Source organism: Etheostoma spectabile, chromosome 8 (genome assembly GCF_008692095.1).
Source record: "Etheostoma spectabile isolate EspeVRDwgs_2016 chromosome 8, UIUC_Espe_1.0, whole genome shotgun sequence".
Lineage (NCBI taxonomy): Eukaryota > Metazoa > Chordata > Actinopteri > Perciformes > Percidae > Etheostoma > Etheostoma spectabile.
Window position 1 is genome coordinate 35224634 of NC_045740.1, and position 63065 is coordinate 35287698.

At 41.8% G+C, this 63065-nt stretch overlaps 5 protein-coding genes across 11 annotated transcripts in view; 3 read left to right on the forward strand and 2 right to left on the reverse strand.

Moving 5' to 3' along the window:
• The first annotated feature begins 9371 nt into the window (after positions 1-9371).
• Positions 9372-27245, forward strand: LOC116694546 (immunoglobulin superfamily member 22). The gene is given in 26 exon segments (XM_032524295.1): positions 9372-9801; positions 10718-10852; positions 11468-11607; positions 12525-12624; positions 12931-12967; positions 13281-13452; positions 13724-13837; positions 13962-14124; positions 14502-14614; positions 14847-15009; positions 15738-15941; positions 15944-16021; positions 17263-17387; positions 18508-18649; positions 19803-20010; positions 20135-20223; positions 20322-20624; positions 21087-21260; positions 21830-21958; positions 22041-22337; positions 22803-22891; positions 23854-24046; positions 24977-25279; positions 25666-25814; positions 26516-26696; positions 26810-27245. Coding segments are annotated over 26 exon segments (4242 nt in total). The 5' UTR covers positions 9372-9428; the 3' UTR covers positions 26878-27245.
• Positions 27246-30194: 2949 nt separating this feature from the next.
• On the reverse strand, positions 30195-43072 carry tmem86a (transmembrane protein 86A). Its single transcript, XM_032524379.1, has 4 exons — positions 42847-43072; positions 36179-36443; positions 34851-35751; positions 30195-32824 (listed from the first exon to the last, which is right to left on the reverse strand). The coding sequence occupies exons 1-3, from the start codon at positions 42865-42867 to the stop codon at positions 35324-35326; spliced, it is 714 nt and encodes a 237-aa protein (XP_032380270.1). The 5' UTR covers positions 42868-43072; the 3' UTR covers positions 30195-32824; positions 34851-35323.
• A 3509-nt stretch (positions 43073-46581) lies between these two features.
• spty2d1 (SPT2 chromatin protein domain containing 1) lies at positions 46582-52934 on the forward strand. 4 transcript variants are annotated; one of them, XM_032524327.1, is made up of 7 exons: positions 46582-47234; positions 47560-47677; positions 47778-49332; positions 49369-49385; positions 51048-51207; positions 51300-51377; positions 52368-52934. In XM_032524327.1, the coding sequence occupies exons 1-7, from the start codon at positions 47172-47174 to the stop codon at positions 52459-52461; spliced, it is 2085 nt and encodes a 694-aa protein (XP_032380218.1). In that variant the 5' UTR covers positions 46582-47171; the 3' UTR covers positions 52462-52934. The 4 variants fall into 4 exon arrangements, with proteins under 4 accessions (XP_032380218.1, XP_032380217.1, XP_032380215.1 ...); XM_032524326.1 differs by having other exon boundaries at positions 46590-47234; positions 47778-49118; positions 49149-49385; XM_032524324.1 differs by having other exon boundaries at positions 46590-47234; positions 47778-49385.
• Positions 52935-53670: 736 nt separating this feature from the next.
• uevld (UEV and lactate/malate dehyrogenase domains) lies at positions 53671-60161 on the forward strand. The gene is made up of 12 exons (XM_032524340.1): positions 53671-53923; positions 55051-55135; positions 55242-55307; positions 55440-55603; positions 55691-55832; positions 55914-56008; positions 56117-56222; positions 57076-57246; positions 57616-57780; positions 57953-58040; positions 58248-58371; positions 59280-60161. Exons 1-12 carry the CDS (start codon positions 53882-53884, stop codon positions 59442-59444), a joined length of 1413 nt encoding a protein of 470 aa, XP_032380231.1. The 5' UTR covers positions 53671-53881; the 3' UTR covers positions 59445-60161.
• An 878-nt stretch (positions 60162-61039) lies between these two features.
• si:dkeyp-19e1.3 (USP6 N-terminal-like protein) overlaps positions 61040-63065 on the reverse strand; it is a 24012-nt gene continuing 21986 nt past the window's right edge. For all 4 annotated transcript variants that reach the window (XM_032524317.1, XM_032524318.1, XM_032524319.1 and 1 more), the window contains one exon: positions 61040-63065. This exon is cut by the window's right edge and continues 475 nt beyond it. In XM_032524317.1, coding sequence (XP_032380208.1) covers positions 62144-63065 — 922 coding nt within the window. In that variant the 3' untranslated portion in view covers positions 61040-62143.

Genomic DNA, 63065 nt, shown 5'->3' on the forward strand with positions numbered 1-63065 from the left:
GAGATCTTACCGAGCTACTGAGCATGTGCAGCTCCCAACAAAGATAGTAAAGAAGTGAGATGTCTCACTCTGGAGCTGAAACAGAGACCCGAACACACAGGGTGAAAACAGGATCTGCAGCAATGTGCAGTACAACAAAAATATGGTGTTTTTTGAAAATGAAACCATGGAAACCTATTTTGGTACAACCTCAAAATACAATTACGACCCTGAAAATGAGCAGAATATGGACGCTTTAAGTATGTTGATTTCTTGATAACCAATGGGAAAAACACAGTATGCTGCAGAGAATATTATACAGTACATATAATATAATAAGGTATGGAGAATTGTGACACTGAGAATAATAAAGGTAAAAAAAAAATGTCCCATCCTGACAAATTTAACAAGAGACTGAGCATTCTCTACACACATAGTCTATATCCTTGACCCTCCACTTCCAGGATTTCTACAGTGTGTTTCAAATGCATTGTGCGTTTCCGCTTTCTTTTTGTTGAAATCTTTTTTTACTGCTCCTCAGATCTCTGAAGGGTAAATTGAGACAGCTAGCTAGACTTTCTGTCCAATCGGAGTTTTCTCTCCCACGACTATTTCACAGCGGCTCATAGCGCTGCACAGGACGATTAAAGAAATGCCAATAACCCAGAGCACGTTTTCCTCCCGTTCCTGAATGCTACGTGGAGTAGCCAGACCCTCCTTTGGCATGCTTTGGATGAGGATCTGGCAAAGTTAGACTGCTACGCACACAATTCAGAGTAAGACAATGTCTCATCAGGTAGATTAAGTAAAAATATCTGTGTAGGGGCTTTAATGTGAAAACATAGATAGATAGATAGATAGATAGATAGATAGATAGATAGATAGATAGATAGATAGATAGATAGATAGATAGATAGATAGATAGTATAGATAGATAGATGATAGATAGACAGAAAGATAGATAAATAGATAGAGATAGCATAGATAGATAGATAGAAGATAGATAGATAATAGATAGATAGATAGATAGATAGATAGATAGAAGAAGATAGACATAGACAGAAAGATAGATACATAGATAAGATATATAGTAGATAATAGATAGATAAAGATAGATCAGAAGATAGATAGATAATAGATAGATAGATAGACAGATAATACATAGATAAATATATAGATATATAGTTAGATAGATACATAGATACGATAGATAGAGTAGACTAGACAGATACATAGATACATAGATAGACAGAAAGATAGATAGAAAAAATAGATAGATACATGGATAGATAGATAGATACATAGATATTTATTGATCCCAAAAAAATGGGAAATTATAGTGTTACAGCAGCAAAATCAGTCACACAGCACACAAGATTATTATGTAATCTACTAGGATACAATATGTATGCATACAATATACATTAAATAATAGGAGTAAAATGTAAGAATATATGTTTGAATAAATACAAAATGGGAATACAAAAATGTGCAACTGCTTTTATAGTACGAAATGAAATGTATCATTCACTGTGCGTTGACATGCATCAAACATGTGGTTAATCCCCAGTTTAATCCAAGTCCAATCATTCATCTATTGATGCCATGAGGAATCTAGATATAAGGATGAAAGGGCATGAAACCTGGTCTCTAAGAATGTGACCTCAATTTAGTTTGTCCCAGCTGTGCCTGTGTCGGACCACAAACCCTAATCCTCCGTCTCCGTGGATTAATGATGTAATCTTCAGAGCAAACACTGAGCGTAAATGAAACGCTTAGGTATTCATCTGGGCCGTATTGAAATGAGTGCTTGACCTCAGCCAAACATCATTTACGCTGAAACAAAAACTTCACCGCTTCCACCTTGCTTGGGCTCTTGCAGGCTAAACTAAAGGCACCTCTGTTATGGGTAGCAGGGGAAGAAGGACCAAGATGCAGGTTGGCGGGCTAACACAGGTGACTTTATAGAAAAATAAGGTGCAAACCACAAGGGCAAAAACAGCCAGGATGTCCAAAAAACCAACAGGGAATAGAGTCCAAAAACAGGCCTGGGAACAAAGAACACAAAAACAGGTAAAAAGCAAGATCACAAGGGATCTCTGGCACAGGACCGCTCACAGCAACAGGCAAACAGGACACCACGGTGGGACGCACAAACTGGAATGCTCTAACAAGAGACAAATGAAACACGGGTTAAATACAAGAGGTGACGAGGTATTGGGGAACAGGTGAGACATCAGGTGAATCGCATCAGGGCGGGGCAGGACAATCAGACAAACAAAGTGAAGCTCGACAAGACAAGGCAAGACAAGACAGGAAGCTGACTATCACAATAAAGCAGAAAGCAGAACAAACACACAGGGGAACAAGACAGGGCCAGGAACACAGGACCACGGAGAAAACAGACAAAAACACAAGGAGGCCAAAGAAAGGGAAACATGCACCCAAACAAAAACCCCAAACCACAACAATTTCATCACACACACTGGGTTTGAAAGTTATCCAAAGTGTGTAATGTTGTTGTTTTTTGTCCCTGTCTCTATTGGTTGCGTGACATTCTCATAGGCCCTTTGGAGCCTCTGATTCCATACCTCTTTCTCTTTGATCGTCTGACTCGTTTTTGTTGGACTGAATGACGAAAACAAGTCAATTTTCTACTTTTTAGTCAATCTACTATTTTGAACTTTTGAGTTTTAAACTTGCACAAAAATGTTGTCGCACTATTTGTAGATATTTTACACTGATGTTTTTTTACCTTGCTTTTATGATCTTCCCTGTAGAGCTTTGAGATTTCTTTAAATGTAAAGTGCGTTACAAATAAAATGTATTATTGTTAAATTATTGTTATTATTCTACTCCGTCGATTGGACCTGACATTCTGTCTGTCTGCTCCACTGTTATTTCTGTTTCATCCAATGCACAGCGAGGGACCTTAACACTTTAAACTTACATTGAAGCAAGACGGAAAGATTAACACCTTGCTTGTGGGTCGATATGTTGGTGAGAGAAAGTTGGATATCATCTGAAACACTTTCCTAATTTAAAATTGAACTCATGCAGTTTTTCCTCTCTGCCTTCTCTCTCTCTTTCCTGCCGGCAGAAACATTTGGCCCGTGCAGTAGGTACCCCCTCCAGGGGTGTCCATGCTTTGATGAATCCAGAAAGGAGGAGGTGCTGTCCAGGAAGGATGTGGACAGAGAGGGTGCTCAAGGTGGGGACTGATAAAGGTAGGCTGTCTCCCGGGGTATTACAGAAACCAAGCCCACACGGGGGAGTGAATGCCCAGTTTATTTATTTATTTATTTGATTAGGACAATGCACATTAATGAACATTTCTGTAAATGCGCCAGTGTTAGCCAATTGGCTAATTTTCAACTGTAGTCCTACCTAGGATGCATGTCTTTTATGGTGGGAAGAAACCGGAGTACCCGGAGGAAACCCACGCAAACACGGGGAGAACATACAAACTCCACACAGAAAGGCCCGGAACGACCTGGATTCGAACTAAGAACATTCTTGCTGTGAGGCAGAAGTGCTAACCACTTAGCCACCGTGCAGCCAGTTGGCTGTGACAGTGTGGCACTGGAGTTATGATAGGCCTGAGCACAGCCGAGGGGGGGGGGGGGGGGGGGGGGGGGGGGGGGGGGGGATCATTTCGGAGTGTGATGGCATTTTTGAACACAGAAGATGAGGCTGCCACTAGGCCTGCACGATTGATCGTTATAAAATCGCGATTCAACCTGAATCCTTTTTTTTTTTACGACTTTGATTATCTTTTAATTTAACGAGCCGACTGCATCATTATTACTGTTTTCACCATTGCAACTCAATTATTGGTGCAAATTGTGCAAATACTGTGTCACAAAAAATCCTTTCACTATGTAAATACCGTACATATTCACACTCCTTATATGTCTTTATTTAAGACAAGATAAGATTAAATAAGATAAGATGAGATAAGATAAGATTAGATGAGATAAGATAAGAAAACCTTTCTTTTTCCAACAGAGGGAAAATTAAGAGCAGAGATAGGTAAGTGTACAGAGATAGATAAGTGTACAACATATAGCAAACAGGATTACACAATCAATTACACATGGACTATTACATTTTTTTTTTAAAGGTAATAAATTAATTTAATTTTTACATACTCTTGCAACTTCGGGGATCAATAAAGTATTTCTGATTCTGATTCTGATTCTGATTCATCACAAACTACTTTCTTCTGAGAGTTTTTAACACAGACTGTATAAAATAGGTTTTAATGCTCTCCCTTCTCTTCATTGAAGCCTTTATGTGTACAGGTTCGTGGGGATGTTCAACGGGCTATAAGTGCCAAAACAAATTTTTTTTTGGTACTGCCAATTTGTTTTGTTTTATTTTATCATGGTCCAAAAACATCGTGATATCAATTCTAAGCTAAAACAATTGTGATTCCTGTTTTCCCTAAATCGTGCCGGCTTGGCTGAAACTGCTTTCATAAGAAAGTTATCTGATCCAAGACTTGCAGCTTTACTAATGCAACGCTTGTCTGACTTTGTCTGTCTCTCCCCCGGCTGTCTGTCCCTCCGTCCATCGGCCTTCCTTCCTCCCTTTCAGTCTCTGCTAAGCATCTCTCCTCCGCCTCCTCCAACCCTCTTTTTTTTTTCCCAGGCAGCACAGCAGCTCACAGGCTTTGAAAAGAGGTCTGAGCTAAAATGTCACAGGGATTAAGGGGTTTTGCTTCCTGCATCCCGCCGGATCAGTTCTGCCTGCCCTCTGTGCCGGAGCTTCCTCCTCCCTAAACAGGTGTGGAGTGGCATTTCTTTCTGCCCCGCTGTGTCCTATTGAATTTCCTTCTGGGGAAATAGCATTCCTCCAGGAGGGGAAACAGAAGATTGGGGGAGGTCAAGTGAAGTTATGAGGAGGATCGGGGTGAAAAGAGGAGTGGAGATGAAGCAAGGTGAATGGAGAGGGGCACGGATCAGGGGAGAGGAGATTATACTTCTAGAAGAAATGGGGAATGGGTTTTCTTTGTGGTTAAATGACTGTATTCCTGGTACAGTTAGTCCAATGCTGTGTATTCCTCACCAACAACTGCATGCCCTTCATGTGACCACCACATGTACTGTGTGTTGTCCTGTGCATTATTACATCATATCACTGTGTTTTGTGTTTTTGTATTGTATTCTTCTTTTTTCTCCTGCATGCTGTAACGGATGCTGGTAACTTTAATTTCCTTGCGGGAGTCATCCCAAAGGGATTAATGAGTCTAAGTCTAAGTCTAAGTCTAAGTCTAAGTCTAAGTCTAAGTCTAAGTGTAAGTCTATGCATACACAAAGTAAATGGTAAATATGTCTTAAGAGTTTCACAAGCTAAACGTTTGAGACTTGTAATCATTTCTAAATTCACCCCCCGCCCAGCATCCCACACACACACACACACACACATACCAAAGACATGCACTCTTCCGCAGCTGTTATCTCCAAATCCAGTTAGACAGATCTGAAAGTTAGATCTCTCCAAGGATGTGCAGTTCAGACGGAGCGTTTAACGTCACACAGCTCCAGCTGCTGCCATTTGAAACAGCATTCTGCCGTTTTTCAGACTCCGTCTACAAAAAGTCGGAGGAACAATCCCACACGCGCTCACTAGTCCACCTTAATCTTTCACCTACAGATCTGCAGCTACTGGAATTTGTCAGTTCTCAAATATAGTGTCACTGGTGTCGTTATGCGTTGCCGTGAATTACAGTGAGCTCCAATCCCATGTGAAAAGGTGAAGTATCAACGGTGAACAACACAGCAACAGCAGCTCAGCTGCTGGTTTTACATTGGCTGTAAACTTGAGTTTTCTTCAGTTTTCTTATAATAATTCTGAGGATACAGTCCAGAGGAAGGGTGCATTATGCAATAGTCAGGCCTTTTTTTCCTCAAAGCACAGATTGTATTTATCATGAAGGTACAAAAGTAACCCACAACTGGGATCAAAGCAACTGCTTTATGTCTTTCATCAAGAGAAAATATCCCTGTGTGTCCTCTTTTTTAGATGGCAGAAAAAACAGATTGACAGAAAAAAAAAAACAGCAGTCGCACGAAATAAAAACTCTACCAACTCATTCATTCATTATGTTTTGGGCTGCATGAATGCGCTAAGAGAGAAATCTAGGTCATTTCTTCATCATTAGTATGCCAACCAGGTGTAGCGCAAAGAGGATTAAAGGGAAGTAATGCCAATGGGGCTCTCTATGCCTTTTAGCCCTCTTTTCTCTCTCTTTCTCTCTCTCTCACACTCTCTCACTCCATATATATAAAATGTATATATATAAATATATGTCTCAAATCAAACAATCATACTTAAGTGCTCCCTGCTGTCTGCATAAAGAGCTTGTTCATGACAAGTAGCCCAGACTTGAAATAATAAATTCATGCATTGCCCAGCTCCAATGTTGAGCTTGTCTCAAGCCCATTAAACAAGGAATATTTTCTCAATTTCAATAGCGACGTTATGGGAGATCATAAAAGCCAGGGCCAGACCATTTAGTCAACAGGTGCTGCACATGGTACATGTGACTGCTCCTCCTAAAGAGGTGGAGGAGTAGTGCTGAATGAATCTAATCTACAAAAATGAGCAGCAACCATTATCTCCTTGTGAAAAACCTGGAATATTCCCTAATGAAGTTGGTAAGAGCAAGGAGGAATTTAGCATGGGGGATGGAAGTACAGCAAGCCTCAAAATACAATATTAGTTATGTAACTATAACTAGCATCTATTAGCCAATACAGTGCTACAGGAACGAGTCCTAAAGAGAGGTTTTGTTCTACAACATAAATGCATCAGCAAATAACCCATCAGAAAGGAGGAATGACATGCAGCAAACAGCCACGGACTGGAATTGAACCCTCAGCCGCTGCAGCAAGGACTGAGCTTTGCATGTTACATGCTCAACCACGTGAGCTACGCGGATGCATGATGCATTGTTGCTCTATTCTCTACTTTTTCAAGGAAACACGGACATGAGTAATCACAAGTCATTAAGTAACAATCATAGATAAAATAAGTGACAACGCATTCCGCAAAGGTCCCATGACATGGTCTCTTTGGATGCCTTTATATAGACCTTAGTGGTCCCCTAATACTGTATCTGAAGTCTCTTTTATATAGACCTTAGTGGTCCCCTAATACTGTATCTGAAGTCTCTTTATATAGACCTTAGTGGTCCCCTAATACTGTATCTGAAGTCTCTTTTATATAGACCTTAGTGGTCCCCTAATACTGTATCTGAAGTCTCTTTTATATAGACCTTAGTGGTCCCTAATACTGTATCTGAAGTCTCTTTTATATAGACCTTAGTGGTCCCCTATTACCGTATCTGAAGTCTCTTTTATATAGACATTAGTGGTCCCCTCTTCCTGGATCTGAAGTCTCTTTTATATAGACCTTAGTGGTCCCCTTATACTGGATCTGAAGTCTCTTTTATGTAGACCTTATTGGTCCCCTAATACTGTATCTGAAGTCTCTTTTATATAGACCTTAGTAGTCCCCTAATACTGGATCTGAAGTCTCTTTTATATAGACCTTAGTGGTCCCCTAATACTGCATCTGAAGTCTCTTTTATATAGACCTTAGTGGTCCCCTAATACTGTATCTGACCATGTTATTTTGAGTAATTACAATTGGGTGGTTTAAAAAGAACATTGATATAGGAAAATGGGTCAATTTGACCCGAGGACAACATGAGGGTTAATGCATGTGTGATAGTGTGTGTGTGCCGGAGAGTTTGTCAATGACGTCTGACATTGACGTAGATGATGTACATCAGAGCCAGAGCCCAGAAGCTCTCCATCACCACATTCACCATGTTCATTTCTCAAATACTAGCCCGAGACAGCCCACAGTGGACGCTCAAACTATCTGACCCGTGGGGGAACATTAGCATGAAGTATTGGCCCAGCCAGGACAGCCTGGCCCGACAAGCACGCCACAGATCAGAGCCTTATTTGTCCAGAGACAGGACCAAGCAGGTGGTTAAAAAGAGTGCTTCAACCTTGGCTGATCCACCAAAAAGGAACCAAGAAAGCAGTGTAGGCCGAGCTGTCAGGAACCTGCTGAGAGGGGAGCAGTGTATGGATTAGGATCATCACAAGAGGCAACATTTGGACTAGCAGAACCTGGGGTGCTGACTAAGTCTGTGAACAAACAAAAACTTTGCTTTAACAAGTAAGTGCGGTTGGCTGCCTGTCTTGGTTTTTCTGAAATAATAGAGCCAAAGGTGGCGTAAAAGAAAACATGTTTTTACAATTTGCTGTGCTGCATGCTGTGAGAGAGAGATCAAGGAAACAGAACAAAGAGGCGGAGAGGAAAAAAAAAGATGTTCTTGTTTTCCACTTACAGTGAGACAGGAACCAGCACTTTGTAGCTCCCAGTCACTTGCTACTGCTCAGACTGTAGAGCCGTACCATCAAAGAGTTAGCTGTGGTCGCATGACCAATTGTTAATTGTTCCTTTGGCTTGTGAAGTCACATTAATAACCTAAAACCAGGCTGATGCTGAAAAAAAAACTATTCTGTAGTTTGATGGGGGCTCACAAATAGAGACATGATCTTGCACACTGAGCTTCATGTTTTTTTAATGCTGAAATTCCATAAATAGTAAGACATTTTAATTAGACAAAGAGATGGTGCTGGCTTTTGGTTTGGTTCATTTATGGATGTAGAAAGACAAAAAGGATCCAAGGGATAACATTTAAACACTTTTTTTCCAACATGGTCCCTGATGGAAGAGAACAAGACATGCAACACATGCAAAACATACACCCCTTCTAATGGTAAAATACTAATAATAAATGATTAAAAACTACACTTCATAAGTACCTCATAAAACACCATATATCGTCCAAATCTATCATATAAATCCCTTTTCCTTCTTGCCATTTAATATCAAGTGGAAGCCTATTCCATTAAACAATTCCGGCATAAAAAAAGGATTTTCTTTCACTTGTCTATGGATACATCATGTGCAGGCAAAGATTCACAATGCACAGCTCACACACACACACACACACACACACACACACACACACAGACACTCAATGAAGAAATGCGGATTGGGCATAAGAAAGGAATTAAAATTGAAAGTACGAGAAAAAGAGCACAGTTCATCAGTGATACTAACAAAATGCTTTATCTCACACAGCACGTGTGTGGATTACCTTTTTAATTATGGCAAAAGCGAAGGACTGTGACAGGAAAGGAAAGGGCAAGGGGCGCGCAGACGGAGGGAGGGGTGTTTCAATCATTTTTGGTGTGGGCTTTTGGAAACAAAAACCCAATTACCACCAAGACAGAGCGAAGGCATACAAATACTTACACATGCAAGTATGCATACACAATGTGAACATTCTCCTTTCTCCTTTGCTATCTGAGTAAACTATAGGATATCAGCTGTATCAGCATGTGACTTTAGAGAGGATGGTTAGGACTGTCCTATGTCCCTCTGGTCCCTTTTATCTACTGGATGTAATAAAGCTGTTTTACACCACGAGACCTTGTGGAATTAGGAGTCAAATGAGTATTTTTCTGCAAAACCTATCATTCCACATCTCTAATTGTGTCTTGTCAAAACCAGGCACGCATCAGCAACACCGTAACGTCATCGTCATGGCAGCACAGCTATTTCAGGCCACTGGGGGCAGAATGGAGCAGATGGAACGGCATGTGGGTCAGGCGAGCCAGATGTCAGATATGCAAATGTCCTCCTCATCCACCTCCTCCACCTTTACCTCCTCCGTGAGCTCCACCAAGCTGCGCAAAGTCTCGCAGCGCTTGTCGAGGACCACGGACGGTAGGACTCATGCACCAAGTTCGTCTTCTTCCCAACCTGCCATGCTTAATAATGTCAAATTTCTAAATTATAAGACATGACATGAAGAACCCTCTATTAGAGTCCTGATCATTACAATAAGCAAACCTGGCATAATTCATGTATATAAGATGGTTAAACCTCCCTGTCCCACTGTGTACTCTTTTTATTAGAGCCCAACCAATGTGAATATTTGGTTATTTAAAAACCCGATATATCGGCCTATATGCTGTATTAAAAAAAAAATAATCCAGAAACACGTTACAAAACATTAACAGATTTCCCTAACATTAGATATTTGTAGTTATTTATGAGTTCTCACTAAGATAATGATAATAATTTGTCTCATTGTCACAACAGAACAGAGGAACATCAAAACATATCAAAGTTCTGATAAATAAAATGTATAAAAATACAAACTTGAGATATAAAACTTAAAGTTCTTTGAACAAAAACACATTAACAAAAAATAATAATAATCAGTGTTGCCAACAGGGACGTTGTAGAGCGTCCTCTGGTGGACAGACTATGCAACGACAACGCTCATAACATGTTGACCGTCCGTTTTTTATTTTTTAAATATTAATTTATCAGAATCATTGCAATCATTTGTCATTATAAATTATTCTGATGAATGAATATTAATATGCAGATATCAATATGTCAGGAAATCGCGCTCTACTTTTTATACTTATGATGACGCCAGGCTGGTTTTAAGCTCCTGGCCAAATGCAGACCAACCATAAATCTAAATAAAATATATCATTTCTGTACTACAGGGCAACGAAAAAACATTGAAAGTCATATTGTTAATATCACATTTGCATGTGAGGCAGCTCTAGCATAGCTGGCCTGTTTGTACATGACGATCACGTGGATGTCCTTTATGCTCCCTCAGAGCACTCCGGGGTTCAGGGTAAAACCTCCGCTGTGGTGGAGTCCTTCAGCCAGGTGCAGAAGTCCCTTCACCTACCCGAGGGAGAGTCCGTCCCAGATTTTGAAGAGAAGCTGCGCCCCGTCACGGCCCAAGAGGGTGAGGTGAACCGCACCTTGAAATTTCAATGGATGCCCTTATTGCCCCCTAATGTCTCTCTATACACAACTGTGGACTCTTGAGACAATTAGAGAGCTACAAAGCTAATTTTAGATCCTTACCCATAGTTTGCCTAGAAACTCCAAATGACACAAGCTGAACTCCACTGGGAAGTAAAAGTTTGCTGCTATTTGTTAACTTTAGACAACCATTTGCCTTTTTGGATAAAGGTGTAAATGCTACCTCACAAAGCTAAAATACAGTCATGGAGTTTGAATGATGCTCCACAATAAAACCAAATAAATAAATAAAAACTTTGCTTCTTCTGCTGAATACAAACAGGTACCAGTAGTCTGAGCCCTACTCCCCCAGGTACTACCTATGAATTATAGATTAAGAGGCCAGAATAGTCACAATATGCAGAACGCTGTGGAGTTGACACAGCATTAGCATTTGTTTGCTGACCTTAAATTCACATAGGGGCAATTGATTTTATGTATGCTAAACATTCAACCCTCATTGCTCCGATTCGATTTTATGTTTGTCAAAATTAACAGTCTGCAGCTAAGTATTCCCAAGCAGATAACACGCATCAACCTGATCTGTCTTTCATAGGTGACAACGCTGTGTTTAAGGCCAAGGTGACGGGGAATCCCCAGCCGAGCGTTAACTGGGAACGAGCCAGCGGGTGCCGGGCATTGTCTGATGGCACTAAATCTTTCTATGACAACATAAACAATCAGCACATACTCAAGGTCCGTCACTAGAATTAGCTCACAGCATCTCACTGACAGGGGATGTGTTGATTCAGATCTATATGCAACTGTGATAGAGTCTCATTCATTTTCTGTAATATATCAAAAAGTTGAACCATTTTGTTTTCCCTCCATTGTGTTGTTTAATATTACTGCACAATGATTAGTATCAAACACATATATTAGAAATTGAGTGTCTGTATCATGAACCATAAGTATGTAGCTTTGCATGTATCACTCGATTTTTATGACAAATCCATCACATCTACCCAAAGATACCATTCATTGTTTCCATAATGAGTGTGTGATTGGAGTACCAGTATGATCAAGCATTTCTCCTCCACGTGCATTTGAATCTGAATGCATTTCCCAGGATACAGTATAGTCAAAATGCGTCGCTTTAAAAGAGGAGTGTGACCGAAACGGACTGCTGCAGAGTGCTACGGCTCTGTCCAGCCTGTCATTAAGCCACAGGGCTCTGATTGTGATTCTGTCAACTCAGATGGTACACCATGCATCATAAGGAAAAGTAGATAGTAAGAAAAAAAAAAACTCTCTCTGATCCTTTTATCTATAACCGCTCTGGAGTGGATTTAGCACTTTCACTGTACCAGCCGGGAATCTTAAGTGAAGCTTAAATAGCTATTATAAAGCAATTAACTTGTGGGTGCTGACATATGCATCTCCCCTTGCCATCTGTTTCTCTGGTGAGGGATGACTGTTAAGTTGCCACGCTAAATGTTTACTGGGTATTCCCAGCATGGCACTGCCTCCTCCAGCTCCACATAAGTACTGCAGTGGGATTTAATGTGCCCGGATGGTGACAGTATGACAGTTTTAGATTAAAAGTCTTACTGTAAGCAACAAGCAAGTCATTTTCATTAATTGCATGGAACTTGTAAATACCACCACTGCAGATCAAAAACCTCACCCTGGAGGATGCTGACGTCTACAAGTGCATCGCCTCCAACAAGCACGGAGAAGCCACCTACTCTACATCCCTCACTGTTACAGAGAGTGAGTCGAGCCATTGGGTGAACCTGTCTTAAGCGATGGCCAAATGAAGCTTCGTGAACCAGTGTCTTTATTTTCTGAGCCCACAAGATGGCATTCTTGGTTTTAAGGCCTAAGGCATTGCAATTCAGTGTATTCTTGCCATATAGAGGGTTCTGAAAATAAAGTCACTGGCTCACGAAGCTTTATTTGGCAATCACTACCTGTCTCAGTCCTGATAATTGCTTTTATTGTATTATTTAGGAGCTTTCAGCTAAGTTTATGTGCTGTTTTTTTACTCAGGTTAAGAAAGTCTGTCTTTGTTTGTAGATCCAGCGTTGGACTTCAAAAAGAAGCTGAAGAAACGGTAGGAACAGACGCCTGTTGCCTAATACTAGCTCTAACACTCCTAAAAGCTGTCATGGCGTGATGGAGCTTCCTCTGATCCACCCCCAGATCATTTTCTGTTGTTGTTGCATGCATCCAGAAATATATACAGGATGAGATCTAAAGAGCTGCAATGCGTGTCAGTGTTGCCACAGGGGCAGAGGAAGGTGCTTTTAAGCTGTCATGGCACACATGCATACTGTCAGACATATTTTTAGACAGACATACATACATGCATAGACTTTTGTATGTGCATGTAAACACACAGGCACAATTGTTTCCTCCTTGTGCAGCAGTGTGGAGAAGAGAGAGGAGAGGAGGCCACCAACAGAGGAGGAGATGCTGAAGATCCTCGCTGGAGCTGACAAGAAGGACTACGAGAGGATCTGCGCCGAGCACGGCTTCACCGACTTCAGAGGCATCCTCAAGAAGCTGAAGGAGATGAAGAAGCAAGTGGAGGTGGAGGTGGGCCTGTCACACAGAGAGCTTGTTCACGCACCACAGTATCACATAAGAAAGAAAAGGTGTGTGATGTGATATGAAAAACCGCTTAAAATAGAGCAGAATGGAAAATGGAGGGGGAAGGTGGAATGTCACACAGCACAGCCATGGCAACAAAGGTATTTCACACAGCAAGTCAAATAATGTGAAGATGGGGGGGGGGGGGGGGGGGGGGGTGACATTTTGTGTGTGTTAATGTATAAATAAGTGTTTTATCATTTGATATTTTTTCCAGATGGTGCGTGTGCTGAAGCCCCTGGAGGACATCACTGCCACAGCTGACACCAACGTCGTCTTTGACACCATCCTGGAACTGAAGGATCCAAATATCAGGATGCAGTGGTTTCTGGTAAAAACCAAATAAAAAATGAAAAATAAAAAAAAACGGATGTGTCTGTGTTTCAAAAGTCTGCACATGTATGGGTGCTTCCCGAGTTCCATCCCCTCGTCTAGGCGTTTCGTTTATGATTCAGGGCGCGGAGCTGCTGCGGGTCCAGTACTCTCACGGGAAATACGAAGTGAAACAGATGGGAACCAAGCACATGCTGTGCATTTCTAGCGTGAGCCTCAGTGACACGGGCACCTACACTCTGCAGGTTGCAGACAAGCGACTGTCAGCCAGGCTTACCGTCATAGGCAAGTGCAGAATGAGACTGAAGCTCTCCCCGCTGCTCAGAACTCAGAGAGACAACGGCATCATTGACTGCATAACCTACTCTTAGTGTCACACTCTTTTTTTTTTTTATAAAGTTTTATGCGAGCACAACTGCCATATGTGCATGCTTTCTCCCATCTCTCATTCAATCTATGAGACATAAATAGTCCAAATTAACTTCTTTTTTCCCCCCCAGACACCCATATTTCCTAAACACCCACATTTCAAAGCACCAGACACACTGTGTAGCTTGCAAATCCTATTATTTGGCATGGAATCCTTCCCATTGAGATGTTAATACGATTTGGATTATACACTTAAAAATCACACGATAAGAACACCTTTTTCTCTCCTTCAGATGAACCTCTGAAATTCCTGTCAGACTTAAAGCCCAAGAAAGTGACAGAGCGCCAGACCGCCACGTTCGAGATCCGTCTCTCTAAGAAGACAGATGCGCCACTCATCTGGAAGGTCTGTCTCTGACTCAGCAAGACACACCAAAAGACTTAAGACATAAGCGTATAATATCCCAGCTAGGATGAGATTTAAGAATTTGCTCTTGAGGAACATTTCAAGGACTTTTTGGCACCTTGAGTAACGAAATGAACACACAAAACAATGCGCTATAGGCAAATGGTGGACACGTGATTGAAAAGGAATATGGATATTATTTTCCTAGAAGTTTTTTTTTGCATTTTGGCAGGTTAAAGGAAAGGAAGTGAAAAGAGATGAAAAGTTCGACGTGTCCCTGTCTGAGGATGGTCTGACCTACACCTTGAAGATTAAGGATGCGAAAGTCAGTGACACTGGAGACTACACCATCAGCATCGGAGACCTCACTGCCACCGTGCCACTTTTCATTGAACGTAGGGATAACAGTATTGTATAGGTCTCTCATAAAAAAATTTGTTATGTTTTCTTTTTTCCCCAAAAGGGCTGTTTCTTCCTGTTTTTAGTGAAGCTAGCATTTCTAAAGGAAACAAACTTCTCCTTTTAGACTCAAAGGAGATGAGCAATTACTGCCTTTTTCTTTTCTTCCTCCCCTGAGATTAGTCTTTGCACCCTCATGGGCTATGCTAAACAACATCATCTTCCCTCTATCATCCAAAATGAAGACGTATGGGTAGCATAATAAATCCTCGCTCCTAGTGCTGAGTTGAAAGTAATCCAACCAAATCCCTCCTCACAACAAGCTCATTTATTACGGCTGTGTCTAACAAGATGCTTACTTGCCCAAGGTGCAAGCTGGGGCATGTATATGTCTTAACAAGGACATGTGGCTGTCCTCTGGGGTAGCAGGAACAGAAGCATAGTAATTTAGGGTTGTGTTAATTACAGTTTCATTAACTCTTTATTTCTTGTTCAACTATAAGTTTATAAGGAAGGTCTGCTGTGTGTTGGGACTGAATATGAAGAAATAAGTGGATACATAATTCAATTTCCTTCACCCTATGATCCTATTTTCATGTTTGAATGCGATTAAACTCCTTCTTCATGTGTTTATAGTTGCCAAAAAAGGTTGAAGTGGAGCAGGCTGGTGAAGGCCAAAGTGACTCAATTCCTTTTATGCCTCGTCTATTTCACTTTTCTCAAGGGATTCCTGTCAAGTTCACCAGCCACGTCAAGAACGTCCGTGTGCAGGAGAGAGGCACGGCTCGCCTGGGGTGCGAGACGAGCTCCAAGGACGTGCACATTCGCTGGCTGAAGGACGGGTGTGATGTAACGGCGAGTCGTCGCCACGTCTTCGCGCGCGAGGGAAAGAGGGCAGAGGTCATCATCGAGGACTGTGAGCTGACAGACGAGGGGAGTACTCTGTCGTCTGCACTCAGGACAACGACGCTAACGAATATGTCACGTCTGCCAAGCTGACTGTGGATGGTAATGATATCTGGAGTTTGTTTCAGCAACGGGGTTTAACTCTCGTGTCGTCCTCGGGTCAATTTGACCCATTTTGCTATGTCAAGGTTCTTTCAAATTACCCAAAATAACATGACTTGATTCCACACAACGCTCTTTAGCAAGTACAAATCTCTACTTTCATTCTTTTTTTTTTTTATTAATTCAGGACAATGCACATTGATGAACCTGCACAACAGTACACGTAAATGTGCCAGATTGTAGCCCGAGGGCTAATTTCCATCCGCAGTCCAATAGGCAGGTTGGAGTTACAGTGAAAAAAGACGTAGGATAGTAGCATTTAATACATAAAATCAAGAAGAAACAAAAAGAAAAGAAGAAAAAAAGAGAAAGAAAAAAACAAGACAAGTTAGCGGTGATTACATGTTTGGTTAGCTCTAAGCCACAGCTTCACCTGGCTCTTAAAGGAGGCCAGAGTGGGACGCTTCCTCATAGTTGGAGGAAGTGTTTCCCATAATGCACTGCCTTTAATAGATAGAGCATTATGACTGAATGAGGTTTTTCTAAAAGAAACCTCACAGTCCCCGTTTACAACGGCTCTTGTGACTCGAGTGTGTATATATTTAATAAACTCCAGCAGTGGAGGCGGTGCCAGGCCATGAAGTACTTTATAAATTAAGCACAATGAAGAAAATTTACAATAACTATCAAAACTCAGTAAGTTATATTTCTCTAAGATATTGCAATGATGATAAGAGAAAGGTTTTTTTTATCCAGAGTCTTAAGTGCCTTTTGGGATGTCATATTCAATTTTTTAGCATTTGAAAAAAAAGTTGAAGTGCTTTTGAAATAGTATTGAGTAAAAGTTGACATATTCCAGTCTGTGATTATCCATCAACATCCACTCCTTTAATTTTAGTCTAAATAATTCCTAATGTCTTCTTTTCTAACTCAAACATTAGGTTTAATTTCCTATGAATAAGGTTTATTGACCATAAATTCCCCAAATAACTGTAAAACTGAAGTGTTGAAAATGTCAAATGAGTGACAAACGTTGAAAAAAAGCGTCAAAAGTGTTGGGAAAAAAAAGGGACAAAAACGTAAGAAAAAGTTACAAAAAGATGATTAAAAAAAGCCTCACCAAAAGTGTTGATTTTCAATTTTGACAAGAAGACAACACGAAGGGTTAAGGTCCAATACTGGGACATTACTGAGTAACATACAAGACCCTAAATAAGCAGTTCTTCTTTGTGTGTGGTCAGAGCGTTTTGCCACAGTGGAGCGCAGTATGTCGGACGCTCGGTGTCCTACGGGCTCCCCTGCAGAGCTGTGCGTTGTCCTTGACGATGAGAAGGTCGACGGAGTGTGGCTGAAAGATGGAGTGGAGGTAAGATGGGGTTGGAGTTGGGGCTAGGCAACAATTCGATATTATAGGCCCATGTTAAATTAAACTAGATATCATCTTAGATTTTGGATATCGTAACATGACATGACATTTGTCTTCGGTTTTTTTTAAGGCTACATTACAGGAAAGTGATATTTTCTGACTGCTCTAGCTGTTGCCCTCTTAATCATTACATCCACCTTAATGAGGATTATTTCTCATGAATCTCATTGTGTAAATATTCTGTGGAAGCCAACATGATTGATTCCACACAACGCTCTTTGGCAAGTTCAAATCTCTACTTTCATTAATTTCGGGGTGTCTTATTCAATTTTATAGCATTTTATTCAAAATAAAATTGAAGTGGTTTTGAAATAGTATTAAATAAAAGTTGACATATTCCAGTCTGTGATTATCCATCAGCATACATTACTTTAATTTCAGTCGAAATAATTCCTAATTTCTGCTTTTCTAACTCAAACAGTAGCTATAATTTCCTATGAATGAGATTTATTCACCATAAATTCCAAAAAATAACGAATAACGATAATAAAGTTAATAAGTTAGTGTTACGTAGTGTTGAAAACGTCCAAAAAAGTGACAAACGTTGGAAAAAAAAAGCCTCAAAAGTGTTGGAAAAAGGGACAAGCATTAAAGAAAAAAAGAATCCAAAACAAAGAACCTAAAATCAAAAGCGTCAACAAAAGTGTTGATTTTCAATTTTGACGGGAAGACGACACGAGGGTTAAAGATTAATACAGGACAGCTGAAGACATGAATAGGGGAGATAGAGGGGGTAAAGACATGCAGCAAAGGGCCGCGGGTTGGAGTTGGACCCCAAGCCAACTGCGTCAAGGAGCAAACCTCTATATATATATATATATATATATATATATATATATATATATATATATATATATATATATATATATATTGGCGCCCGCTTTAACAGATGAGCTATCCGGGCGCCTGAGTGTAGATTCTTGATTCTAGATTGATACCATAGTCAAACCTTTGATATTGTCACCAAGTCTTATCAGTTAAGTTCTCTAACCCACACCCGCTTCTGTTTTGGATCGTTTGTGTTTCATTAAAAACACAATACACGTGTCACATTTGACAGGTTTCGGAGCTGAGGGGGGTTCAGGTGGTGAAACAGGGAGCCGTTCACAAGCTGATCTTCTCTGGTGTGACCGATACTCACGAGGGCAAGTACACCTTCAGAGCCAAGGGGGCTGAGAGCGAGGCTGTCCTCACTATTGCAGGTGTGTTGAATTTGAGACGGAGACTCAGTGGAACAAGCTCCCTGCCAATGTCTGAGAGACAAACTGTTTAAATCCAGGCAGTGTCTTTTTTTTTTTTTTATACTACCACAGGGAGTCGCCAAAGTCGGACATGTACAAATCCTTCACGTTAACCCTTGTGTTGGTTCTTGGGTCAAATGTGACCCATTTTAAAAAGAGGGTTTCTTTCAACCAAATTTTCTGAAAAATAAAGTGGATTGTTCTGGACAACGCTCTTCACAAGTAAAGTAAATGATCAGCCCACTACTTTCTTTAAATGTTGATGTTTTATTTCATTTTACAGCATTCGAAAAAAGTTTTTTATGAAAGAACGTTGAAAAAAGTGACAAGATTTTCTGCAAAAGCTTCAAAAACGTGGAGGAAAAAGCCCACAAAAAAACTTAAAAGGCACAGAAAAAAAATGGCCGGAAACATTGGGGAAAAAGTGACAAAAACCCTTTTTAGTTTTGAAAAAGACGACCGAACCGTTGGAAAAAAAGTTCAAATTTTGACCCAGAAAACAATAAGTTGTACAATTGACGTGAAGACAACGCAAGGGTTAAAAGGTATTAGTTAGTGATGTTATTTGTATTTATTTGGCAGTTCAAATATCAACAGTCTTTGGGCAGCATTACTTACTGCACCTTTAATGCTACCAAATTGAAACTAATTAAAACCAGAATAAGATCGAAATAAAAACTCCCATCAAAATAACATCCTAATCTAATTCTATGTTTTCTAACAGAAATTGTCCATAGAAAGGTATTCACGGTTGTCTTTGGGTTTATTTATATTTCAGATTGCATTATGGGTAATTTATCTGTGCTCCGTCTGCGTTTCCCCAGTAGGTTACTGGGTAAGGGAGCGTCAAAAGCCTAAAAAAAAGCTTCAAAAGTGGAAGAAAAAGCTTGAAAATGCGTCAAAAAGAGCCAAAAAGTAAATAAGAAGCATTGAAAGAAGCGTCAAAATTACAAAATGAGGCAGCGTTATCTGAGAGAATGTGAAACAATATCTGAAGTTTTTACTTCAGCTGCAAGTTTTTCTCCAATTTTGGTTTTTAATTACAGTTAATGAGCTGCCAGTTTTTTCTGTTATTTTGCGGATTTATTTCTTAGAGTGTAACCCTTTGTCCCAGACCCACCAGAAATGGACTCCTCTGTGCTGGACTTGTTGGGGGCCCGACCTGTGACTGTGAAGGCGGGCCAGACAGCCACCATTCAGATCCCCTTCAAAGGCAAACCCCCTCCCAAGATCACCTGGTACAAAGACGGCGTGGAGGTCACGGAGGATGAGAGGAACAAGGTGGAGAGGACAGCTGACGGCACCTCGCTGGTGCTCAGCAGGTGGGTGAGAAGATGGATGCGTCCATCCACTCAGCTCTTTTCAGAAGGTCACACACAAATTAAAATATACATACTGTAGATACACATTTCTCAAACACTTCCTCGCCATTTGCCTGTTTACTAGATGTGTGCGAGAAGACAGTGGGGCCATTATGCTCCGTCTGAAGAGTGACTGTGGCACTGCTGTTGCCAACCTGCACCTCAACGTGATTGGTGGGTGGCATATTTGGCAACCAAAGTTGTGCTTTAACGCAGATTTGGAATTCTTAACGCATGTTTTGCCACATTCCCCCCCCCCCCCCCCTTCCCAGACCATCCCAAACCTCCACAAGGGAAAGTGGAGTTCCTCGAGCTATCAGGAAATATTGTCAAAATGAAGTGGAAGGCTCCGCGGGACAATGGGGGCAAGCATGTGACCAGCTTTGTGGTTGAACGTCGCACGGCGGGTAAGAAGTCGTGGACCAGGGTTGGTGAAGTAGACAGCAGCACCATCAGCTTCAGCGATGACAAAGTGGAGGAGGGCCAGGTGTACCAGTATCGCATCAGGGCCGTCAACGCGGAGGGAGTGAGCGACCCTCTCGAGACCGAGGAGGTGCGCGCTGGACAGCCCGTGGGTGAGCATTAGTTTTATAAATCAATGCCAAATCGCCAAAATCATCTCTCAAAACATCAAGGTTAGAGAGAAGTGTCACCATGACTTCGGTGGGGGGGGGGGCATTAGCTCTGTCAGTGGGGAGTTGGGTTGGAACCGGCGGGTCGCTGGTTCAAGTCCCCACACAGATCAAAGTATGGTGGTGGGCTGGTAGATGGAGAGGTGCCAGTTCACCTCCTGGGCACTGCCAAGGTGCTCTTGAGCAAGGCACCAAACCCCCAACTGCTCGGGGTGCCTTTCTATGGGCAGCCCCCCCACTCTGACATATCTCCAGACATTAGTGCATGTATAGGTACTGAGCATGTGCGTGTAGTTCAGGCCTGTGTGTAGTAACAGAGTGAAAACATTGTAATTTCCCCTTGTGGGATTAATAAAGAATACATTATTATTATTATTATCATCCTGTATAAATGGTCCTACCCAGAGCCTCCAGGCACAGCGTCCCAACCCCAGGTGTCTAACATAACCAAGGACACCATGACAGTGAGCTGGACACCTCCAGCCCAGGATGGGGGAGCTCCAGTTCTGGGCTACGTCCTGGAGAGGAGGAAGAAGGGGAGTAACATGTGGTTACAGGTCAACAAGGAAATGCTCACAGGTCAGACTATCAAGCTGTATTGTTTCGTTGCCAGATCCAGGTGTAATAGATTTGTCTTTTACTTACACATTTCAAATCAAGTAGTCCTTACTAGGTGTGGGGGAAAGAATCAATACCGCATAGTATCACAATATTTTCAGTAGCAATACTGTATCAATACACAGATGCCAAGTATGGATCTTTTAATATATATGTGTTGGTCAGTTTGTCCCAGCAATAAAATTGAAATGATATGAACAAACAGAGAAATGTATCTTTTTAGATAAAACAGATGTTGACAAACTTCCCTTTTGGGGACGTCATTTGAAATTGGGAAAAAGTAGAAGTTGGAAAAAAAGGTTATGAATTGCAATATATCGCAGGATATTGCAATATGTTTAAAATCGCAATATCATATCGTGGCATAAGTATCGGGATGATGTCGTATCGGGAGGCGACTGATTCCCACCCCTAGTCATTGCTGTACATTAAACCTGTATGGTTGTCATGTTTCTGTATTATTGACAGTATTGACATCCTCTCTTGTTGGTTGAATATCATGTCTTAAACTTGCATATTGTTTTTTGAAGATACAAAATTCCTGGTGGAAGGACTGGTGGATGGTGTGGAGTATGAGTTCAGAGTCACCAGTGTAAACAGGGCTGGAGCAGGCGGTGCCAGCACCATTTCTAATGCTGTCCTGGCCAAAGACCCAACAAGTGAGTCCTTCATTTCCCTTTCTGTATCTATATTATCTGGACTATCTAACATCTGTAAATGCTGCCTTTTGTTCTCTTGAAGGAGCTCCTGGTCTGGTGAGGAACCTGTGTGTGTCCGATTCCACAAACTCCTCCATTTCTCTGAGGTGGAGTCCTCCAGAGCAGGGAGACGAGCCCTCGGGTTACATCCTAGAGGTTCGCCCTGAAGATGTTAAAGAGTGGGCGAAGGCCACCAAGATCCCCATCGTGGCTACTACCTTCAATGTCGGAGGACTTCAGGAGCGGAGGAAGTACCACTTCCGTGTCCGGGCTGTCAATGAAGGAGGTGTGGGGGAGCCAACTGAGCTGTTGGAGGGTGTACTGGCCATGCCTCCACCTGGTAATTATGGGTGGGGGGGGAAAAGTCGGCACAGCAAAGTATTGCAATATTTTTAGTGGCAATACTGTATCGATACACAGGCGCCAAGTATGGATCTGTTATTATACATGTGTTTGTCAATTTGTCCCATTTTGCGGCAATAACATTGAAGTGAGATGAACAAACAAAGAAATGTATCTTTTTAGATGAAAAAAAAGTTTCCTTTTGGGGACATCATTTGAAATTGGGAAAAATTACAAGTTGAAAAAAAAGTTGTAAATTGTAAGATATTGCAGAATATTGCAATATGTTTAAAATCTCAATAATATCGTATCGCGGTATAAGTATCGTTATGGAGGTGTCTGGTGATTCCCACCCTCTGCTGGTAATATCACTGACTGCATTCTCTTGTAGTCACCTTTTATTTATTTTTTTACTCTTTTTTTATTTTATTTTTAATGTTTTGTATTTTTCCCCCCCATGCAGTGGCGCCTAGGTTTGATCTCCAGGGGAAGCTGAAGAACCCGGTGGTGGTCCGAGCTGGATCTGCACTTCGCCTACACCTCGGCTTCACTGTAAGACTCCGCCTGGAACTCCCCAATCTGTCCATGTTAAAATCACAAGTCAAAGCTCACCTTTAACCCTCTTGTTGTGCTTGGGTCAAATTTGACCTCTTTTCAAAATCTCTATACACCAGAAATTAGTTTAAATTACCACACAAAAAAGGATGGATTCCGTACATCGCTCTTTGCAAATTTAATTTTCACTTTCATTGAATTTTGGGGGGGGAATTGAAATGAATACAATTCAGTATCCTGAATACTAAACTCATCCACTCAACATAAGCTCCTCTGATCTTAACTATTAGTCAAAATGGTTCATAACTTCTGTTATTTTTTAAGTGGATGTGGCTCGGGAAAGGGAAGTTTGGGGTCCCCTACTGGAGCTGCTACCCCCGCAACCCGATACCAGATAAACGGATGAAGATGGATGGATGAATGTTATTTTTTTTACTCAAATGTTAGGTATGATTGCACATAAACAAGGTTTATTTACCATGAATCCCAAACAGTAGTGTAAACCTAGTGGTAGTAAGCTGGTGTTAGTGAAAACTAAAAAAATGTCACGTTGGGAGGACAACACAAGGGTTAATGAGTTGCTTTTAATGTTTGATTATTGTGTGCATTTCATATACTATTTAAGCAGCATTTTGTATCATGTATATTCAAATATTTGTTCTCGTATTTTTTTCCTATTATTTCATGTATATTGTACATATGTGTATCGTATCCTAGTATTTAAATTATATTTATATCCTGTGCTGATTTTGCTGCTGCAACACTGTACTTTCCCATTTTATTGGGATCAAAATCTAGCCATCTTTTTGTAGTATGTATTTCTTTTTAAAAACTGCAAAGTGTCATTGAGTGTTGCAGAATTTAGCAACGTTCCTTTGAGCCACCGGACTAGCATGTTCCACATAAGTCCTATCAAATGAATTCTTACTCTTCAATCTTTACCTTCTTCACCCTTACAGGCTTCACCTACCCCAGTGGTAACCTGGTTCAAGGACGACCTCATCACTGCGGGACGGGAAGTCATCACCAAGAGCCAGAATCACTCCCAGTTCCTGATTCCCACTTCTCAACGATCGGACTCTGGCGTCTACCGTGTCCACCTGAAGAACGACAATGGAGAGGCTCACTATGATGTCACTGTCAGGGTTACGGGTGAGGGACCAAGCCTCCGTTATATAGAACAAAAAACCTTTATTATCATTATACACGAGTGCAGGACCTGAAGCAACCCCATTACAGTGTCAACACAAAATATAAAACTATAAAATGTAAAAATATAAAACGTAAGAAGTGCAGAAAAAAAAAAGAGGGGGGAAACGTGGTGCACAGTCCTGAGAGCAAGTATATACTGTACATATATAAAATAGTAAGAAAGATAAAAGGTTTGTATACACATTGTGCAAAAATACAGTTTGGTATATCAAGAGTCCTGAGTATTAAATATTGCACAGTAATGAGATTAAGTGATTGAGGATTAAATATTGCATTGTAATGGAATTAAATGGTAAGTACTAAATATTGCACTGTAATGGAATTGCACAGAATTCCAGTGTCCTTTTAGGCATTATATATCGGCATTGCACAGTAAGTGGGAGAAGAAAATCCGGGTGCGGGGGGGTGGGGGGGGCTGTGAAGTGAAGTCGGTGCATGTGTGTGTTCAGGGTGCTTATGGATTTTGGGAAGAAACTGTTCTCGAGTCTGTTTGTACGTGCTCTGATGCACCTGTAGGGCCTTTCTGAGGGTAACAGGTCAAACAGATTGGAAGGGGGGTGCTGTGTCCTTGACGTTTTCCGCCCTGCTGAGGCAGCGGGAGGAGTAGATGTCCATCAGGGATGGGAGAGGGCAGCCTATGATCTTTTGTGCTGTATATATACACATCTAGTCTTCAATTGCAGGGTCTTTCTTAACATTAATCAACAATAATTGTCTCAGAAGGTAGTCTCTCAAAGTGTATATCAGGGGTTACATTTCCAAAGCAGCTTACATGGGGTTGTGGAAACTCCCAGAGTGATATTTCAGATCTTAAGGTATTATATTTCTCCTCCTCATCAACCTCCATCTGTACTTACCACCATCCCTCAGACTTTCCTCGGCCCCCGAAGAACCTCGGCTTGGTAGAGGAGGTTCCGAGCACGGTGACCCTGCAGTGGGATCACACCCCAGACCTGGCTGACGACGACGAGGGAGCACATTACATCATCCTCAAACGGGACACCAGCACTGCCTCCTGGTTCACCGTGGCCGAGCGGGTCTTCAGCAACAAGTACACCGTGACGGGACTGCTTCCGGGGAGAAAGTACTACTTCCGAGTCATTGCACACAACTCTATCGGAGACAGTGAGCCTTTGGACTCCAAAGAACCTGTCATCATGGCCAAGGAGAAAGGTGAGAAGGGAAACCATTTGATTGCAGCAATATACTGTTTATGTTATACAAATACAATCAGCATGTTGAATTAATGCTAATTTGAATCAGCTTTATTTACCAGGAATGAAGACTTATCTGCAGAATTTGGCTTTGGATCATCATTGCTCACAATGTGCTAAGACATACAAAGCAAACAATATACACACACACTAATATATACACACTCTAAATATCTTTTTTCAGAAACAATACAGACAGATTGAGGCAATAGTGCAATGAAGAGTAACTTATTATTTTAATTGTGGAGTATAGCGCAAAGAATGCTGGAATAAAATAGTATTATGTTATTACAATACAATATTTGTGCTTTTTTCTGTATGTGCATATTTGTGCATCTGTCTTAGAGTGCATCAGAAGCCTTCGTTTGAAGGAATATGTCTCAAAGCCACGTCAGGTGAAACCGACGTTCCTGCTGCCGCTGAAGGACCACGCTGTTCGCAGAGGCCACGACTGCACCATGAGCTGTGCCTATCAGGGCATGCCAACACCCCAGGTATGAAGTACACGGCTACTGATATCAGTGTGGGGGATCTACCTGGAAGATTTATGCATGTTACGTGGAAGGAAGGAGGAGCCCAAAGAAGAGCAGTAGCAGGTAGCGTCAACAAACACAGGGAGCAAAAAGGCAAAATCCAAGCAAAATTCCAAAAATCGGGCAAAGGCCCAGGGGAAAAAAGGAAGGGCAAAAACAGCGAGAGGGAAAACTACACAAAGACACTCACGGGGACGCTCAGGAACATGGACTAGAACACGCAGACTGGACAAAAGGATATGACAAGGGAAGAGGGAAGCGCAGACATTAAATACACAAGGTAATGAGATAATGAGAGGCAGGTGACAAGAGGGCAGGGAAGCAGGTAGAAAACATCAGGTAATCACAAGAGCGGGAAGACACAGGAAGTCAAACTAAAGGCAAGGCGAGACAAAAACCGTACTTCAAAATAAAACCGGAAACAGAACATGCAGACACTCAGAGGGGACACAGGACAGGACCAACAACACAAGACCGGGGAGAAAAGATACAAACACAAGACGGTACCAAAAGAGGAAAAAGAATCCAAAGCAAAAAACAAAAAAACCACCCCAGTGCATTCATAATTGGAATATTGTGAATTGTGTGTACCTTCTTTGTTGTTGATATCATTCCCAGAACCCCCTAAAATAATAATAATATTGGCAATTCCACCTGAATAGGCCTGCTGGTATAAGGGGGAATCAAAGATCTCTGACTCCCCTCGGTTTTGGCACAGCACAGCCAACGGAGTGTGCACACTGGTCATCCCCACCTGTGGAGCTGAAAACAGCGGAGAATACACCCTGGTGCTGGAGAACCCCCTGGGGACGGCCAAGTGCTCCTGCAACTTGGTGATATTTGGTAGGTTCGCAGAACCCGAGTGAGAGGAGCGGGAGGATGGTTTAATAACTAAACATGTTTTTAGCTGCTTTGCCTGATGAATTATGTATATCTCTGTATGTGTGTTCTTGCAGATAAGGATGACAAGAGTCTGCTGGAGAGCCTGACCAAGCAGGCCCACAAAGAGAAGCTCATTTTATAAGAAGTCTGCTTCAACCGTCGCCATGACAGATGCACTTTGATTACGCTGCATGTATTGCCACCACTTAAAAATGCTTTTAGTAGTGGTTAGAGATTTAGGAAATTGGAGATCTATAAAGCAGATTTTGGATTGACTTGAATTTTCTGACTTTTATCTACTTGTTTTGGCCCCATCTTACTCAATTTCCCAGGCTCTAGGAATGCAACACATGGCCACTAGATGTCAGGCTTGCTCCCTTCTTAGTGTGGGTGTTATCCTCCAAGAGCTGAGTGTTGGAGGCATTCTTACTCATTAGTCATCTCGCTCAGCCAGAGAGATTGTCCCTTCTCACAAATGCTTTTCTCCCTATAAAATTATTTTTACTTTTATCCTTCTCCAGGGTTTCCAGTTCTTGCCCAAATACTCTTGTTTCACACGGCCTGCAGTAACAGGATACACGCCATGTCAACCAAGTGGAATGGATGGAATGTGTGTCTGTGCATGAAAAGAATGTAATATAACATAATTTCAGTGCATCATATCCACACAGCCATTTTGGAACCAGAGTTCACACTGTCAATTACACACTAGCCAATACTTCCCTTTGAGGTGTCCTGGTAGCTTATTGAAATGTCAATCTACTTATGATGCAGAGCCCTGGGTTGAAATCCAGTCAAAAATTCCCCTATTGATGACTGAAATACAAACACACAAATGTTATACCCCCCATAACTAAATTGCCAGAATTGTCCGTATTAGGACAGTGTCTCATTAATTTGTATTGTCTCTGTCTCTGTCTAGCATATTATTGGATTTGAAATGAAACAATGAGGGTGAGCTTTACACCTGTTTCCACATCCACATTAGATGGACTGTGTGACAGCTGTAGCCCTTCTTTATAAATACCAGCAGGTTTCTCAATTTCATGTTACAGAAAGTAACTGGAGAAGATAACATAAGCTATATCATATTGGATATTGAAGTCTGTGACAGGAGACATGACCTGCAGCCATTTACACTTCTAGCTTGTTTTGGGGCTTTTTGCATTCACTCTGATCCTCAGCAAGTGAAACACATACTTAATTTGATTATGATCAACTTGGCATTTGAAGCGTTGGTCATTAAAGCTATAGTGCGTAGTGAGTCACGGGATTGGGGGCTTAAGGTATGGCTCCTGGCCCACTTTTGACAATTTTGTTATATGGTTCTAACTTAGGGCGACCAGACGTCCCCCGGTTTTGGTGACCATTCCCCAGGTGGATCTGTCCTCGGAAATGTCCCCGGTTTTCACTGTGACTGACAGACCCAAAATTGGAATGAATGAAAGAAAACATTGACCAAATGTAGCCGATGGTCGCTCCAGACCAGCTCAGAGCTCAGAGATGTTTTAGAAAGCCGTATTTTAAAATTACAGATTATTTACATGGAGTCTGGTGGGTTTAGCAAACGCAGTTTTATGTTTTAAAAAAGGATCTTAATCTTTAACAGAAAGGTCGACCTCCTTAGGATCAGACCTTCAGGGGGGCTCAGCCCCTAATGAGAACAGCTCTAGGTCTAGTGTCCCCATTTTAAGTTTTACAAAAATAAAAACATGACATGTTTTGGAGGTATATACGCTTCTGATTTTGTCTGAGAAATCTGGTCACCTTGTTCCAACTCCAATATTGAATCACTTTGTGCTCAATTGAGTCCTATAAAGCAGAATAGCAAACAATGCCATTGCAGAGGCATTATTGGAGAAACAGAAAAGCTCCCTTGAACCACGTTTTTCTTAGATTCAGTCTCAGATTCAACAGATGGGGATTGACAACGACAAGAAGCTAACTGCTATCTATGCCCAGCTAGTATTGCTAACTGCAAGCCTTCGCTCTATCAGATCTGATGTGGACAATCTAAAGAAGAGAAAGCAGGTTTGGGGGAGTTGCTGTGGTTTGGGGAAGTTCTTGTAGTTTGGGGAAGTTACTGTAGTTTGCTTTTCCCCAGACTACAGCAACTTCCCAGTTAAGTGGCGCAAAGCGTTCAAACAAACCATGGATTCAGCACGAGTCAAGGGTCCAGATTTTCTCCTGCTCTACCCCGCAACACTGAAGATCAAAGAAGGCACCCAGTACAGAGCTTTCACCTCCGCTAAGGAAGCTGAAGATTGCATGAGGCGGGCTGTGCCCCGTCTTCTTGTTGCCGCAGAGACAGACGATGCCTTGGATTCTATCGAGGAGAACACAGTGGAAGAAGATTGGGATTTAAACAACTGCCTGATGAGCATGGATTCTTGGTTTGTCTTAATCTCTTAATGTGTTCTATTGGATTGCCTTGTCTATATGTTTAGGCACAATGTCCTGCTGCATCGTCCTACAACTTGGGCACTGTTCGTCCAATTTGGTTGAAATAGAGATTTTATACGAGCCTTTGAAGCTGATAGCCCAGTTCGATGTAATGGTTAATTTCAAATTCATTGTGTAGAAACAAAAAGTGTCTTTATACTTTCCCACTGCAGTGTTTTGACTTCCTTCAGGTTGAAGAGGCCTGCCATTGCCTCTGAGTGGTCTGCTGTTTCTGGGACAGTGAGTATGGTCCAGTAAATAGACAGGGAGAAGTAAAGACCCCTCTCCACCCTGACGTCACTGTTCCGGCTCACACAAACTCCTCTTCTATACAGCCACCAGGGTACTGCCAATGTAAGGTTGCCTGGTTCAAATCAATTAAGCACCAAGCGGCACTAGACCGACGTCACTGGTACCTTCCGCCCCCCCCACTGCTGAGCTGCAACACAATAAGGTGGAAGTGGTTTAGGTGAAAAGCCTGAATAGTCAATCGAGGTATTTGACAGACACTAAAAGCTGCTGCACACAAAAGGAACTAAATGCATTTCAGATCACTTTCCCTGACGTTTTTTTCATGTTGCATTTACATGACTCATAGGTACATGATGATGATATGCTAATAGGGTTTTCCAATACATAACTTGAATGAGGCAATATTGTAAAATAACTGTAGTTTTTTACATAGAACATAGAAGACTGGAGTTCTTTGATGGTGTGCGTGCATGCATGCAAAAGCAGACAGAAGGAGAGAAGGCTAGAGAAAGTATTGGTAACAATCTGAATGAGTTTCCACAAAGTTAGAGCCTGTTGAAAGCCCATTTTCCACCTCGGCCAGACAAAAGAGTGCAGCCGTTACTAGAACAGAGCTCTCTGTTGTCCTCCAGTCCTTTCTGAATCTGCCTTAATGGCACTACAGCTTCTGTAGAAACACAAAACACTTGGCAGTTGTACATATCAGCTGACATTTTGAATGTGGTACCTAGTATTCTAGGCAACAAACAAAAAGATCAAAGGTCGAAATATCGAAGTTGCATTGCATTTGCATTTATTTTTCCAATAGATATTCACATTCATAGCAGTTTCACTACAGCAAAGAAACTATTTCATCTCTACCGTCATAAAAGAAAGAAATCGCAAAGTGAAAATCAAGGACGACAAGGTAAAGTATATCATACAATAATAAAAAAAAGAGAAAAAATGTGTACATTAAATTAAGTCAAATGCATTCTAATGGTCCGTCAAAAAATAAAATTAAAAAAATCTACCGTTACTTGTGGAAAACAAATCCAGCTCTTTCCACAGTGACAGGCAAACACAACATTTGGGGGCTGCTTTTCTGCAAATAAAACAGATAACACTTTAAAGATGTATACATAAAAAAGTTTGTAACACTTCGAGAGCAAATAATGCCTTTTAAAGAAAAATGCTGATTTTCTCTCTTCTCTCTTTCTTGTGCGTCAACATCAAAACAGTAGCTTCTGTTGTATCAATAAAAATAGCAATGCAAAGAGTTGAAGGAAAGCATATACATATAGGAGCATATACTATAAAGGATACAGTACACAACAATCCTTTTTGGGGTTTTTTTTACACTGTAGCTACTGATGTTGGGGGACAGTCAGTCGTAGTTCAAAAACTGTGCGTTGACATGGAGGATTCATCTCCACCTGCTTGTCATGTGTGAGGAAAGATACACAAACCTTACAGCTATGTTTTGAATGTAACCTTGCTATTGACAATGGGCACGGCACGATAACAGCAACAGGTTTCATATCAAATATCACAAGATCATCAGCAAAAACAAAGAGAGAGAAAACTTTCAATCAAGGAAAAGTGCTTAGTCAGATGACCAAATGAAAGTGCGGGCCCTCTCTACTACTACAATAGCTACTGGTTCTGGGTGATTACTCACAGCGCACGCCTAACCATACTGGCCCCCCACAGCTCTCTCAGGTCCCTTTTGTCTGCACGCACAAAGCCCAGAACAACAGGGCTGTTGACAGGCTGAGGTGAAGCGATGCGCCTGCTGGCCTGCCATCTGTGGAGACAGGATGGCAGCTAGCTAATGCACCGGATGGAAAAGGAGTCTTCTCCTGTGTGTCATATTTCACCTCCTCGCCTCACAGCTACAGTATTCCTAGGTGGAGAGCCACATGCTCTCCTGCACCAATGTAACCTCTGCCTACTGCAAAACAAAAGGTTGGTTGTTACATGAGAGACAGTTCCACTCAATTAAACTACTCTATTATTCTTTCAGCTTTGGTTATCTGCACTCAAGGCAAGTAAAAATAGAAACAATGGAGGAGATACAGAGTGAGTATTTCAAACTAAATCATCCAGATAGGCATAATAACTGGCAACTTACTCACACAATAGTGGTGGTAGTTGAGTTCTAGCTTAACAGGCTGCCACTCATTTATCACTCTCAGAAAAGCAACTTCACTTTCCAAAGTCACGGAGGTTATCCAAAGTGTGGATTAATCTAACAAATACTTCAAAGTACCTCTTCTGGCATGTTGCCAGTAGGAACACAATGTGGTATACAAAGAAAGAAAGCAGTGTTTACATGAATTGCCCACATAGTAAGGATGAGTAAGACAGCTTGAATCAATTTCCTCAATCCCTGGTGGTCTTACTTCACACTGCACACTAGATAGTCAATCATGCTAACCAGCATCTCTACTCCACTAAACCCTGATTAAAGACAGCATAACGTAGACACATGCATGTCTCTCTGGCCTCTCCGGATGTCTTTCCGCACAAAGGCTTGTTGACAGGACAAGTTCTGCTGCTGAGTTGAATGAGAAGAGGGCTGCCGAGTAGGACGTTGCAGCAATACTGGGAGGAGTAATTAAAACACGAAATGGAAGGCAAGTTAACACACGGACAGACTGAAACACTTCTGACTGACAAAGCAGATATATGGTGCTGACGGGGCAAAATGGGAGAGAGGAACCAACCGGCAAACCGGCGTCAGGAACAGACGCTTGTGCTGACTTTCATTCCTGGTCAAACTGGGACTGTGTGCTACTGTTGCTGTTTAAGAAACCTGTGTCAACACTATGGTCTGCGTTCAGATCTGTCATGATGGCTGATGTGATGCATAAACAAGTTTTGATATGCGTATGTTTTCTTGTGTGTATGTGGGTGTGTTCCCAATAAGCTCCATAAGTCTGTTTTCTTTCCCTATGCCCGTTTGTTTGATATACAGCACATTATAATCATATTAAGGAGAATGTGGAGCTGTCCCTTTGCTGTTTGTTTCCAGGATACAAGCTGCTAGGGGTATTAATCATGATGCCAGTGGGGTATAGTCAAGAGGAGGCTTGTCCACTAGCGGACTTACTATTATGCTAAAATTAGTCTATATCCTTTGCTTTCTACTTCCGGGATTGCACTTGTGCCGCAGAAAACTCCGCCGGATGCACGCATTTTCTGTTTCTTTACTCTGTCTTTTAGTGTTGGCGTTTTTAATCCGGCGAATTAATGAGGACTACTGTTGACTGCTCCTCAGATCTCTGCAGGGTAAATTGCTAAAATTGCTATAAAACATACAGAGGTTGAGTTGGTTCTGACTTGTCACAGGTACACACTCGTTACTCAACAGCCAAGTCAAGGACAACACACACACACACACACACACACATCTCACACATGTGCACACACTGAAAACATGCATTTATGCAGACAAGGAAAAGTGTTAGAGTACACTCCCTCATATTCAGTGAAACACTTCATCCTAGCATAAACCGTTGGGTGAAACAAATGAAAGGTAAAAGGGGGAAATATGTGATAATATCAGCTGACCTGTCTGGGATTTTGCCCTGGTGGATTTTGTGGGCTTAACCCTGATAAATGTCCTGTGACAAAGAATTATTAGGAATAATGGGGAAACTGTTCCCTCACATGACAAGTCAGTTCTCTCATCTCCCTTTTTTTCAGTCAGGCTATCCCAGGATATTGTGTATGCTTATGTGCGTGTTTTATGCTTGCATGTGTCGCTGTGATGGAGTGAATGCCTGATAACAATAACGACACACAGACACACACACAGACACAAACACACACACACACACACAAAAAAGAGTCCAGCCAGTCACATGGTTTCAGGCCAGTGACAGCATGGGGTCGGCTGTTCTAGTCCAGCAATAAGACCCCCGTGGCCTTTTCCTAATAACTAAATCGGCAGGGGTCGTAGGTGTCGAGTGTGTCTGTGCGCGCGTCAACGTTTTCTGAAAAAAAGGGCAGGCAAAATCACTGTAAAACAGCAGGTTGGATGTACAGCGTGTTAGAATGTGTACGGTGGTCTGCTGGGACTGTTTACTGTGTTCTCTTTGTGACAGCAGGACAGCGTCAATAACATTTTAGCAGGAAGAACCGAGCTTCCACAAACAACCTCCACCTCTCAGTTACTATAGCTACAATACACGGTGGTTGTGGCAGTCACGCAACTTAACCCCTGCTTGCCTTTCCATCTTTTTGTCTCGGCCTCCGTCATTCTTACTCTGTACATCTGGTTATGTAATTACATCCTAACTCATTCACCGAAGCGACTGGGTGTGGACTTGTTGAGGATGTTAGTGCAGTACACAAAGGCAGTGTGGTTGTTATAAATTACATGTAAGGGACTACAAATAATAGAGTAGGTTTGGATATGCCCTGACTTTAAAGCGGAACTTTCCCATGGTCTACGACAGTCCAAAAATAATATATAACATATGAACCAAATTCAAAAACTCAAGTGCTAAAACTACAATGAGTGATGTCATCAAGTATAAAGTGTGGAACTGCTGCAAATACAATGAAGATGGTATTCAGTAGATGACACTGAGAGCACCCAGGGGAATATTCTGAGAACAGTACAATAGAATGAAGTTAATTTGGGTATAAAAAAGAAAAACTTCTGTGGGTCCACAAAATCAACCATTCTCTCAGTTCCCCATTCATTGTCTATGGAGCAGCTCCAGATTTATACTTAATGACATTTGAGGCTTACTTCTCTGGTTTAGGTTGGGAGATAACATATTGGAGTTGTTAATTTAGGTGGTGTTTTCCTTTAACAATAGCACCCTTTAAGCTGCAGTAGGCAGTAAGCAAAAAAAAAAAAAAAAAACGCCAGCATTTAACGTAGGGTGAAACCTCTTTGTGCATCTCTTCCCTCTCTGTCTGCATGTGTAGAACAGCCAATAGGAAGTCTCTCTCTCTCTCTCTCTCTCTGTGTGTGTGACTTATGGTTTTCTCAAGCTTAAATACAGAGCCAAGCGGAGGCACAGAAGTCTTGTTTTCTCTCAGACCACTTGAATTACATTATGCCAAAAGGTTATTACGTATATAAAAAAAAATTACCAGTCCTGAGTCATTTTGGAGCTTAACATGCTCTTCAATCAGATCTTAACGATGCAGAGAGCTAGCGTAGTTATACTGCCTACCACAGCGTTAACTCAGGAAAACACAGAGAAAAAGAGAGTAAAAAGCTAATGGGAAAGACAAATCCCTTTTTAACAAGGTCTCGGGCAACAACAAAAAATTACAAAAATAAGATGTGAAAATTGTGTTATTGGACCACATAACATAGATGTGGGGTGGGAGTCAGTGTGGGGACTGTGTGTGATGGGTCTGCGTGGAATGCAAGGTAAGATTGTTAATCATGCCCATAAATGCGCGCGCGCGCACACACACACACACACAATTGCTCTCCCACACACTCCTCGAAGGTCCCCAGTGACATGCTCCCCTTTAAATTAAAACATAACAGTTAAACGTAAAGTAATACTCTCTATATATAGCAGGTTAAAATTACTATGCTTGTCTCCATGGTAACTAGGTTGAGAGACAGCCATTCTAGGATCGGAGGAGGCAGGTAACTGTTGTAAGAGAGGCTGAAGATAATACTGCCATATCTTCGTGGTAAGAAGACGAGTGTGAGACTACCTTACTAGTGGGGTAGTAGGGTGATAGCCATTTGAAGACTGTCGTGAACCAGTTGTCATGCTAACAACGGTGTGTTAGCGTCACACTGAGATGAGGATTGAGGGCTGGGGATATGGCAGTGAGATGTGTCCATGATCACTCAGGGCCGGAAGGGGGGGTAAGGTCTCTGCAACCTTCCCACCCTCGCGGCCGTTCACTGCGGACATTGCGGCACCTCATGTTCTCTTCCTGGCCACCTCCGCGTCCTGGCACTCAACGGCCGACAGCGCTATCAGCATCTGGGCGGCATAGTAGGTGGCCATGATGATGGCACGCGAATGGGGCACGGGGAAGCAGAACTTGTTGACGGCGATGGTCAGGTCGGAGACCATAAAGAGCACGGCACCCAGGCAGGAGCACAGTTTGGTCCAGGTCCACAGGTCGTTGGTCAGCTGCAGGCCCGCGATGGCCCTCCAGCCCATGAAGCCGATCAGAGCGATGTAGACGGCCACCAGGTAGGTGAAGGGGCCAGACAGGTAGGGGTATAGCAGCATGTAGCTCACAGACGACACCGCAGTGATCACCAGGCCAGCAGACACGTTAACAGGCTTCATCCCGAAGGCAGATGAGTAGAGGATGTGGGTGATGGCAAACATCAGAAGGCCTGCAGGATATAATATAATATGTATGTATTATTTAAATATAAATACAATCCTACAGAGTAGCATCCCGTAAAATAAGGCTTGAAGCATAACACCAGATAAAAAAAAAACTTGGTTTGGCCTGTGTTTATATTGGTTATGGTCTCTTTGTAATTGATTTTATTTGATGATTAAAAAAAAACACATTTAGTTATTTTTATAATCTGTTTGTTCAAAACCTCTATGTCCGCTTATTTTTATGTATTTTTTTTATTTTTCCATATTTTTGTGTTTGACCCTTTTTTTTAGCAATGTCTTTTCCAGCTGCAATGATGCTATTACCAAAAGCAACGATGGTCAAAACTACAAAAGTGAGGCTGGAATTGAAGAGAAAAAAAACAATGAGACAATTGTAACAAAGCGACTCGGTGTCGGAGGCTTTCCCTTTACCGTGGACGAAGTAGCCCTGCTCCTGCCAGATGAGAAAGGCATCTCCCAGAGCAGAAAAGATGAGGCCGGCCAAGATCTTGCGGGCATTGGAGTGAGCGCCGAGGAAGCTGAACCCATGTGCCAGTAAAAACACCCAGAGGCAGAAGATGGGTAGACATTTGATAAGTGCGCTGAACCAGGACGGGCTTGAGGTGGGCAGCCACAGCACAAAGTAGACACAGGTTGCCTTAAAGAACGGCACCAGCTTGGGGCCTTCACTCTTGACCTGAAAGCAGATTAAATAGTTCCATTATTAATTTAGTCATAACTGGTTACACTTACATGAGGTGATTCCATTCAATGGGCAATGTGACACTGCTGTCACTCTGCCTTAAACTATATTTATTAAAGAGGCTTTTATCTCTGGGCATTGAGATATATCACAGGATCAAAAACCTCAAAACAGTCAGCACAAAGTGCTTCTTCTTTTTTGTCTTCAGGCTTGATTTGTGTGGTCACTAGTTTACATCACTGTGTCAGACATGCACGTGTTTTGTGGCTGAAGTGAAACAGCAAGTAGAAGGGGAAATGCAAAAGGCTCCACGCTGCTCCTTTGACTCCCTGTAACCTTTTCTTCCCTTTTTTTTGACTCTCTCCCCATCTTGTTTTTGTATCTCCTCTCCTCCTCTGCTTCACCTTCTTCTTCGTATCTCATGTTCTTGAGAACTGTGCAGCACATTCAAGTCTCAATTGCGTCTTTCAAGCTGTGTTACCAGTCCTATTTCTTTCTGTCCAAACACATGAGGCCTAGCAGGGTCACAGAAATACAAAATCAGAGCTAGAAAGAGGTTTCACAACACTTCCAGAATGACCACCCACCTATGGTTCTGAGAATTGCTCTCACTAAACCCACTGCCCCCATTGAATTGAATGGACAGACCAGCGTTTTTTGCCCCACCATGTAACGGCTGTGTGAAAGAATGCATACTCAGTAGAGCTGAGCTGGGAGGATACGAGTAAAGACAGAGAAAGGACGACGAAGACGGGGGTCATAGTGCAACAGGGAAAGGGTTGAAAAGACACAGGCTGCTATTTGATGTCTCGAGTGACTATTTTCCAGTGGCCCTTTTGCTACCCTCTCCACAGACATTCTGTGGTAAAGTGAAATAATTCAAATAAACGATGCTCCAATTGCAATATTCACAAAAGAATAAGTAAGTTGGGCAGACACAAAGAAGCAGGAGGACACATGGTTATCAGGCATTCAGATGACAGTTGGATTTGGGATTGGACAAGTGAGTTGGGGGGAGAGGAGAGAAGGAGAGGAGGTGAGAGAAAACGAGGGGTTACTCTAGTTCATATGGTTCATGCAACCTGGAGGAGGGGTGGAAGGGGGAGGGCCTGATTATACAATTGCTCCATAAAATAGCGGGCCAAATAACCATACAGAATTCAGTCAAAATGTTTGACCTCAAGCCTGCCCTGGTGTAGTGGATTTGATCACCACCGCTGGAAAACAACAGGGATTTGACAAACGAGTTCACACATGGTCACAAGCGTGTTGAGACAAAAAACACAATCTTGGTTGTTATCTAATGTGTTTTAAGCTTCATGTCACGCATCACAGAGGGACCAAAACAGCATTACCCGTACGTCATCTGTGAAATATTGCCAAGTTAACCCTTGTGTCGTCTTCCTGTCGGCCACGCACTTGTTATTCTCCGTCTGTCTTGCCTGTTCAGAAAGCATAAATTAATAATTTAGTACAAAATGTGTCTATGTCTTTTTAGCCAACTTCAATCTAACTTATTAACTGTATAGTTTTTTTTACAACAAGGCTGAGATGAGTATCAAAGTAAGCTGCTATAGCGGCTTTAGTTGTAGTTTTTACTACTTTCTTTTTTACAAATAAATTAGACTTTGCTTTTTGCTTACATATACATTAAAATTGAGACATTATCATGTCTCGTCCAAATGAATCTCCCCACTAAGGCAAAACTAAAGCTAGGTGTATAGTGTGAACTATTGCATTCCTCCTCTCTCCATTATTTACTGTCAATGGCCTTCATAAAACAAATAGATACACAAATAAGGATTAAAGCTAGTCTTATTACAAAAATGTGTGTGTGTCTGTCTATCCCATTATGGTCAAATGGGTGCCAAGCAGAGGAGACTAGCCAATATTATAACTCCGTGTAGCACAGGAGACCAAAAGACACGACATATCGCTGCTGTACTGTCAGCATCATCATTACACAGAGAGATGCTTTTGTATTATTTAACAGTGTACAGAGAAAGAATAGGTTACTTTGCCTGAGAGTGGCAGGCCAAGGCACAATGATAGTTAGGCCGAATGATCCCTGATCACAAACATTATTATTGTGTGTGTGTGTGTGTGTGTGTGTGTGTGTGGGGGGGGGGGATTTCAGAGAGGAAATTGGGAGAAAGATTCCCATAACCTTTGGTCCTATTCATGCTGCGTTTGAGCCATACTTTGCCGTTTCCCTTTTTCACTGTTGTTCATTTTAACTTTTTAAATTTTTTTTTACCATGTTCATTTTAACTTACTGTATCTACACAATAACTAAATGTCTGAGAGAGACAGGATTAAAACAGCACTGAGCGCATGGGGCACACCGATGCCCTAAAATCATACAAAAGCTGCTCTTTCAAATCTTGCAAGTAATGTTTAATTCATTGTATCATTAGTTGGACTAAAATCTCCAACAGTGTTTAACAGTTGAATGTGAACATGAATATTACTGTTTTTGTCAAATAATCACCTACCATCACTGCTGTAATAGCTGATGTTATTGTCTTACAGAAGGCGCCACTGCATGGTGGAATTCACAAACCGCTCAGCAGTGGATATAAAGGTTTCTGTTGAGTTCTCGTTTTGCGACGCGGTTATCGTCTCGGCTGTATCTCACTCCACTCACAGTGTCCCTGCAGGCGTCAGTTTGCCTGCAGGGACACTGAGGGGACATTAGCGACGGCCATGAGCCCTGTGTGACAGACAGCTGTCGCCAGCATAAAACAACAAAACATACTGCTTCGTTTGGGAGGCAAATGAAATGGATCACTGCACTGCAGCTTGCCATCTGAATAATCACATTAAAGATACAGACCGGGGCGGCCATTAGCTAACCCAGTAAGAGTGTTTGCCCCATGTAGGCTGAGTCCTGCAGCAGCCTGGGTTTGAGTCTTACCTGCTGCCCTTTGCTGCATGTCATCCCCCATCTCTCTCTCCCTTTCATGTCTATCTACTGTCTCTACAGAATAGATAAATAAAGGCTGTTTGCAGAAGAGCTGTAGCACATAGTGACTGGCTGCTAACACCTGCCCCGGTCCTCTGTAAAGAATATGGTAAATGAATGGCTGCATTTGCATTGTCACTAACAAGTAGGGCTGGCTATTGTTTGGATGTTTACAATTTCTGATGCCGAACCGGTACTTTTAAAACGATTCCCATTCCTAAACCGATTCTTGAAAAACAAAAGAAAATGACATCAAAGAAAGGCTGTTTTCTACAGTGTTTTTTTCATTGAAAATTGTTTTAATGTAACAATATAGTAATGTTTTAAAGTACTTAAATATATAATAAATATGTCACCGCACACAATTTTTAGCCTATTTTTACAAAAACGTCTTCTACGGAGCCATAACGTGAGCTACAAGGTAATGGCGCCTATAGATTGTCGTGGTTCGGACAAATAGAGTATTTAAAGACTTCAGATATAAAGTTATTTGCTTTCAAAGTGGCGCCAAAATGAATGGCAGTCAATGGGATGCTAACGGCGGGTGAGTGCTTTGCATTAAAATGACGCCATAGGAGCTATGCTTTGTGGACGCCCGCTTACCCGGGTAAGCGGGCGTCCACAAAGCATAGCTCAGCAAAAGTACTGTTTTAAGCTAAATTGATATCAGCCTTAAAATAAATGCTATGCTGTTTATCTTTCTTAAATTTTATAAGTCGAATCATTTTTGAGTGAATAAATCAAGTGACAGCAAACCATGCTACTTCTAACTCAGAACAACCAAAAACAACCAAACGGGAACGTTGTGTAAAGGTACGGCGCAACCGCAGGGGAACGTTACCGTTGGTTGGTTCTCTTAACGTTTAGAGAACGTTATAACCAGGAGGGAACGTTCCCTAAACGTTAGCTTTTGGTTTGGTTCGAACGAACCTTTAGAGAACCAAAAACTAACGTTCTCTAACGTTCCCTAAACGTTCTGTGTTAGTGGGGCCCCTTGGCTTTTGTGTCCGTTTTGAGTCCAAACGGAAAATACGGTATTTTTAAAGTTTACATTTTAGCTAGCTTAGGGTTGACTACAGAGAAAGTGTGATATTGTGAAGTCTGTTTTGGAGCGAAAGAGGGAAAATGTTTCAGTCGATACATGTGGAACCAAAATGAGGAACCAAAATGTGCGTTCTAATGCGGTCTGAATCCTACCGGTTACCCAACCCTACTAACAAGCAGTAGTTTCTTTTGTTGCTGGAATGGCTGCCTTGGCCAAGGTACCAAACAAACAATCTTCTACAAATTTTTTTGAATTACAGAGACGCAATGTTTCTCTGTGTTAAAATACACATCAATTTGCCTTATTTGGTATATGTAGTTCTCCGTATATGGTCATCTAGACCAATGTTTTGCACTTATTTGTTTAAATTAAAAAAATTGGATGCAAAAAAAATAAAATTGCAATGAATATCCTTACATGTTTACAAACGTACACGCTTTTGTACCCGACCATCAGCCACTTGAGCCCAAACTCGTCTTGTAACTGCAGTACGGGGGGGGGGGGGGACGAGCAGCACTAATACTTCTTCACCAACCAACCATAAAGCAAAAAAAGCCCTGCTTTGAAGAGTTGAATACCATCCCGCCAGGGTGAACTTCTATTCAATTTTTCTGGGTCATTCACTAGCCGAGTGTCAGAAACGTGATACACGTAAACATATAAAGTCTTGTGTACACAATTTGGCAGAGGGGAACTGTAACACAAGTATGATCCTGTCAGACACAGCTGGCAGTCGAGTCATATGACAAGTTATTTCTATATAGCGTTACACAACAACACTGCTGTGGGAAGGATCCCTGTTACAGCTGCTTTAACTCCAAGGATAACTCGAGGTCAGTTGCTGATGAGCAGTACAGCACAGCACAATACATGCAGGTGTACTTCCACACAAAAGAAAACTACAAGTTGTATTTTTTAACATCACATTTTTTGCTGAACTATATACAGTTTTTAAAGTGAGTTATACTTAGTGCAGTGAAATCATTTTGGGACAAGGGACAATAGTCACAACTCAACAATGTGTATTTAGAAAAGCCAAAAAGCAAAGTGAAGTGACCTTTAGCAGGTCCAAAGTCCCCATTAGTTGTGGTCATTGTTCTGCGTGGCTGACTCTAGATAATCTGTAAAGGACAAAAGTTGATAAATTCGCTTAAGAGCACTCCACCAAAACTCTGTTCACCAGATGTCATGGAGCGTGGCAGTCTTCATAAAAACCTAGTTTTAAAATCAGAAATAAAAACGCCTAAATATGGCTGATGTTAAGGTAGATGTACTAAGGCCAATTTAAAAGCAAAAGGATGGTGGTTAATTGGCTTTAGCTTGCAATGGTCATTTCTCGATGATCAAAAAGTCAATGTCATTGGTGTGTCCTGCTATACACCTTTCAACAGTGTTTTGACCCTGCATGACTCCCTTGCACTATAACACTGGGGTCAAGGCTTTATGGTTTACAGTTAAGCACCTGCACAGCATCATCATCATCATCATCACTAAGGCAACCAGTTTGCATGGCTAGCATTCCTCCACACACACTCCTCTCACTGCACTCACACAGGCTACATGTCGGGTTTACTACAGGCCAAGTTGGCCCCTGCAAGTGGGGTAAAATTTCATAGCTGCTCTGTCAAAGTAATAGGATGCTAGGGCCCGTTAAATTATGGAAGTAGGTCACTTTTTCGTCAAAATGGCAAATGTCCTGCCTGTGTAGCAAAGGGATATGAAAAACAATAGAGTATATGTAGGCTACATGCATATCTACAGTAAAGGAGATGAGAGGAAAAGTAGCCAAAGCAGATCACTGCTCGGCGCATGCGCTCCCGGAGGATATGGAAAGAGGGGGGGAAAAAAGACAAAAAAGGTCGTCACATGACAGGTTTTCGTTTTTGTCAGGGGCTATTTTTGGAAAATTTGTGGAAACGTCTGTCTTTCCTGCTTGGGTAATATCGTGACACGGAAACAGCGTGAACTCTCGCTGCCTAAACGTGTCAAGGAAACGGCTACGCTGAACAAAAGTTCCTGCTTCACACATTCAAAGCCACATAGTGAATAACGAGGCATTAAGTCGCTGACTAGCCTAAAACCTGGGTGTCCATGGGCACCTGGCTGAACATTTTCAATTTAGCGAACACAACGTTACATCCTTATTTACTGCTAATTCTCTCCTATGCGCTGGCCTTCGAATACAAAGTATGACATGCTATGAATAATAACGCAGATAAAACCGTGAGTTAGCTAGCAACTCGAGGCAGTCGATAATGAACATACATTATTGATAGAAACATTAAGAATTGGCTTAGTCAAGTGGTGTTATCATTTAGCTAAACTCGCTACCGCTCCTGTTTAGTGTGGGAAAAAAATACCAATGCTGGTTTGAAGCAGATACTCACTACTGTTACCGGAGAAACCATTTCTCCCTCGGTGGTGTCCGCGCCGGTGACAAAGGGCTTTAATATCAAATCTGGCTCGTGTCCTCTTGTTTAAGTTGCACTGTATGTGGGATGCCGATTGTTTTGTTCTCGCTCTGGGTGGGCGGTCCGACAACCAGTAGGAGGTGAGAAACCAGCGGTTAAGTGGGCAGGGCTTTCTGTGTTGACTAATAGGAGCAGAGAGTGCTCGTAAAGGGGGCGGGTCCAGACGTGAGGGGCGCCCGGATAGGAGGAGTCGGTTTTCTGTTTACATATCGGAGCAGATGGCCTTTATTTACATTTTACAGCAATGGAGCTCGTTGGTCACATCAGTTAGGGGCTTATTATTGATTGTGCACCAATACTCCTTTGTTAATGGGGCATACTAGGTGTTAGAAGCTTGGTAAACATCTCTATGAAATCAAAATGTTGCTCTAATAAAATACATTGAGTGCTGATCGCATCCAAAAATGCATTGCTCATACATTGCTATCAATGCAGTGCTGATCTTCTGTCTGATTTCCCTTCAGTTTGAGCTCTCCACTGATCTTGCCTCAGATCAGTCGTTAGCAAACGTTTTCCATTAAATCTGAAAGATAATAAGAATTCATAAGAATGCTCTTCAGTTTGGTTTAAGTGGTATGAGTGCAGTGAATTAAATGGAATTGTGAGCCTAAATTATTGTCAGTGTAACCCTGTGGTAACTACAGCCTAACATACAATTTTCCTTTTTTCCACATTCTCTCTCTCTCTCTAACTGTATCTTAGCTCATTTTTTACGTTGCTGCTATATTTAAAATGAATGTGTCTTGATTTGTTATCACATTTTACATGAACAGAGACCATGAGTTATTAAGAATTGCTAAATTTTATTCCGATGTCTTTATTAAATATTGGCATCTATGAATATATATCCTTTTTGATATTATGTAGGGCACAAAAAATGATTGTTTCTGTGGCTCCAGAACTGGGCAAACGGACCCATGTGTGGAAAAAACTGCCTTGAATTGTGGGAAACAATCAGTGGTGAAAAGTAGCTTCTCAAAATCAATTATATGTTGCTGTAGACTCTACTTTACTTGAGTATTTCATGTTTATGCAACTTTAAACGTCTACACATTTCAGTTATACATACGTACTTAACAATTTCCCAAAAAAAGACATTCTGCATAATCATTGCTTTTACTTATAGTCAATTATGATAGACTGTCTTTGAAAATGTGTCTGCACTGTCGTCTGCACCTTACACTGCAAGTTTAATTTTGAATGTGTTACTTGTCAATAGGCTACTTACAGTATGGTAGTGCTGCGTACTTTTACTTCAGTAAAAGGTCTACAGTAAATACTTTTACTACTAGAAACCATGTAGCTGTAAAAGTTCTAGCATGTTGTACCTAACTGACTCAAAATAACATATACATGTTAATTTGATAAAGCATATCCCATATATGTGTATGCATGTATGTATATATATGTGTGCATGTATGTAAGTGTATGTATATGTATATATGTGTACAAATGTATAATATTATTAATATTATTTCCTGTTCTTTTTTTTCCCGATTTGGGGGTTTACGAGGTGAAAGTTTTGCCCTTTGTTATGTCTCTATACTGTTGGTGTACTGACATGTTTGTATGCATTGCATGTATAAAACTGAAAATAAAATATGTATAAAAAAAGAAAGAAAAGATAAAGCATATCCATAATGGTAGCGACCTCTTGTGGTCTAGGTCTAGGCCATTATACAGTCTATGGGTGAATGAACACCAAGTTTATACCATTCATGTATTTGTGAGGAACAATGCATGTAAGTGTTGTGGTGAACCATGGAAACTGATATACACACAATATTAACAAAATAATATCAAACAGGTAGTTGTATGCCCAGGCCTATTTATTGTCTTTCTCTGCATTTACTTACTTATTTTCCCATATTGTCATTTCTTTTAATATTGTTGGCAGTAGGCCTATAGCACAGGATACAAAATCATTGAGAGCATATTTTCTGCAGTTTGTCTCAGCAAAACAGAAGTTATTAGCATTATTAAACTGAAATTGAAGGAATGTTGGCAAATAAGCATTAGGAGGAAGAGGGGAAAGTAGGTTAGTCGTTTAAAGGAAACTGGGAAAAATGAGATGTGCAAGAAGGAACAGGAGAAGAGACAATAATACCAAGACTATGATTTGGACACATAGGACTCAACGTAACAGTGTTCAAAATACATAAGCATACAGGTAAGGTAGACAAATCAACAGAGCATATGCTATATTGTCAGAATTATGAGGGAGAAATTAGGCATTTGATTCAAAACCTAAAAATAAAAGTGACCTAATAGATAAGCCCATTCTAAAAAATACCTTAAGAGTATTGTTCATATGGTAGTCTAATCCATACTCCATACCAGTTGGTGGCAGTAATGCAACAAAGCGTGGTTTGCCAACTGCCAATAAACCTCGAAGAAGAAGAAGAAGAAGAAGAAGAAGAAGAAGAAGACCAATCATCTTCTGCCCAAGCATCCACCACACTGCTCATGTTAGACCCTTTCTTTAACTGTCTACGGTTAGACATCATCTTTTCATTTCTTCCACAATGTCCTTTCCTATGGAAGAGGATTAGGTCCACTGGTGAAAATTTCAATTGAGTTCTGACTTTAGTCTCAGAATTCAGGTTTTTATTCTGAGAATTCTGACTTTATTCTCCGAATTCTGACTTTACAATCAGAATTTTGACTTTATTCTCGGAATTCCTACTTTATGAAGTCAGAAGAACTCAAATACATTTCCACCAGTGGTCCTAATCCTCTTCCGTATTTCTCTCTGATAGATTTTGCCTGCAACTAACAAGCACATGTTCAGTTTCTGAACCTGACAAAAATGGGTTCTAAACTGTGGTTCTAAACGTCTCTGGAAGAATGAAAGGGTCCAAAGAGTTCTCCTGCGTCATTTCTTAGCGCCATGCAGTGCTTCGGCTATGCTTCCACCCAATATAGTCCCAAATCGATATCTGCCTGGGACATCGTCTTGTCTTAATCTGAATTGCTATTTGTACTCGTTGTGAATACGCAGGCCAAAAGAAGTAATTAGTAAAAAGGTGCTGTGTTCTGGCTCGAACAACATAAATATCTCAATAATTGCATAATGTATAGCCTAAAACAATGTTATTCTGAAAGTGACCATTCCGAGTAACTTAAATTTGATACCTAAAGTAGCTTATATTTTGCTGTAAACGGTAACATTTTTAATTCAGAACTTTTAATTTTAATGGAGTAGCCTATTTTGTTTAAATTTTTGGTTTTACAACTTTAACTTAACCCTCCTGTTGTCCTTGGGTCAAATTTGACCCCTCTAAAAAATATCTATGTCTGAAATATGGGTTTCTTTTTAACCAAATTATCACAAAAAAAATGGATTGGATTCCATATAACGCTCTTTGCAATTGATCACTTTCATTCCTCCCATAATATCTGCTTTTTCACTCAAATATTAGGTATATTTCTACATGAATGACGGTTATCGACTATGAATTCAAAAAGTAGTGTAAAACTAGTAAGTTGGTGATAGTGAAAACTAAAAAAAAGTCTGACAAAGGGACAAAAATGTGAACTTTTTGTCCTTTTTTGACCAATGAGACTAGTGTAACATTACATGGAACAAATGTGTTGCTGTGTGTGAAATGTCAGCTTCCGAATGAGAAAATAAATCTGAAATACTAGACACTGTAGGAGTTAACTAACTCCAGAAGGTGGCAGAAGTGCACCATTTGGGATGCAAGCTGCTGTTAAACCCCAAAGAAGAAGAAAGAGAAGAAAAATCTATCTTTCTCGCTTTCTCTAACGTTACAAACAGCCGGCTTAACATTATGGCTGAGTTTGTAGTTTTTTCCCCTTCTCAATAGGCTTAAATCTTACGGATATTTGACTGGATATGGCCTTAGTTTGGTGTGTTATATCAGCACAAAAGTTCGTCTTTCCGGGCTTCTTGGTTGGCTAACGTTAGTCAACGTAAGGTTAGCTAGCGCTAACTTCGCTAGCGTGTGTTATCGTAAGCTAATGGAGTAAAGTAACGCTAACGCTAACTGTTTGATATACAGTTTTTCTTTCAACGGACTGTGTTTGTTCACGTGTTTTCATTTTAGCTATTTAAGTGTCATTTGGTAACGCAAAATACAGAACCAACTTAACGTTGTTTCTAAGCTAGCTAAACGCTTAGCGTTAGCTTTAGCTCGGTAGCTTTAGCTAGCACCACTCCTGGGTTGAGTCCTGCTTGCTTCGTTTCAAACAGCCAGCGTGCGTCACCTGCTGCCAAAATGATGGACTTTGATAATATATTGGATATCGCCTCGCAAAACCAAGGCGTCAGCAGTGTACAGGTGAGTTAAATATTGTCACTTACACTCAATTTACTCAGGTTAAACAGTAAAATGGGGATTTTTGGCCAATCTTATGAGCCCACAAGTGCCAGCTCACTCGTCAGAGGGTCAGATAATGACGCAACCGACCCGGCATGCTAGGCAGGGGTCTACAGAGACCTGTGGGCCTGTCTTTATTTTATATTTCCAATGAAAAGGGATCTTTAGACCAACACATCTGAAATCGTATCTCCCCATTAACTAAGACATTTAAGTACACAACAAATGGTAAAGTGATCTGCTTCAAATTCACTACATGTCCATATGTTATGTGTCCCTCTTTCAACAGAAGAGATATAGTTTACAAACTGGACCCCCCAAGAAGGACCCGAGGTCGAAAGGTGTAAGTTCTTCTGCTGTGCAGGCGCTTTTGAAGAAGCAGAAGATTGATAGCAAAAAGAAAGGTAACGTTAAGTAAATAACAATTTGACAGTCATATTCATACTGTACAGGATGAATTCTTTATTGGTTATGTTGATATGTATCCCCATTTTTTTTAATCAGAAATTCTAATGAAGAAACAGAAGGAGGAACTATTAGCAAAGAGGGTTGAGTTGAAGTCGGACCGTAAAGCACGAGCCATGGCTTCCAGAACTAAGGACAATTTCAGAGGCTACAATGGCATCCCAGTGGTAGAGCTTCCTAAGAAGAGAAGATCGAAACATGAAATGCAGGAAGAAAGATCGATGGAGGAAAGATTTAGGAATAACTCAATTGATCCAGAGGATGATGAGGATAATTATGAGTATGAACAGACAGATTCAGAGCCGGAGCAGGAACCAGAACCGCTGAGACACAGGAAAACCATAGGTTCTTCTGGGAATAGTAGTAGTAGTAGTAGCAACAGCAGCAAGCCCTCATCTAAAAAACCTAGTGGGCCACCTAAGCCTGCTCCACCACCCATGAACTTTGCAGAGTTACTCAAATTGGCAGAGAAGAAGCAGTTTGAGCCAGTTGAGGTGAAAGCCAAGGTAGTGAAAAATAATGAAAGGCTCAGAACAGCTGAAGAGATAAGGGAACTGGAGATGGAGCGCAAGGCTAAAAGACTGGACAGAGATTTAAAGGCAGAGAAAGAGAGAGACAGCAAGTCTCAGTCTAGCTCTGGTTCAATTAAAAAAAACACTTTCGAGAAGGAGCAGAAGAACTGCAAACCACAAAAGAACTCTTTAGAAAAGCAGAGTCTTCCGAGTGGGTCAGGGAAGAAGTTGCGTCCAACACCGACCAGCGACAAAGGCCAGTCTTCTTCCAAGCCCTCTGTTAGTGACAGAGAAAGAGAGAGACCCAAGATGTCTCACAGCGATAGAGACAGATCCAGGACAAGCTTGTCTGGCTCATCTGGTGCAACCAACAGTAAAGTTCCTTCAAAAGCCACGTCTTCTCAGGTTTCAGCCAAACAAGGGGGCCTCAAGCCCTCGTCGAGTCACAAATCCAGCACCTCAAGTGACCTTATCCTCAAAAAAGAAAGCTCATCAAGAGCCTCAGGTGTTCCTGGGACAAGGGCTCCTGGAACAGCTGCAACAGGCCAACGAGCTCAACATGGTAGCTCCCAACAAACCAGGCCCAGTCAGGGTAGCTCATTGAAGCAGGGACCTATAGTCGGCGGCTACAAGTCGGGAAAGGGAGAACAACTAAGGCCTGGAAATAATGCTGTTGTAAAACCAAGTGGTAATTCAGTGATGAGACCATCATCGGGCGGCCCTCCTAAAGCCGGGACCCAACCTCAGTCAAGACCTGGAGGCACGCTCCAAGCTAGAGGGGGTGGTGTACCACAGGCCAGGCCTGGTGGGAGTGGCCAACAGGGTCAGCCTCGAGGTGGTGGACCTCGACCTCCAGGGATTGGACCTGGTCGGCCTGGTAGTGCAGGACCTGGACCTGGTCGGCCTGGTAGTGCAGGACCAGTACCTGGACGACCAACTGGCAGTATGGGATCAGGACCTGGAAAACCCAAGTGCACTGTGGTGTCAGAGACCATTTCATCCAAGAATTTTGGTGGACCCAGACCAGGAGTCCCTCCTCGGCCGGGCGGGCCACCGAGACCAGGGATGCCGCAGAGACCAGGGATGCCGCAGAGACCAGGGATGCCGCAGAGACCTATGATGAACAGACCACCAGGTAAGAACCAGATGGAGTATAGTGTGATATTACCAAATTATTATTACCTATTTAGTGCATGCTCTTAACCAGAGAGCATGAAAACTTTCTGTTTTACGGAAACCACTTGATATTATCTGATAGAGCTGGTCAATATATCGATATATCAATATTGTGATATGAGACTACATAGCGTCTTAGATTTTGGATATCGTAATATGGCAGAAGTCTCATCTTTTCCTTGTTTTAAAGGCTGCATCACAATAAAGTGATGTCATTTTCTGAACTTACCAGACTGTTGTAGCTGTTCTATTATTTTCCTTTACCCACTTAGTCATTATAGGCAAGGCAAGGCAAGGCAGCTTTATTTGTATAGCACATTTCAGCAACAAGGCAATTCAAAGTGCTTTACACAAAATCAGTTAAACAGATAAAACACAAGTAAAAACAGTTAAAAATCACAAGCATTAAAAACCGGTAAAACACATGAATAGACAGTTAAAAACAAAGAGAAACATAAAACACAAGAATAAAATTTACAGTGCAGCATAAGAAATTTAAAGAAATGATTAGTCATTTAAAGAAAGGCAGCATCAAATAGAAAGGTCTTCAGCCTTGATTTAAAAGAACTGAGAGTAGCAGCGGATCTACAGGTTTCTGGGAGTTTATTCCAGATATGAGGAGCATAGAAACTGAAAGCTGCTTCACCCTGTTTAGTTCTGACTCTGGGGACAGAAAGCAGACCTGTCCCAGATGACCTGATCCACATTACTGATGCTTATTTATCAGAAATGTCATTGTGTAAATATTTTATGAACGCACCAATAGTCAACTCTACAATAGCGTTGCATCAGTATTGAGGTATTTGGTTAAAAATATTGTGATATTTTATTTTTTTATTTTTCATTTTTTATATCACCCAGCCCTATCATCCGATAACATCACCTTCACTCTACATGCTGCTTTCATAGCAACATATTTTCTATGATCACTCAAGCGAAACAAAGAATTCTGAAAGTTTGTTTTATATGAAATTGAAACTACAATCATTTTGTGTGATATTAATTCAATTATTACACATGACCATTCAAGAACGGTTTGAAAATGTGTGTTTTCCATATGTATTCACAGCTTATGCATAGTGCCCTGTGCCTATGTTTCTGTTTTGTTTTTGTGATCAAAACAATCCTGAGACGCAGAACGCGTCCCAGGTGTACAGATGTTTATTGTATACACAATAAAGACACTTTTCATGTCAGCTAATAACACACATACCCCATTATCAACACTTTACAGTGAACTTTGTCCAACGATGCATGCAATGCACGTTTTGATGTAATATCTTATAATGGAATGTAACAAACAGCCTGAAACAACACAATCAGTCGGATAGGGCAAAGGGTTTGTTTGCCAGACTGAATGAAGTGTGTCAGCAACGCTCCGCCGCCATTGCCATTATTCCTGGGTCAGAGAGCCGCTATCGTTCCAACACAGATAAACAACACATACTTCCAATTTCATTAACCATGTAACATGAAACTATTGTAAACTCAGGGATAGCTGGCTAGTTTTAACATTTGCTACCTCCACAAGAAAGACCAAATGTCTGCTTTATGTAGTACGTTTGTGTTCATGTCTAGTCAAAACCCAAACTGAAAATTCATTTCTGTATTTGTTATCCAGGTACAATGTTGGGACCTATCACCTCTGCGTACAAGAGGAAATACGAGGATGAGGAGGATGAGGATGACCCAGAAATGGACGATTTTATTGATGATGGAGATGACGGGCAAGATGACATCTCCAGGCACATTAAGGAAATCTTCGGCTACGATCGTAACAAGTAAGCGCTGTCCTCATATATTCAGGTCACAATCACTGTACTCTATTGTGAATTCCATATGAGAAGACCTTATTTGCTTTTAACCTCCTCAGGTACAAGGATGAAAGTGACTATGCGCTTAAATTCATGGAGAGCAGCTGGAAAGATTTGCAAAAAGAGGAGGCCAGGAGGTAAGTTGAAAATAAACCTCACAGCCCTTAACCGTTTGGGGTGTCACGGTTGGATTTTAATTGAAAGTTGTTTGAAATGAACTATTAAAATCAAAAACAGGAATTGCAGATCCTGCTTTTGATTTAAAGTTTGTTTTTTCTCTCTCCACCCCCCGCCTACTTGTCACGTCTGCAGAAATAACAGATACACAATACACAGCGTAGCTTACTTACTGGTAGCATGCAGCTAAATACACTGGGTAACGTTAGCTTATTGCAAGCCTGCAGCTTGCCTTTTCATAACACCATGGCCGTCGTGCCAGACAACAGAAACAACGGAACAGGGATATTTTTTTATTTTTTTTTATTTATCCTTTATTTAACCAGGTAATACCCATTGAGATTAAAAATCTCTTTTGCAAGGGAGACCTGTCCAAGATAGGCATCAAAATTACATCACATCATTACATACATACAAAGACACACATAAAAACCAAATATCCTCTTGAAGTCACAATATTGTATTTATTGTAATAAGTGGCAATATTTTGCCTTCCCCGAAAGTGAGTTATGGGAAAAAAAACAACGTAGATAAAGCTAGGGTCATACAGACTCCATGGTGCATTCATGTGCATCGTGTTAAACTAATTGTGCGTTCAATTGCACTTTGTCAATTTTGACAATCTCGCAACAAAGATAAAACATGGACTCCATGGTGCATTCATGTGCATCTTGGTAAACTAATGTGAATTCATTAGCACTTCTTTAATTTTAAGAAACTCAAACTGTTGCCATCTAGTGGCACTCATTGTGGAATTGCAGAAGAAGAAAATGTTTAAATCGTGAAAAAATCTAATTGTCACCTTAAAATCAAGTCAGATCAAATTGTGGATTTGGAAAATTGTGACACTGCAATTAACTATAAATATGCCCTTTTTGTACAGAGAGCTGTAAAATGTATCCCCTTTCCATATAACATTTGTTTTGTATCCTTGTGCTTTGCTACTTTAGCCTGCGATTGGCTGTACAGGAAGATCTGGAGGAGGAGAAAAGGGAGCAAGAAGAGCTGAAAAAGCAAGATGCCAAGAGGAAAAGAAAGAACTGAAGCCACTTTGTCTTTGAGATGGGGGGGAAAAAACCCAGTGTCCTGTAATCCGGGACGGGGTCTGCCATGAAGCCCAGTGACTGTGTCCACCTCTGTTGCGTTCTCTCTGCATCTCTCCTTATGTTGGGACAAAAACTGGAGGGACACACGACAGAGAATGTTAGTCAAAGACAACCTTAAAAAAGACAAAATATGCATAAATCCTTAAGGCATTATTTATTTGCAAGGTTTTCTTAAAAAGGAACTGAGTTGGGAAGAGGACTATACATATGGAGGAGTGTGAATTAATATTTTCTTTTTTATAAGACTAGCAATGGCAAGTGTTGATAAAATGCATTTTCAGCAGAAGTTGTTGCCTATTTCTAATTTTGCAAAGTCAATTGAATAAGCAGAAAACATTACCACTTGATGTGTTGTGTTTCTCTTTGAAGGGAGTTGGAGAGAAATTATTGCTTAAAGGCTTTTATTTAATTGTCTAGTTTTATGTCCATGTTTTCTCAGAGTATGACAATCTTAGTAATATATATACAGAACTTGGGTGCTACTACAAATGTCACTTGTACAAAATGGTATGATTTTTGCTTAAAGCAATGAAATATTGTCTTGCCATAAATTGTGTGGAAAATTGTTTTCAAACGCTATTTTGTGAAAGAATGGTTCATGTTTGTAGCGTTAGATTGTGAGCAACAGCGCTAATGTTAGCATCAGGTATCTCCTCAAAGCGTGACGCCATTTTAATGCTACAAAGCCATCACCTGCCATTAACATCCCATTGACTCCCATTCATTTTGACATTACTTTGATAGAGAATAACTTTACATCTCGAGCGTTTAAAGACTCAATTTGTCCATTGTTTATTTCTAAAGAAACACAACAATGTATAAAAGGCTCCATTGCCTTGTGTCTCACGTTATGGCTTTTGTTAAAATAGGTAAACAATTGTGTTATAGTTAATCATAATTAGCCTGTGTCCCTGTTATCTTCTAACATAAATCTACGCTCTCCGATCTGCTGATTGGGAATGACTGAGATTTCTCTTGCACAGCTATCAGAAGAGTTACAACTTTCAGACCGGTTGTCTACGTCACAAGTTCACAACTACGTCTTCAAGCTCAGTTGGAGGCTGCGCAGTAACGCTCAGCACTCACTGGAAAAGAGCTAATAGACTTCACTGGTCCATCCAGAGCAAGAGGATCTGTTGGTCCATTTCTTTAACTGTCTATGGTTGAAGCAGAGGTAATTGTGCGTGGTTTCCCCCCCCCCTTGGCTTGCCGTACATGACTTACCAAGTGGGCGGGCCGTATCGGTCGTGTCGCACTGTTGAAAGTTTGCGGAAGTTTGTTTTCTAAAGTTGAAGTCAGCTGTCAAGAGGGTAACGTTAAATTAAAGATAAGTGTTTTTTTATTGTTGTGCTTAATAGATGGACCTCAGTTCAGAGAAAATACAGCGGATCCTCTCCAAGGTCAGTTATTTACCAGATGAACAGCTTTGAAAAGTGTTTTAAATTGTAAGTGTTTACGTGTCGGTGCCGGCTAGCACAGCGGGCTAACGTTAATACATGTAGATAGCTAGCTAAGTCGCGGACAGGGGTGTCACTCCCCGATGTGAGTCCAGTGCAGATTTGAGTCGCGCATGCGTCACTTTGTGACCAGTAGTATAAGATGTTAACGAGAGACTTCTGTCATGCCAATACAGTAAAAATGGACCTACTTAATAAAGTTGGTTCACTGCTGGCTACAAGTTAGCATCAGACACAACAAAGGTTGTTACTGGAAGGGCGTTTTGAGCTAACGTTAGCAATTAAACAATAGATAGCTAAAATGTTTTTGAAATGACTGCTAGCTTAGCTACAAGTTAGCAGTCAAACACAGCAATAGCAATAGCACAGTTTTGAGCTAACGTTAGCAACTAATCAACAATAATAGATAGCTACAACGTTTTTGAAATGACTTCCGTCTTCTGGTATTGTTTGTAATGTGAAAAGTTTATAATTCCATGGATTTCACAAATTTCAGAATGACATGTAATGTCGTAAGCCGTTTAAATCTGAGCATGCGCGACTCACATCGGGGAGTGACAGCGCTCACCGACTGGCTGAACCAGCTCTGTTACTCATATGTACTGGAAGAATAACAGGAATATGACACAAGGCAAATTCCAAAGGCCTAAGGAACTTTATCAGGATGCATAGTATCCTGATCCATGAAATAACTGGCCTTTAATAATAAAAATCTGCCTGCCTCTATGGGAATTTAACATAGGGGTGTGAATGCTTATGCCACCTGTATTTTAAGGAAGAACATTTATTTATTTACAATACATTATTCATTCACCAAGAAAAGTGGTGTCCTTAAAAGGTTGGATTTTCATAATTTCTTTTTAAAATTAAAGCATTAAGATCAATTCCCAAAAACAGTTTTTTATTCCTCTTTTTAATTAACATTAGCATGGGTGTGTAAACTTATGCAAGCCGCTGTATGCATACACGTATACCGGTACTTACAGTACATTCATATAGTGTGTGTATATATACACACCTTCATCCCAGCAACCACAAACGAGTCTGTCTTTTTAACCCCCGGGTATTAGTACAAATTCCATGATGTTGCTGTCGAGGAGCTGCAGAAGATCCACCGCGGCTACCCAGGGATAAAACCATTCCCAGGCACATACAGTGAGTTTTTGCTAGCGAGTCAAACTTCGTTCATCTTTTGTAGATCTTACATGTACATCACATGTATTTTTCACGGTTAACCGACTGCTCATGTTGTCTATTTAAGCATTTAGTGACAGCAGCCAAAAGGATCTCCTGAAATTAATTGGTAACGTCCCTGTCCGGTATGAAGGTAAGGCTGACCGAGAGACTGACTGTGTCCCTGTACGTTTCTAGTGATCTAGAAACGTACAGGGACTCAGTCTGGGAGAAAGGGGGACTTACCGTGTCAGCGGTGAACTAATGCCAGTGTCTTTATCTTAAGGCCGCTCCTATAACTTTCCCATCCAACTGTGGCTGATGGACTCATTCCCCTTCACTCCTCCTATATGCCTCCTGAGACCAACCCCAGACATGGTCATCAGAGAGGGCAAGCATGTTGACGGAGGAGGACGGATCCACCTGCCGGGGCTGCACAGCTGGGATTATGTAAGATGTTAAGCTTTCTGCATGAACTTGCATGAATTTCACTGAAGAGGCTCTCGAGGTGTTCTCATCAGTCTTGCTCTGTTACAGCCCAAGTCCTCCGTGGTTGGTCTTCTGGCTGAGATGATTGCCAAGTTCGAGGAGGATCCTCCACTGTCCGCCAAGACCACAGCGGACAATAAAGACCCCCATGAGCTCCTGGCTTTTGTTTCTAATTTACAGATCAACGATGGTGCTTATTTGATATGCAGCTCTGCTGTTGAATAATCCCATGACTGTGTGTTGTTGTTAGCTTAACTCGTGTCTGTTACAGGTGGAAGCAGACATCACGATCAGTCCCTTAACAAAGTCTCAGTTATCGGGGGAGGGGATTTAGGAATGGCGTCAGTGATGAGCATTCTATCGAAGGTTAACCTTTTACACGATATGTCTAACTTAAATTAAAAATGTCAAAGTGTCGTATTCGGTTGCTGACTGTGCAACCTTTCTTTTTTTTGCCTTTAAATTTTCCCTCAGTGTAAAGTGGACAAACTTGTGTTCATTGACGTCGCTGAGAGTTCCACCAAGGGCGGCAGTACAGATCTGGAGATTTTCAGCCTGCCGAAGGTGGAGGTGTCCAGAGGTATGTCACGAAGTGTGTTAGCCGTGCCTCTCGGCTGAGTCATCGCTGACTGTTTTGAAAGGTAACGCACTGGCATTGTCTCCTGGATGACCCGCCTTTACGACGGCGAGCCGTCCCTGAGTTCCAACCAGCTGCAGTTCTGTGGCGGACCCTGGACTTTGACCTATCAGAGGGGATAACGGACAAGAGTCCAATCCAACTTTATTTGTTAAACTCTTTACAAACAACCAAAGTTGACCAAAGTGCTGTACAGAAAAATCCAACATAACATAACATGAGTATAAATAATAGGGGGTAGAGACGCCACTTCACCTCCTGGGCACTGCCAGGTGCTCTTGAGCAAGGCACCGTATCCCCCCCCCAACCGCCCAGGGGGCTGGTCCAGCTGACAGCCCACTCACTCTGACATCTCTCCATTTGTACACAAAGTGTGTGTGGTGTGTGGTGGTGTGTGTGTGTGTGGTGTGTGTGTGTGTGTGTGTGTGTGTGTGTTGTGTGTGTGGGTTGTGTGTGTAAAAGAGCTTTAAGTAATCGTTAAGACTAGAAAAGCGCCACATAAGAACAGTCCTTTACATTTAAGGGAGCCATCCACAGATGCCACATGTGTGTTTAACATGATGATGATTTTTTTAAATCATACCAAATTATTTGAATAGCTTCGTATTCTCTTGACTAAAAAGGTACGGATAAAAGCGTTAGGCTGCCCTATGTGTTATTGTAGTTTAATACACAGCTTAAGTTTGTACAATGAATGGTCTAGGGGGGGGGGGTCCCTGCTCCGTCTCTCTTTTACTTAGTGGGGTCCCTACGACGGATGTAGGAGTGAACTGACGATAGCTCTCCTTTTTGTTAGATTTGTCGGCCTCGGCGGGCTCCTCGGTTGTCGTGGTGACCGCGAATGCATGGAGCAGCGAGCAGTCGTACCTGAGCGTGGTTCAGACCAACGTGGACTTGTACAGGGGGATCATCCCAAATCTGGCCCGTCTCAGCCCCAACGCAGTAATGCTCATCGCGTCACAACCAGGTTGGTGGTGGAGAAAGAGACACTCCCTCTAAAGAAGGGGCTCATTTCCTATATAGTTTTTCTTTTATGTCATCATTAATTGGGATATTATTCACCTTATGGTGGCAATGTAGAGTATGTATGTAGTGACCCTTATGGGAATATGTAGGTGTGTAGGTATGTAGGCATATGCAAACACACTGTATGTACAGTATGCTTGGATGTAGAAAGGTATCTGTTTTTTTTTTTATTTTGGTATACTTTGTATTATCTTCTTGTCTTCTTTGAAAAATGTGAAAAGGGGTGAAGTCTGGATATAAGCTGAAGCTTCTGACCCTACGACCAATACATGAATTCATTCAGTGTCTCTTTTTTTCGCCCAAATGCCAGTGGACATCATGAGCCACGTTGCCTGGAGGCAGAGTTGCTTGCCTCCAGCCCGGGTGATCGGAGCAGGGTGCAACCTGGACTCGGCGCGGTTCAGCCACATCCTGGACATCAACTTGAACACCCACAGACCCGCCTGGGTCATAGGAGAACTTTCAGACAACAAAGGTGAGCCCGAAAGGAGCAGTTTGATAGCTGCCATGACACAAATCCCCTTTCACTAATCGTTTGAGTCGTCCGCCTTTTGTTACAACAACGTTATGTTCTTTCCATTCTTGATGAGTCGTGTGAAACCCCTTTAGTAAATGACGCACATGATTCATTCATTTTTGTCTTGCAGTTGCTGTGATGAGCAACAACGGGCTGAGCTCCAGCGTGCAGCACGAGATCGCAGCAGGATCCAATGCTACCAAACCATTGTTGGACAGGTACTGCCCCAAATTAGTACGTGTGAAGAATTTGCAACTTGTAGATGAGTCAACTGGATCCAGAAACTGTGAAATGGACCCAGTTTTAGGGATATAGAGAATTAGATTAGGGTTAGAAATTGTAACAATACACAGGTACCTGTCCATGCTCATGCTTGACCAGATGATGTTGTTTCTTTCTGTGTGTGTGTGTGTGTGTGTGTGTAGAGCGTTCGAGATGATGAAGAACAGAGGCCAGCGGTCGTGGTCTGTGGGTCTGTCCATCGCTGACATCACAAACAGCGTCCTGACGGATAAGATGAAGATCCACTCGGTCTCCACGCTGGCTCAGGTAGACCCACCGAGTGTCTCGCATCGAAAACACTCACTCTCATCACGTGTTATGCGTTTCTCGAAGTGTTTTAGTTTCTTAGTTTTAGTTACTGCGGGGACAGTCCCCCTCAGTAAAAGGAGCAGCTTTAGCCTCTAATTTCCAGCTGTAGTCCCCAGCCAGCTGACATCCTAAACTACAATGGTTAACATATTAAAATGAGTTCCATTACATCTATAATGGCAGCAGGCCCAAGCAAAAAAAGGGGTTTTAAATCATACAAAGGAAGTGGCGCACAGATAATGGCAATGGCATTAAAGCAGTCCATGCTGTAAAGACACTAAGAAGGAGACAAGAGACAGGAGAAAAGTCTCACTGGAAGCCCAAAGGAGCCATAACAGAAGACAGGCAGCAGAGATGGAGAGACAGCAGCAAAGCAAATGAAAGTTAAAGGTGCTCTAAGAGACGTTGGGTGACGTTAGTTCTGGATTGACGTTTGAAGGATTTTCAAACAAGACTAGCTTGCCTCTCCCCCTCCCCCTCCCCCTACCTTCTGTGCTTTTGCGCACCCCCCCCCCCTTTCCTCCTTGTCTGTTATTGGCTGGAGCGCTGGAACACTAGCTAAGTTTCCATCCACTTGTCAATTGAATTATCTGAAGTTTGGTGAAAAAATTCATGCGAAAGTGTGTTTCCATCCAACGGCTTTAAAGCCGATTAAAAACCTGTGGTGATGACATCACACGCGGTTTTGCGATCAAATTGGTATATCTGATTGATTTGAGACATTTTAAAGTGCTTCTAAGTCTAAGATGATCCTGTATCTTTTGCCTTTTTGCGTAGATGACATGTATTCAGGCATTTTTTTTTTAAAGGTTTCCATTGCAATTTGATTATTGAAGACGTTCACCTGCATTCTCTGTTTGCTTCAGGGCTGGGGGGGCATAGGCGCAGAGGTGTTCCTCAGCTTGCCGTGCATCATAGGATCAAACGGGTCCACGCGCTTGGCCGGAGTGTCTCTGGGACAGGAAGAAGACTCTAAACTGAGGGAAAGCGTCACCTCCCTTTCTAACCTCATGAGTCAGCTTACCATATGACCAATACCACTGCAGTCCCAGTTTGGGTTTAACTGACTGCTGCTCACTGGGGGGGGGGGGGTCCCACAGTCCCACAGTCCCACAGTCCCATAGTCCCATCCCCAGCAGGTGGACTGTCCCTGTGATGCAGTGGAATGCATTTTCAGTCATGGACAACATCGGTGTCTTAAATATGTATAGTTTATTCATGAAGGTTCTTTCTATATTCTCGTTGGATACTGTGTATTACATGTGGGTGAAAGAAATCTGAAATACCAATGTACAGATTGCATTAAGGATTTAAATTCACCAGGCCTGCAAAGGTCGCTCATTGTGTCTCATACAGAGTTTGGAACATGTGTTACACGAATGCATTGTTAGGTTTTTGGAAAAGCATCTTAAGAATAGTGACTTTTGAAGTACTATATTTCTGTCAGTAAATGCAATTCGGCCTTGACTACTTTTACCAAAGATGATGTTATTATCCATATTTTTGTACTAACTCATTACTTACATTTGAAAAGACTCAGGGTGTAAATAAATAAAGTGTGGGGCAGCATGTATATTCTATTCAGTACAGTTGGTGTTGACTTTATATATTGGCTCATTGATGAAGTGGCCTTTTTTGAAATGTCTTTATATTTAAATAACCTTTTCTCTTACTTTGTGTTTAATACTTTGCCTAAAATATTTACAGTGAGACACACTATGTGGCTCTGCAATAAATATCTGGACCCATGTGTGTATTGTCTCTGTGGGGAATAGAAGACAATGGACGACTAAGGTTTATCTCTTTTATAAAACTCAAATAAGTAGTTGCATAAATGTACACAAGCTTTGGGCCGAGCCCCAGCATCACTGCTGTCAACCAGATTCATAAAAGGAGCAGTGATGTACAATCTGGTGGTCAGGCCGCATGACTAAAGATACCCCAGCAAGCCAGACATACTTGTGTGCAGGCCCAGATCCCAAAATCTTGGTTAAGAATCGGGGCGGCGAATACAAAGTTCATGAACAAACCGTGAAACATCTGTTAACATAACTTCCTAAGATGAAAATGTTTTTTTTTTTTTTTTAAATCAGTAACCTGGAACTCCGTTAGAAATCAACTTAAAGAATTGAAAAACCTCTTAGTGATGACAAAGGGCAGCTCAAACAACAAAGCTGATGTTCAGACATAGTATAGCATGTAATCTATAACTGCGTGAAACAATATAAACATGTTCGACTATTAGGTCCTAGTACACTATGTTATGGCTCGACTTCCATTTCTCTTGCACTTTTGCTCTGAGCAATTCAAATAAATGTACACCAGTCTCTGCAATGGCTCTAACATACAGCTGTGCATATGAATTAATTCAGCTTTGATTTATTAGCATCTTTCCTTGGTCCCTGGCAGTATAGAACAGTGCAGTATGGGGTCTGTCCTTGTATTGTATCTAGCTTATGTGAACATTCATAAACACATCATATAGAGCATGTATGTCATGGCCTGGTCTAGTCTTCCCAAAAGCCTTTTTCTCACCGGACATGTGCAAAGACTTTAACCGTCAATCTTTACCACTGCTGACCACTAGATGGAGCTCCTCTTTATAAATATTGTGACAAGGATTTGAACTGTAAGTCTGTCTGTGCTGACAATATGTTGCATTCATTAAATCCTCTTGTTAAGTTGTACATTTCCACCTTGATAAATACATGCTTATACACATGGAACAGTACATTATTGCCGTGAAATCGAGTGTCAGAAAACAGATATAGCACCGAAGCCGTTGCTCTGAGGTTGATCGTCCTACCGAGAGCAGCAAGGCACCCGCGGAGCACCCGCTGCACCCCAACTGAGGAGAAATAAAGGACCTGACTGGGCTTTCTCTATGTGAATCCAACTAGCCTCCGTGTTTACACCACTGACGTATTGCACCACGTCTCATCTGTCGCTATTGGTTACAACTTTAGCAATTCTTTTAAGTGCAAACTGCTTTGGTGCAACTTGGTTTATGGTCCTTTGTTATTAAATATTGACCTCAAGATACAGTAAACAAACTATATTGACATTAACATATATCATATATATTAATATTAACAGTTACTCATTACAGTTTGACATACAGTTAAGATGTGTGAGCCTGCTCACAGTTGACCATAAATGCAGTAAAATGTACTGTATAGGCTTTGGGTGCTTTAGCAAAGATGACCTCATTAATTAGTTCCTCTTGAAAAGCCCTTGGGTTGGAGCTGCTAGCCTCAGTGCACTGCGATCAGGTTAAGACACTTTTGTTGCGACAAAATGAAACTAACTGGAGGTGAAGCAACAGTGGAACACTCAGCTGGTGTAAGATCACCTTATTTCTGTGTGCATTTCTATGTACCGACCCCCTGAAACTGAGGACCAAATCTGGTCTCACACACTAGGGGGCAGGCGAGTTGAAACACTCATTTTCTGTGCGTGCAGCAAACGGTGACATTGGCAGCGGTTTTAAATACAAGTTTGAATCTTAGAAAAGTTAACCGGAAGAAAATAACTAAAAAAAAGGTGCAAGTATCACATAAATCTGTACATATCAATGAAAAAAAGTCTTTTCACACACACACAAACATTTGACACACTACATAGCTACTGGCCTTTCGCCTCTTAAATGGCTTTGAAAAGGAATCAAGCATTACCGGGAGTCCCAATCATCTTGGCACAATCAGTTACACTTGAATGATACTTAGAAACTTCAAAAGGTCACTGATTTGGGCAGTTGCTGTCCACCTGGAGGCATCCTGCAAAAGTCTGGGCTGGATCGGACCGAGGGCACCCCTATTGCCGACTGTCCTGAGGGCCTGGAGTGTCCTGGGGGAGACCCAGTGTACAACAGGGGTGCTGGGAAAGCAGAATGGTTCCTGGGGCCCCTAGAAAAAGGCTTAGAGTAACCGGGCGAGGTGGCTCTGTGTGTGTCTGAACAGCTGGCAGCACCACCCGTGTTGGGGGGGAGTCTGTCAGCAAAGCTAGCCGGAGGGGGGGGGATGATGGAGTCCACCACCCAGCTGTCCTCTCCTGCGTATTCTGGCTCCTGAGGCAAACTGGGGAGAACGCACAGCGAGGGAGGAATAGGGGAAGGCGAAGGAGGGATGAACATAGGAGGTGGAGGCAGAGGGAAGAGAGCAGGGTCATAGTCTCCGCCAGGGGTGTGTGGGGGATTGCCATGCATGCTGGGAATTTCCTCAGGCGTGGAGCCCAGCAGCCTCTCCAGGTAGCGGTCGTCTTCATCGGCCTCGGAAAGGTTGTCATACTGGGAGGTGTTGGAAGGCCGTCTGTCTCCTGTGTGCATCGGGACGTAGAGAGAGACGGGGAACTTGGTTGGCTTTGGGGGAGGAAGTCTGGGAGAGGAGGAGGATGTGGTCCAGGCACTGACAGTGGAAGGCTTTTTGGGAAGGGAAGGCTTTGAGGGAGGTGGTTTTTTCTGTGTGAGGTCAAGAGACGTGGTTGGTTTTGGAGACAGCTTCACCTGAGTGACCAGTGGTGATGCGGAGCGAGGGGAAGGAGAGCATTGCTGAGTCTCTGGGCCAGTCCCAGTCTCCAGGTGGGGGGATTCACTGTCCAGAGGCCCTCGGTCATTCTGCTCAGTGTAAAAGAAAGGTGGCGGTGGCAGATCCGGA

Bases quoted from the DNA above. Each gene is read 5' to 3' on its own strand.
- uevld (XM_032524340.1), top strand. From the start codon at position 53,882: ATGGACCTCAGTTCAGAGAAAATACAGCGGATCCTCTCCAAG. The intron at 55,604-55,690 runs GTAAGATGTTAA...GCTCTGTTACAG, and splicing joins GGCTGCACAGCTGGGATTAT to CCCAAGTCCTCCGTGGTTGG. The intron at 58,372-59,279 runs GTAGACCCACCG...TGTTTGCTTCAG, and splicing joins CGGTCTCCACGCTGGCTCAG to GGCTGGGGGGGCATAGGCGC.
- spty2d1 (XM_032524324.1), top strand. From the start codon at position 47,172: ATGATGGACTTTGATAATATATTGGATATCGCCTCGCAAAACCAAGGC. The intron at 47,235-47,559 runs GTGAGTTAAATA...TCCCTCTTTCAA, and splicing joins AAGGCGTCAGCAGTGTACAG to CAGAAGAGATATAGTTTACA. The intron at 47,678-47,777 runs GTAACGTTAAGT...TTTTTTAATCAG, and splicing joins GATTGATAGCAAAAAGAAAG to AAATTCTAATGAAGAAACAG.
- tmem86a (XM_032524379.1), bottom strand. From the start codon at position 42,867: ATGGTTTCTCCGGTAACAGTA. The intron at 36,444-42,846 runs GTGAGTATCTGC...ATCTGCTTTCAG, and splicing joins TGGTTTCTCCGGTAACAGTA to GTCAAGAGTGAAGGCCCCAA. The intron at 35,752-36,178 runs GTAAAGGGAAAG...TATATCCTGCAG, and splicing joins GCAGGGCTACTTCGTCCACG to GCCTTCTGATGTTTGCCATC.